We start from the raw sequence: 72,089 nt of genomic DNA on the forward strand, positions 1-72,089 counted from the left end.
TAAAGGCAAGGACATGGCTACTTATAACAAACAATGCAGCCTAAAAATCTAACTAATTTTAAGATCTTGACTAAAAATACAATAAAACTACAAATAACACAAAATAACTAAAAATATAATAAAATACCTAACTACATAATACTATTATTGTTAGAAATGGCAATAATATAAAAATAGAAATATAACACATTTAAAATTAAAACAATAATATGCAAATACGAAAAATGAATAAATACATTTTAAAATAATAAATAGTATAATATATATATATAGATTCCCTGATTCGCTCAGTTAACGATTGTTAAAGGTTAACGATGCATTGCATCAGATATAAGTTGGCATTTGTATCGCGATGCATCGTTTCTAACATATTTGCATCGGTAAAAACCGACTTATATCACAACAACACTGGAAAAGCGGGGATTAAAGTCCAAAACCTGACTTGAAATAACCTAACAAATCAAACTAAAGCAGTTATAAACGACAATGTAAAGTCACACAATCTAACTAGTTTGTGCACGCTTTTTCTGAAGCAGCCCTTAATGTCGATCATGGATCAATCCACCATGGCAAACAGCGAATATATTTGTGCTGTTTAATGCATTTGAGAGGTTTTGTTTTCCTCAGTGCATAACTGACATGTCACGAGTATATTTCTCATCTGTAAATGTTAGAAGGTCATGCAAATATATCCATTTTGCTGTCAGGAGTGGGCTTACGCGAGTGGACGAGCACTACTGGGCACATGCGCGCTAAAATAGGAGCGCAATAATTCGTCAAATATGCAGTATGCACTAATGCAGTCCTAATTACTAAGCTCGGATGAGTTAATGTGTGTTTCTTATAGCAGTTAAAATGTAGTTTTAATTGAGAGATTTTAACTTTTAGTTTAGTGATTATTAATGCTTTAAAGAGCAATGTTAGATTGTAATGTTCTAATGCTGTCTGTTCTAACTATAAAAGATACAGCTGTTATAAAACCAGAGAGAAAGGCTGCATGGCTATGATAGTATGTGAGAGAGTCAGTGGTAATATTGCATTCCTACTGGTCAGTGTTAGAGGAGCTCAGCTTAGCCTGACAGTTTGCCTGCAATTTTGGTTCCTTGCCGCTGTCGCCTCTGGCTTGCTCAGTTGGGAGACTTAATTTCTAGCGATTATCGTCAATTGAATTTCATCGATACTATTTAAACTAAACTCTACGGTGGCCGAGAGAGCTCAACGTGCTGCAAATAGATAAAACACCTGCAAATAAATAAAACAACTTCCTCAATTTTACAACGCACATGCTGCAAATGCTCACAACACAACCAAACAAAGAAACGCACTGCAAATAGAAAAAACGGCTGCAAATTAAGAAAACAACTTTCGTCAGTTTGACAACACACGCGCTGCAAATGCTCACAACACAACCAAACAAAGAAACGCACTGCAAATAAAATTGATTTGGTTGTGTTGTGAGCGTTTGCACTACCTGCTGTCAAACTGATGAAGATGTTTTCTTGATTTGCTGGTGCTTTTTCTATGTGCATGTGTTTTCTGAAGTTGTAGCATGTTGAGCTCTCTCGGCCACCGTAAAACTGAGCTAGACAATGACATCTCTGAATTCAATAATGAAGTGCCTTTAACTGAAAATTGAGTGTTTAATCTTATCATTATATATTAGTGACACTCTATCCTCCAACTTGATACTGTTAAGTGCTTTGACACAATCTGTATTGTTAAAAGCGCTATATAAATAAAGGTGACTTGACGGGTTAACTGTCCCAGTTGTTAAATTTCAACTGTCCCATATAAGGGTATGATTACTTATGCAATGGAATCATTTAAGTTTTTTATTTTTAATAAATTTGCAAAGCTTGTTAAAACCAGTTTTTTTCTTTGCCATTATGGTGTAAGGAGTGTAGATTGATGTGGGGGGGGGGGGGGGGGGGATAATTTAAAGCAGTTAAATATAAACATAAGGCAGCAAAATTACGAAATGTCAAAAAAATTAAGGGGTATGAAGACTTTTTTAAGTATTTACATTTATAACACTTTATTTTGTATTATATTATGTTTACAATAATAATAATAATAAAAAAAGTTAAGTTACTTGTGTTGTGAGGGTGTTCTAATACAGTATGAGTGACCATAAATTTGACATTGTTTTCTCTTCTGACTGCCACCATTAGTCTCTCTCACAATTTGTTTCCTATTTTTGAAAGTCAGGAAAATGTTCCTTTTCTATCTGAGCAAATTGGAATGCAAAACAAACAAACAAACAAAGTACTTTCCCAGTCACTGCTGTAACAGTTAATGACGACTTCCGCTGCTGAGAAACCCGAAAATGTGAAAAAGGTCCATTCTTCTAGTGATTTACCTATTGATTAGGGAGTCTCGCAACTTCACAGAAAATAGATTACTTCCGCTTTTCAAAACAAGGTGGATATGTGATGTTTAGAGATGTTTAGGACTAAATGAATTATGCAGATCATGTATCTGTAAAATCGTCAAAAACTGTGGCAATTGGCTTGTCTTTGTGGGTCAGTTCTGCATGCTGGTTGTGTGTATGCTAACAAGTTGCTGCGTAAGATATCTTTGGTTGTCCCATTCATCAAACTTCCATCCTTCCTTGCGCTAGTTGTATTGCTTGCTTAGCAACTTACACTTTAAAGCACACAACAGTGTCAATTTGTCATTCACATTTGAGGTATGGGATGTCATTTGTGTTGTAGAATGAAATATGAAGATCTCCTCAGTAATTAACCTGTAAATGGAGAACAGTTATTCTAATGTTGGACCAGGTAAACAGTGCTGTTTTTTATGAATAAAACACATTGAAAATGAGCCTAGTTTACAAAGAGCAACATTTCAGTAAAACAGTTTTCCTATGGGAATTTGTCTTTGCAATAGTGAACTGCATTCCCAAAGACATGTTACTAGACAAAAGTTGAGAAATCCCAGTGTGTTCATTGTGGTTTATGACATTATGCTTGACTCTTGCAATATACTGTATATTCACCGAACAGCTGTGCCAATTTGTAGTATTTCAGGGGGGAAACATCGTCTCAGTTTTTGTCAAGCAAATTTTTCATTTTGTTGGGCATAAACCTGTGTTGATCATTTAATTATCAACGTTGTTTCAGATTTTTCTGCTAAAGCAAATAGTAATAGTGAAGGGATACTCCGTGAGGGCATCTCAGATCAAATGAGAAATCTTAGCAAATCTGATCAGTGTGAGGCATTATTGACAGGATGCACATGAGATTGGGCTCATTTTCCCAAGAGAAACTTCTGAGAAGCATAACTCATTTTGCCAATACGATTGAGATATTAAAGAGCTCTTTTGGTCACTTTTCACCCGATTTCTCAACTTTCAACCAGAGACACACGGAGCTCTGCCAGCTTTTTCTTTTGAAATGAAGATCGCTGTTGCAACACCGTAATTGCAATTCAGAGAGTTCATAGCTCTGCAAAGTCAAAGGGCTCGAGTTTATTTTGAAGCCTAATGAAAACCGCACTTTCTCTTATTCCTTCCTTCCTGTTCTTTGTCTTTTTGGCTTTTATTCACAATCAAAGAGAGGAAGAGAACTGGGGAGTCACCCTGAATGAAGTGAAATGGATGACAGTAACTTCGCTCAGAATAGTGAGACGTGTTTTAATCAGCATTCATCCTGAATGTACGCCGGTTCAGAGTCGTGTCACTGCCATGAACCGTCTGGCACAGGAAGTGCAGCGATCCCACGCTGAGATCTTCCATCCTTGCAGCTATAACAGAGTTTTTGGAGCGTTAATTGGCCGTCCTGTCCCTCGCAGAGACACTAAAGCAGATCTATTAGCTCTTAAAATGCCTCTCGTTCAGCTCTATGCATTTCAGACTCAGTTCAGGCTGTTTTTCTTGGGTGTTGTGTGTTGAATCGATGCTCAGAAACCGCAGGAGTGATGCTTCTCTCTGTTAGAAACACACAGGATGACAGATAACTTTAGTTTTTTGCCAACTTTTAATGGACAAGCAAAAGCATTCCTGCAAAGGAGGTCTTCACATTGTTGTGTTTAAAGAGCAGAGCCGCTGTAGGGGGTTCAGCCTTCGTGAATAAGAGCACTCCATCTAAAGGTCTTTCTCACTGCATTTACTCGAGTTCACTCTGCTCTCATTTTACAGATGTCAGAGGTCAGACAATAGCCCAAAACAGAGACCTAGAAACGCTGATAGAAAACAGGATTCATATGCAGTTGTTGTGAGTCAACATTGCTCAGAGTCTGCTCTTTCATATTTCTTTATTTATTGGGGTTCTCAGTTACGTTAGAAATGTATGAATTGTATTATGTCTCAGATGTTGCTCCTAAAATTAATTCAATGAGAATTACTGAGCATTTAACTCTGGCGTAATGTAATCCTGATTCATACTTCATGTTTCCCATTAGTTTATGCAAAATGGTTCACAGAGAGAGATGCTAAATATATTTTATTTATATTTATTACTATATTTTATGCTTATATATTCAACTTTTTTTGTGTGGTTTTGTGGAAGAGTTGTGTGAATAATTCTTTAAAATCTTTTTCTTTTTTTCATTTAGTTCCTCTGGAAAAAAAAAAAAGTCCTTTAATCATGTAATTTATGTGTCTCTCTCTGGGGTCAAGAGTAAATTGCTCAGTAAATCGCTGCTGTTCATTGTTAGCTGGCAGCGGTGGGCTTGATTTATCTGCTGATTCTTTGCAGTCAGGTGAAGAAACAGCTGGAGGAAGTGATGTCGTGGGACGCCCCTCTATGTCAGAAAGAGCTGAGGCGCAAACACTGAGCACCCCTCGTCCTGGCCCCAGATCTGAGTCCCCGGGGTCACAGCAGTGATATTTCACCAGAGGGAGAGAGAGATCTTGGCTTGTGTTCAGGAACCCCCTGCTGCTTCTATGAGCATGATCCAGTTAATCAAATTAAACACAAAGACAGGGAGATGCTAGAGTTAAACCACATGTTTGTCTCAGTCTTTTGTTTATTAAATGCCTTGAGGGTTTGGCTACAGTAAATGAGGACAGAGCAGAGCATTTAAATGAAACTTCACAAATGTAATAATTACTGTGGAAATATTACATTATAAATAAAACTCCCAAATGAGATTTCTTAAATGTCTCGATTGCTTCTCTTGAGGATTTGAACATTTCTCATTAAATTATCTGAGTTGCAGTGTCTTTTGGTCACATACAGTGTTGTTGTTGTAACCTAAAACTATTTTAAATAAAAATAGTTTGTGGTAGTTGAAATAAATATGAAATATATGTAAGCCTGTTTCAGCCACTGAATTAAAATAAAAGGTTTACATCTAGCAATTCCAACTTTTTCTCAGAATTGTGAGATGTAAATTTGCAATTGCAAGAAAAAAAAAATTCCGAATTCTGAGATGTCAAAATTACCTTTTATTTTTTTTATTTTGGCGGAAACAAGCTTCCATAGAAATAAACTTAATGAATATTAGAATAAAAACTCTGCTAAAAGTAGTATTTAAGTGCTTTTGCACTTTAAGTACTAAATATAAATATAAGTACTAAATATACAAAATTACTAAATATACAAAACGTAACATTCAAAAAAAAAAAAAAACGAAATTATATATAATTTAGTTTTATATATCTACATTATGAAGGACAAAAGTCCAGCAAACTTGATAAAACTTAAATAAAAAAATAAAAAAACGAAATTATATATAATTTAGTTTTATATATCTACATTATGAAGGACAAAAGTCCAGCAAACTTGATTAAAACTTAAATATATAATATAATAAGTATAATAATAAAAACCATTTCAAACCTTTTTTCTTATTTCTCCAAAGGACTTTCCAGAAGTTCCTGCACTGCAGTGCGGCCGTGGAGAGAAGAAGACATCTTACTGGGCGTCAAACATCTGATCTATGTGTCAGGTGTCAGGCCATCTCTCCTGTCCGCTGTGTGTCCACTCGGTTGTGAGGGACATTGGCCATCGAATCTGACGAAGTGTGTTGTGGATGCTCCTCTGACGCAAACAAACCGTTGAGTTGTAGTGTCTGGTGTCAGCGAAACGCATAGCAACGCAAATGCTGCCTATAAATACATCTCTAAGTCCGACTATTTTAAACTGTCATGTCGAAGTGAGTAGTTCAAGGCCACAAGATCACCTATAGAGAATTAATATAGCGCTGATGGAGTCAGGGGAGCTACAGCTGCACTGCTTTAATGGGTCGTTGGTTTTTGGTTTTCTACACAAATAGAACATTTTTTGGTTTAGCGTTCAAAACAGAAATACCAAATCTGTGTGTTTCACATTCAGTAAACTACATGGGCAACTATTTTCCACTTTTATGCAGACATGATGCTAAAGTTTTGTAGGTGGTTGCCAAGGTTTTTCTATGGTGTTCTGCATGGTTTGAGCATTGATGTGTGGTTAACAGGGTGTTCTTGGCAGTTTCCATGGAATTGCTATGGTGTTCTGAGCAATTTCCTGGGTGTTGCTATGGTTTTGAGTGTTTAGAGCATTGTTTTGTGGTTGCGAGGGTGTTCTGGGCAGTTTCCAAGGTGTTGCTATGCTTTTCTGGCTGGTTAGAGCATTGTTTTGTGGTTGCAGGGGTATTCTGAGCAGTGTCCAGGGTGTTCCTATGCTTTTCTGGGTGGTTAGAGTGTTGCTATGTGGTGGCTAGGGTGTTCTGGGCAGTTTCCATGGCATTAATATGGTTTTCTGAATGGTTAGAGAATTGCTATGTGGTTACTAGGGTGTTCAGGGTTGTTGTCAGGGTGTTGCTATGATGCGTCTAAGCCAAGGTGTTCTAACTGGTTGCAATGCTGTTTCTAGGGTGTTCTGGGCAGTTTCCAGGGTGTTGCTATGGTGTTCTGAGTGGTTAGAGCATTGCTATTTGGTTACTAGGGTGTTCAGGGTTATTGTCAGGGTGTTGCTTTGATGCGTCTAAGCCAAGGTGTTCTAACTGGTTGCAATGCTGTTTCTAGGGTGTTCTGGGCAGTTTCCAAGGTGTTGCTATGGTGTTCTGAGTGGTTAGAGCATTGCTATTTGGTTACTAGGGTGTTCAGGGTTGTTGTCAGGGTGTTGCTATGATGCGTCTAAGCCAAGGTGTTCTAACTGGTTGCAATGCTGTTTCTAGGGTGTTCTGGGCAGTTTCCAGGGTGTTGCTATGGTGTTCTGAGTGGTTAGAGCATTGCTATTTGGTTACTAGGGTGTTCAGGTTTGTTGTCAGGGTGTTGCTTTGATGTGTCTAAAGTGTTCTTACTGGTTTCTATGCGGTTGCTAGGGTGTTCAGGTTTCTTGTCAGGGTGTTGCTTTGGGCGTTCTTGTCAGGGTGTTGCCAGATTTGTGTGGCAGCAGCATAATATACAGTACCTATTCTGTTGTCTATGCTGATAATATGACCCAAACAATAATCAGAAAATCACTCAATGCTCTGGACTGAATAACTTTAGCTTTAATAAGAAGACAGTTCTTACTTGAATGCTGCTTTTAAATGCTCTAGCATGAAGATAAACATGGCGGGTCACTCAAGCCAGGGTCTCTGCTAATACAGCAGTGTCCATCAACAGTTGTGGACGGGGCTTGTAAAATGTAACGTCACTTTGTACAGATTCGAATTTATGGGGATTAAAAGAAAAGGAGCGGGTGGATTTTTATCATTATAGGGTGGTTGAATACACACACTGCCAACACACATTTATGTACAAAACAACATGCAAAAGTGAATTTTGCATAATAGGTGCCTATTAAAAAATCTGCCTTTCAAATTCTCACCCACATAAGCAGTGAAGTTTGGACACATCCGATCGCATTCACGGGTACACAATATGCAGTGCAGACGTGGAGCGCAGGAGAGCTCATTGTAAAAGAAAGAAAGAAACATTTCCTTCCATTCATTATTGAAAGTTTTAATCGCAGCATCTCACACGAGAAAGCTCTTTATGTTAGGCTGGCGTCTTTCGACCAAACCCAGACCACTTCAAAGAAACAGTACGAGTGAATGGAGAAATAATTAAAGCCAGTCTGCTCTAAATCAACCGCAGACATGAAATGATTCAGACACGACTCATTCAGTCACAACTTAAACTCAGTTTGTTTTAAAATTCAGCTTTTAAACGGATAGTTCAGTATGTAATACAATTCAACTATAACTGCAGTTGGTGGAATAATTCAAATGATTTTTTTGTTTCACAGGAGTTTATTAAAAATAGTTCTGTTAGCATCTAACAAATATAACATTTCCACAGACATAATTTGAAGAAATGACGATTACAATCATAAGTAATCTGAAACTGAATTAAGACACATTTTCATTCTCTCATCAAAAAATAAAGCACCTGAAATCAATAATTCACAATTTACATGATCAAATACACAAAAAACCACATAATGCTGTCATCTTAAATGCGATTATCAGTCTTTTTAAGTTAACTTCACATAAAGTCATAAATCACTGCTCAACTAAGAGCATGTTTGTCTGTCCTCATAGTCTGAAATACAAAATAAATTCAAGAAAAGAACATAACATCTGGTTTTCCAGCCCATTGTTGTTTATATATCATAATACTAGTGAAATAAGTACCATACGTCCACAATACAAGTATCTGGGTGTCAGAAAGATGCTCTCAATGAAGTAGAAATCATTGTTCTTCATTTCCTCATTTTCCTCCCTTTCCTTTATGTCTCAAAGCGTCTCTTTCCATTAATCCACCCGGACAGGAAGCAGCCGTGGATTAATATGGCACTTCCCGTCTCTGGGTTTGCACAGCGGTTACTTGTCTTAATTTTGATGCGTTCGCCTTGGCTCGCATCCCAGCTAACCAAACGCCCCGGCCTGACAGGCAAAAGAGACAGAGAGAACGAAAACAAAGAGAAAGAATGCGCTTACGAACCACATTAAAGGTCGGCTAGCACTGCATCAGAAACTACTAGAGTTTGTGGTTGAGTACGCTAAAATGATAAAATAGCTAAACATTCTTAAGTCAAAATAACTGAAGATATTAAAGGGAGAGTTCACCCAAAAATGAAAATTCATGTCATCACAAACTTTCTTTGTTGCAGAACATAAAATACATTTTGAAGAAACTGAAGCTGAACATTCTGTCAACTGACAATTCCGAAAATTCAAATTCAGGAAATAAAAAGAAAATTCCAAATAGTTTCAGTTCCTATTGACTTCTACTTGTGTGGACAAAAATACAATTAATCATTTTTCTTCAAAATATCTTACATGTTTGTTTCACAGGAGAAAGTAATGCATACAGGTTTGGTACAGCAGCGAATAATGACTGAATTTTCATATTTTTTTCTGAAAAATGTATCAAAATAAAGTGAGTTTATGCTTAAAACAAGAAAAAAATGTCCATCTGTGCAAACTTAATTCAAAAGGAAAACTAAATGTTTTTCTTACTCCATTGACAGACCACTATTCTTGTTTTAAGCATAAACTCAATTAAGTTCGACAATTTAATGTCTTATTAGCCATTAAGAAATTGTGTCTTGATTTAGGAATTTTTGGGCATTGTATCAAATTTGTATTTTTTATTTTTTTTTGCAGCGTTGCTTTTCCAGTTGCTAGGGATTTCTTGTTAAGTGGTCCTAAGTGCATTCTTAGACACTGCTCTGTTTCCGGGTGTTTTGAGTGTTTTCTTGTGTTGCCAGGTTGGTTGCTAAGGTGTACTGGTTATTGTTGGTTTATGGGATGCATGCTGAGTTACACACTGCCTCTAACCTGATGTTTGAGAAGTAGCAATAGGGATGCTTGAGAAAGTAAACATTAGAATTTGAGAGTTGATTTTTTTTTTGCAGTGCAGCTGTGTCTCGACATCTGGACACATGCAGCTGCGAGTCTGTCTCGATTTACTGTCCCGAACTCTCATTCTGAGAGCAAGTTGTGGAATACCGTAATTCCGTTTTCTCTGACAGCGTTCGGTTTTTCTGATCCAAGTGTGCCACACATCCTGAAAAGTGAAGCCAACACATTTTGATCGCCCCCTGCTGGCTGGCTGCAGTATAGGTAATAAACCCCGCCCTCTTCATGAAAACCAATGGAACGTGATCCGAACTAAAAAATCAAATTACACTTAAAATACTTCTCTTCCAAAGACAGTTTCCATCATTTTAGGTAGTTCTTATCACTCAAATGAATGTTCAAGCGTTCGTTCGTTGTTTTTATATAGTTATTTGATGCTATAAAAACAGGGTGTGGTATCATGATTGTGAGCTTGCGATGCGATCTGTGGGAGTTTGGGTGGGACTTTGATACCGCTGCTCCACCTTACCATCACTACTGCGCAGACTCGCGCTCCAAATGATGTCGTCGGTGCAAGATGAAACATAGGACATTGTGGTTTTGCTTTTCCACGGTGGAAGGAAGCGAAGACGCGTCGTCCAACTTTTTTTACAGTCTATGGTCCAAACATGACACTTTGATTTGTTCATCGTGAAGGTTTTGGAATTCATGCTTGTGTCGAAACCGGAGAAGATGCTCCTCTGATGGGCCATCAGTGCCGTTTGCCCCCTGGTGGCTGACTGTAGTATAGGTCTTAAACCCCGCCCTTTTCATGTAAACCAATGGAACATGAGCAAAATCAAGCCAATCAAAGATAGTTTGTCTTTTCACTCTGATGCATTTTGTGTATTTGTTTTTCTAAAAAGTTTGATTTTAGTTCGTTATTTGCTGCTATAAAAATGGGGTGTCGTCACCCACTGAGGCCAATTATCTGGACATTGTCCCAAACGTGACGCTTTGACTCATAAGTTTCACGATTGCCCTCTTGTGACTGGCTACAGTATAGGTATTAAACCCCACCCCCTCCATGTAAACCAATGGGACATGAGCCAAACTAAAAAAATCTAATTACTTCAAATAAGTTTTTCCCAAAGACAGTTTCCATCTTTTTAGGTAGTTCTTATCACTCAGATACATGTTCAAGTGTTTTCTAAAAAGTTAATTGACGCTTTACAAATGGCATGTGATATCAACAAAGCGGGATGACAGCAGTACATTTTGACCAAAGCCACTAGAACGGCTAATGCTAATGCTTCTGCTTTAGCAGTACTGGGTAAAGAGACGAGGCCATTTCTTGAAGAGATGTCAACACTGGAGAGGCTTCACTACGCTGAATAAACAGCTATTTAGAGCAAACAGTTTATCATTTAATGTATCGACAGCCTTTCTGCTAATCTTCAACATGTTTAACACTAAACAATACTTTTGGATGGAACTATTTTTTATCGTTTACCACGGAAAAAAAAAAAAACATGCTGTTTTATAAGAGAAGTCACTGACTTTTTGTGACTTTTCTCATTCGTCGCACAACTCTGACTGAAAATGACGTCAAGGCTATTACATGATTGTTTTTTTAAGGCACATGTGATCCAAGTTAGCCTTTACGCTTTCTCCAGTAGTAAGTAATACAGACCCTCTCATCTCCCTGTAGTAAGAAATCTCTGTTTTGGCTTCTGTTTAATACATTGGAAGGAAGTGGAAATGAGTCGTCCATCTTTTTTATAGTCTATGGTCCGACCCGAGGCAAAACATCTGGATGTCTTATTGACTCATTCATCATGAAGGTTTCTGAGTTCATGCTTGTGTCGAATCAGGCAAAGATGCTCCTCTGATGGACCACCAGTGCCGTCTGACTCTCTCGTCTTCTCTCTTTCTTTCTCTCCATCCGCACCTTCCAGCAAACGGCACTCAGGGCGAGCAGCACCAGCCCGGCCGAAAGCAGCACCAGTCCAAAGTAAGATATGGTGGAGCCGTGAGAGTTGAAGCTGTACGCGACGGCCGTCACTACGATCCCTGCGATCAGGACCACCACTCCGAAGGGCACGGTGCAGCGGTAGCAGGACAGCTCTGCTCCGCCGGTGGCCGCCGTCAGCTGCCCCTCGTTGACCAGGGGGATGGTGACGGCCAGCGGCTGCAGTTGAGGAGGCTCGTTGTTGTTGGTTTTCTCTTGCAGGATTCGCTCAGGAGCTCCAGGGATTGTCATGGTGTCTTTCAGCAGCTCGGTGGGCATCGCAGGGTCGAGGGTCAGCGTGTTTCGGGGCATCGGCCGCAGTCTGAGCCGTCACTACGCTCTACTGTGCCCGTTTCCACACCTAGAGGAAAAGCACAGCCAGTTTGTTCAAAGAGCTTTACACAGGCATTATAAAGAGAAAGGGAAAAGAACAACAACAATAAAACATTGATGTTTTGTTTTCAAAACCTTATAAAGGTCACCCAAAAATGAAAATTCTGTCATCATTTTCTCACCCTCAGTTTGTTTTCGAACCTAGATGAGTTTCTTTTCTTCTGTTGAACACAAGAAGATACTTTGAAGTATGTGTTGGCAAACAGTTGATGTTACCTATACCATGGGGAAAAAATACTATGAAAGTCAGGGGCTACCATCAACTCTTTGGTTACCCACCCTCGTCATATCTTTTCAAAATATCATTTTTGGGTGAATTATTCCTTTAAGAAAAAGCAAGAAAAGGTTGAAGTATAATTAAACTGAATAAAAATGAAAGAACACACACACATACTGTATGTATGTATGTATGTATGTATGTGTATATATGTGTGTATATATAAATATAAATTACATCCTATGAGGAAACCCATAATTTCTGTTGTTCTAGTGCATAGTTTTTTAAACTAAAGCTAAAAGTGTAATAAAAAAACGTAATAGTAAGTAGTATATATACTGTGTGTGTGTATATAATTATTTTTTATTTTTTTCACCATAGTTTTGTTTCTAGGGAGGTGCTGGGGTGTTCTGTTGTTTCTAACTAAAAAACAAGTCTATTAAAATCAGTTGAAATAAGTAGAAATAAAATTAAATATAAATATTAGATGAAAAACGTGAGCATAAAATCGAAAAATTAGAATGCTGCATTTTTTATTCTGCTTGCTTTTAATTGAAAAACTAAAATGACTAAAATTTAAAACAGAAACAAACTTTAACGTTACATAAATAAATATATATAAAAAATAATAATAATAACAAAAGCACCTAACAAAATTTCTAAAGGTTGAACTGAAATATATAAATATAAAGAAATCAAAGCTATGATTCAAAATATCAATAAATACTATAATGGATGGTTGCCAGGGCACTTTGGGTAGTTGCTAGGGAGTTGCTAAGGTCTGTGGTTGCTAGAGTGTTCTGGGTGGTTTATGACTGCTGTTTGTGTGTTGCTAGGCTGGTGTACCAGGTGTTTGTTTGTTTATGGGACACATGATGAAGGTACACACTGAAGTTTAATGTTAAGTGTAAGCGCTAGCAATCTAAACAAACCTTTATCCCGATGTTTGAGAAGTATGGTAATAGCGATGCATGAGTGAGTTAGAGTTGTTTTGGTTTTCAGACGGGAAGAGCCCCCCGGATCTGCTTTTGGAGCGCAGACGCAGGCTGAGCGCCGTCTGAATGACGCAGAGAGAGCTGCCACATTCTCTGGAGAGCTCGCCATATGACATTACAGACCGGCCCATGAAACACGAGTGCTGTATAAATTAACAGCCATTCTCAAGGGGCTTTTTCTGAAGAGGTTCAGCAGATCTGCCAAACGCCTGCGACTCTCCTCGCTCTGACCGATACACATTACAGCTACAACATTTGGCCTGGATTTCAACCCTCATGTTTAGATTCACTTCAATACTTTTCCATTTAGATCTTCTTCAGTGACCCAGTGCACTGTGAACATGATATGATAAAGTCACGGTAACACGTTTTTGCACTACTTTAACTCATTAAATCAATTTAACCAATTTGAACTTCATTTTTGAAGTATTACACGATTCAACTCGATTAATATAATTAAGTTAAAATTACTGTACAGCCAATTTAATTATACTTAAAAAATAAATAAAGCAGAAACTGAACTTTTACAGTGTAGAAACTGACAGAAACTGCATTTTAGTATGTTTTTGAGACTTTTCATGAAGGTCAGTATTAGTTGAAATGCATTTGTGCATTGAATATGGCTTATAGCCGATATATATTGCTTTATATTTCTAATGCTACATAAGTGATTTATGTCAATATGTCTGTTTTGGTCACTTAAAACACAGTTTTTTTGTATATTCACTTATGACAACTCACTCTTGTACTAAACTGAAATAGTATTTTCTTGCATGCATGAAGGCTGCAGAAAGGTGCAACACCCTTACCAATATATTAATTCACTGTTACTCATTTAAATCCTAAATGTGAGTGTGAAATAATGTTGCATGGTGAGTTTGGTGCATGCATGAAGGTAATCTGAAAGCGGAGTCAAGTTACCTCACACGTGTTTTCCATCCTGCCCTCCAAAGATCCTGTTCAGCAAACTGAAGACATGAAAGTCCCGTTATTCTCCAAACACAGTCTGCTGGTGAAGATCTCCTATGAGAGACTGCCTGTGTGTGTGTGGGGCTCTCATTCACTAGATGAGCGTCTGTGTTTCTCCTCCTCCATGTGAACTAACTCTGCTTCAGTCTGAACTCAGGGGGAGGAGCATAAGCGGCAAGTTTGACCATTTCATGGAGTCTTTCGTATACTATATAATCTGCTTTTGTGACATGCTGATGGCTGGACACAAAATCAAGTTTATTGAGAGGAACAGCTGTATCACTCTGGTTGTGTGTAGAATTAATTTTGCTTAAAGGAATAGTTAACCCAAACATGAAAATTTGCTGAAGATTTCCTCACCCTCAGGTCATCCGAGATGTTGATGAGTTTGTTTCTTCATCAGATGTGGAGAAATATAGCATTGCATCACTTGCTCACCAATGGATCCTCTGCAGTCGCTGGTGGTTTCCAAACTCTTGATTTCTCCATTGTCACGGTTCGCTCATTCACTGTTTCCTTCTCGTCCTGTACCATGTGCGTTTGTTGTGTGTGTGTGTGTGTGGGTGTGGTCGAGCTGTCACCGATCATCAACGACGCAGCTGTGCCTCGTTTCGAGGCCAGCTGCAGCTCGTCACCACACCGCTTAAATACTCATCTGTTTTTCCTGTCCTTTGTCAGATCGTTGTGGATGTTTCCCGTGGTGTGTCACTCTGTTTCCAGCTCTCGAAATCTTCGCCGTTTATCGTGTTCCTGTCGTGCTCTACGTTGTGTGTTCGGTGTTCGTCACGCTCTGGATTATTCATCTCATCACGGACCCGTCTCTTCACTTCACCTCCGTTCCACTTGGCCCATCTGGTTCCTGTGTCACCCAGCCCGGTTACATCTCTGTCTGTGTAGCCATCCTACTCTTAATAAACACTGAACACTTACCTGCTATTGCTTCCTCTCCTTGCTTGACCATGACAGAACGATCTGACCGTTCCTTGGAAGCAGCGGGTGCCCCTGCCGCGGCATTAGAACGGTTCATCACCAGGAGCAGTGAGCGGATGGCTACACAGCAGGCGAGCCTGAATAGCGTGGGCTGCGCTATTCAGATTCTTGTGACACAGGTGTCCGAGCTCACCCAGCAGTTCCAGGAGCTAAAGATTCCCACTGCGTCACTCACGCCGTCAGTTCCTTCCATCCCGGTGGAGGCTCCCTTCCAACCTGAGCCCCGCCTGCCCGTCCCCGAGCATTACGGCGGGGAACCAAGATTCTGCAGAGCCTTCCTGACCAGGTGTTCGATGCACTTTGCCCTCCAACCACGCACGTACAGTTCGGAGAGGAGCAAGGTGGCATTCGTGTTGGCTCTGCTCACGGGCAAGGCGGCACTTTGGGGAACGGCGGTGTGGGAGAATCAAGATCCGTGCTGCACCTCGTTCCAGGCACTTTCGGAGGAAATGAAGCGAGTATTCGATCGTGCTGTCGCCGGGAGAGAGGCGGCCGGAATACTCGCCGATTTCTGCCAGGGTGAGTCATCCGTGTCTGACTTTTCCATCCAGTTCCGCACCCTGGCGGCGGAGTGCCGTTGGAACGAGGAGGCGCAGTGGGACATGTTCCTGCATGGGCTGGCTGACCGTGTCCAGAAGGAGATCTACACCCTGGACCTCCCCACCACACTCAATGGACTCATCGACCTGGCCTTAAGGGTGGACGCACGGCTCGCCAGAGTCGAGAGCCGCGTCCAGGCCACCCGAGTCCCTGGTGGGTTGCAGAGTCAGCAGGGTAGCAGCGGGGACGCGGTCAGCCCCGTCTACGATCACGAACCCATGCAGGTAGGGCGAGCTCGGCTTTCCCGGGAGGAGAGGGAAAAGCGGAGATCCCAGGGACTATGCCTTTACTGTGGGAGGGCTGGACACTTCCTGGATAAATGCCCGGTAAAAGGACCGAGCCCGATAGTAAGCGTGAGGCTACTATCGGGTGGGATCTCCGCTGGAAAGACCTCACCCACGTCATCTACCCTCCTTCCGGTAAGACTGAGATGGGCCACTCACTCCTTCACCGGTCAAGCTCTTCTGGATTCCGGGGCAGAGGGTAACTTTTTGGACTATGCACTTGTTCACAAACTTCAGATCCCCACCAAACCTCTCACTCACAGGATTTCCGTTCACGCCCTCAGTGGTCAGGAACTGCCCACCATTACCACTGTCACTGAACCTGTCACGTTAATCACTTCAGGCAATCACACTGAAAGCATCTCATTCATGATCATGGACTCCCCTCTTGCCCCCGTCGTCCTCGGACACCCCTGGCTCATTTCCCATAACCCCAAGATAGACTGGAACCTAAACACCATCTTAGCCTGGAGTGATCATTGTCATAAGTCCTGTCTTGTGTCTGCCTGTCCGTCTGTGTCTGTTTCTGTTTTTCAGGAGGAGGCAGTGGATTTGTCAAACGTGCCTTCGGAGTATCAGGACCTGAGGGAAGTGTTCAGTAAGTCTCGAGCAGCTTCTCTTCCTCCGCATCGTCCCTACGACTGTGCTATAGATTTACTGCCAGGTATGTCTCCGCCTAAGGGCAAATTATATTCGCTTTCTGTCCCAGAAAGGGAGGCTATGGAGAAATATATTTCTGATTCCCTAGCTTCCGGATTCATCCGCCCTTCCTCTTCTCCAGCGGGGGCGGGATTCTTTTTTGTGGGGAAGAAGGACGGATCCCTGCGCCCTTGCATTGATTACCGAGGGTTGAACAACATCACGGTAAAGAATACCTATCCTTTGCCGTTGATGTCTTCAGCCTTCGAGAGGTTGCAGGGAGCGTCCGTCTTCACGAAATTGGATTTACGTAATGCTTATCATTTGGTCCGCATCAGGAAGGGGGATGAGTGGAAGACTGCTTTTAACACCCCTAGGGGGCACTTTGAATACTTGGTCATGCCCTTCGGGCTGTCCAACTCCCCAGCAGTCTTCCAGGCACTCGTCAATGACGTGCTGCGAGATATGGTTGATCAGTTCATATATGTTTACCTGGATGACATATTGATTTTTTCTTCATCTCTCCAGGAGCACGTGCAGCACGTCCGGCGAGTGCTTCAGAGGTTGCTAGAGAATGGGCTTTTTGTCAAGGCGGAGAAATGCGCGTTTCATGCACAGTCTGTTCCGTTTCTAGGGTACATTGTGTCGTCCGAGGGAGTGCGCATGGACCCTGACAAGGTTAAGGCTGTGGTGGAGTGGCCAAATCCAGATTCCCGTAAGGCCCTACAGAGGTTTCTGGGCTTCGCCAACTTCTACCGGCGTTTCATTCGCAACTTCAGCCAACTAGCCGCGCCTCTGACAGCTTTGACCTCCCCCAGAACTACGTTCAGGTGGTCTAACGCTGCCGAGGCAGCGTTTACCAAACTGAAGGGCCGCTTTGTTTCAGCCCCCATCCTTATAGCCCCTGATCCCTCACGTCAGTTTGTGGTGGAGGTCGACGCATCAGAGGTGGGGGTAGGCGCAGTTCTGTCCCAGCGTTCTTCCGCGGACGACAAGATGCATCCCTGCGCGTTTTTTTCCCATCGTTTATCGCCAGCCGAACGCAATTATGACATTGGTAACAGAGAGTTGTTGGCAGTCAAGTTAGCGTTGGAGGAGTGGCGTCACTGGTTGGAGGGGTCGGGGGTACCTTTTATCGTCTGGACCGATCATAAGAACTTAGAATATATCAGAACTGCCAAAAGATTGAATTCCAGGCAGGCTCGGTGGGCACTTTTTTTCGGTCGCTTTGATTTTTCTCTCTCGTACCGCCCGGGTTCCAAGAACATCAAACCCGACTCTTTATCTCGTATTTTTGACCATTCCGAACGCCCGTCTACTCCCGAGTGTATTTTACCCGAGACGCTTTTCGTCTCCACACTCACATGGGAGGTCGAATCGAGGGTCAAGACGGCCCTAGAAGGGGTAACGCCTCCGCCCGCTTGCCCACCGAACCGTTTATTTGTGCCAGAGGAATTAAGGTCTGACGTTATCCAGTGGGGGCATTGCTCCAACGTGGCTTGTCATCCAGGAGTTAATCGCACCAGCTTTTTGGTTAAGCAACGATTCTGGTGGCCTCGCATGGCTCGCGACATTCACGATTTTGTGTTGGCTTGCTCGGTTTGTGCCATCGGTAAGACTTCCAATCGACCCCCAGATGGGTTGCTCCAACCGCTGCCTGTCCCTTCGAGACCCTGGTCCCACATTGCGCTAGATTTTGTTACCGCCCTCCCACCCTCTCAGGGCAACACGGTTGTTTTGACCGTGGTGGACCGGTTCTCGAAGGCGGCCCATTTCATCCCCTTGCCCAAATTACCCTCAGCCAAGGAGACAGCGGTAACTGTCGTAGACCACGTCTTTCGCTTACATGGCCTCCCGGTAGACGTGGTCTCCGACAGGGGTCCCCAGTTTGTGTCCAAATTTTGGCAAGAGTTCTGTAGACTGCTGGGGGCGACTGTCAGTCTTTCCTCCGGGTTTCACCCCCAGAGCAATGGCCAGACCGAGAGAGCCAACCAAGATTTGGAGAGAGTGTTGCGATGTTTAGTCTCCAAGAATCCTTCCTCTTGGAGCCAGCAACTGTCTATGGTGGAGTACGCCCACAATGCATTACCAGTGTCATCCACGGGCCTGTCTCCGTTTGAGTGTAGTTTAGGTTACCAGCCACCTATCTTTCCCAGTCTGGAATCCGAGGTCGCGGTTCCCTCCGCTCACGCCTTTATCCAGAGGTGTCATCGCACTTGGACGAGAGCCCGTGAGACTCTACTCCAAGTGGGAGCGCGCACCAAGGCTAAAGCCGATCGCCACCGGTCTAAGCCTCCCGTCTACGTCGTGGGTCAAAAAGTGTGGCTTTCTTCTAAGAATATTCCTCTCCGCTCCGTCTCCAATAAGCTTGCTCCCAAATTCATTGGCCCGTTCACTGTCACCAAGATCATTAGTCCGGTGACAGTCCGCCTCAAACTTCCTCCAGTGTACAGGAGAATTCACCCCGCCTTCCATGTATCCAAAATCAAACCCGTGTTTCATTCACCTTTTAATCCGCCAGTCCCGGTTCCCCCCCCGCCGCGACTCGTAGACGGGGAACCCACTTATTCGGTAAATCGTATACTGGACTCTAGACGGAGGGGACGCGGATTCCAGTACTTGGTGGACTGGGAGGGTTACGGTCCAGAGGAGAGAAGTTGGGTACCTGCGAGAGACATACTGGATCACTCCCTGATCGATGATTACAATCGCCAGGTAGGAGAACCTGGGAACGCCAGGAGGCGTTCTTAGGGGAAGGGGTACTGTCACGGTTCGCTCATTCACTGTTTCCTTCTCGTCCTGTACCATGTGCGTTTGTTGTGTGTGTGTGTGTGTGGGTGTGGTCGAGCTGTCACCGATCATCAACGACGCAGCTGTGCCTCGTTTCGAGGCCAGCTGCAGCTCGTCACCACACCGCTTAAATACTCATCTGTTTTTCCTGTCCTTTGTCAGATCGTTGTGGATGTTTCCCGTGGTGTGTCACTCTGTTTCCAGCTCTCGAAATCTTCGCCGTTTATCGTGTTCCTGTCGTGCTCTACGTTGTGTGTTCGGTGTTCGTCACGCTCTGGATTATTCATCTCATCACGGACCCGTCTCTTCACTTCACCTCCGTTCCACTTGGCCCATCTGGTTCCTGTGTCACCCAGCCCGGTTACATCTCTGTCTGTGTAGCCATCCTACTCTTAATAAACACTGAACACTTACCTGCTATTGCTTCCTCTCCTTGCTTGACCATGACATCCATGCCCTTTGTTTTTGCTGTAGCTCTAATTAACTTCCTTTTTTCTTTTAGCATCCAAATCACTTGCTTTTCTCTCAAAGTCAGCTCCCTCGTCTTCTTCCTGGTTTGTGTGTGTCTTCATCGAATGCAAGATTCAGAATACAGAAGTAATGGATATAACTAATACAACACACTCCCTGCTTTTAATATCTGAAGAATTAATGCAACAGAACACAGCTGATCACTTAGAAAGACCTGTGAGGCAACTGTTCCAATACTTATGCTCACATCAGATAGAGGGATGAAACTCTAAAAGTGCTGAACTTCTTAGCTGGTAAAACATCTGTGTGTTGAATCACCCAATAATAAAACGTGACATTCTGTAGTTTTGTCTCATATTCATCTTTTAATCATATCTGTAAATGCCTTGACTCCACAGCCAACAGAGCAATTTTGTCTTTACTGTTCCAATACTTTTGGAGGGCACTGTATTTTACAATAAATGCATTTCACACTTTTACAAAGGCAGCCTAATAAGCTACAGTACATTTTCTTGGTGTAGATATACTAACACAATTCACATTTATTTATTTAGAAGACACTTTTTTTTTGCAAATTTCAGTGCATTATGCATTTATTTAAAAATAAATTAAAATGATTGGCATTTAAAAGTACATAGTCAATAATCAGCAGAAGTGCACAACCAATATTTATTTAAATAACTGACATGATAGATACTCTCAGATTGTGTTTGTGGACATGCATTTGAATATATTTGAATGTGTTTGTGATTTGCCTTCTGCTCTCAAACACATGTGAGACTCAAGAATTTTTTCTTTTTCTTGTAATTTGATACAGGGTGTTGTCTGCAGTCTTCCTTCCCGGAGGAAATGTTTCCTCAAATGCACCATGCGGTGACGGTCGTCTCTCCGATCTCTGTGACTGACAGCAGAGGCCGCTGAGAGTTTCGTCATTTGGCTGCAAGTTCTCCAGCATTGAAGCAAATGATTGAGCTCATGTGATGCAGTTCTCGCCAAACTGTTCTTTGATGATCCTAGACATAACATGGTTCTTTAGTTTAAGCGTTTTGGCTGTATGGTGTACTTGAGTTGATATATGGTTCAGCTTCTTTGGAGGTTCACAACTATAGCAACACTATAGCGATATATTGTGACATGCTGTCCATTTGTGAATTGATAGGCCTGTTATGAATCTGGTGGAGTATAAATATTTGAGCTGGTCTGCAGGCATCGAGTATCATCTGGTAACAATGGTATTGAGTTACTAACAGATGCTCATACACTATTGCTCTTAGACTAATGTCTCCGTTCCTCGTGTTGGTGTTCTGATCATCTCTGTCAGGTTGTATTTTGAGATAATGATTGCCTGACTGTAAATCATCTCTTACAACTTAAAAATATAATTAATATAATATAAAGATTCAATAAAAATAATTGAAAAAAGCTAAAGTAAATTAAAATCAAGTAAATTAAATATTAAATTATATAAAAAAATCTTAATGTTAAATAAAAATTAAATGAAAAGAATAATAATAATTGTCTCTATCATTATATATAATTAATATATGAGTGTTTATTTTGAGATAATGACTGGTTGACTGTACACTATGTATGACGTGGTATAACAGAAAATATAATTAATTTATTAATAGATTATAAATGAATTATAAATATTTTAAGTATTATATTTAGGTTCACAAATTTACATCCAAATAAAATAAAAAATACAAAAAAGTAAAAGTAAAACCACATAAAAGGAAATTAAATAATATGAATATAAAATATAAATTGTTAATAATATATAACATAATATGCCTGAACTTTATATATATATATATATATATATATATTACAAAAATGTCATTTTATAAACACCCTGCGTTTATTTATTGTCTGCATGCACGTTATCTCAACATACAACAAAAATAATTTATATATTATATAATAAAATATATAAATAATATAATAATAAATTATAATAAACAGAATAAAAATATAATAATAGGCTACAATTCAAAGTAAAAAAAATGGTTATATACCCATATAAAAAGTAAATCAATTAATAAATATGACAAAAATAATTGAAAAATAACAGACATGCACACATATTTACTTAGCTATCTAAATGGGGACATCCCATAGGCGTAATGGTTTTATACTATTTTCCTACACCTAAACATACCCCTTACAGAAAACTTTGTGCATTTTTACTTTCTCTAAAAAATAAAAAAGTTTATTTTTAAACCCGTTTCACAAATGAGGACGTCCCCAAAGGGAGGTTTTTGGAGATTTTGTCAGGTTTACCTCACTTTTGGTTACAAATTTCCACCCAAAATATGGTTAAGTAATTACACACACAATATATATTATAACATATGATATATTTTTGTTCACACTGGATGTTGCTCATGCATGAGTGCGTGAGCACGTGGCGCGCGGTCAGCTGGCTCTGTCGTCAGCAGCGGGTCACATGACTCTGGTGGACGCAGCGGCAGCATGGCTCTGTTCTTCAGCGAGGAGGAGATACAGCAGGCCTGGACCGAGCTGGACGAGCCGCAGCTCGACGGAGGATGGGAGCTCTTCACCGAGACCATGAACGTCAAAATATACCGACTGTACAACAAGGTGAATATAGGAGGAACGCGCATGCGCAACCAAAACAATGCAGCGAAGCGATCTGTCTTCTGCTTTAAAATGCATTACAACCTTACACACAACTAAAACTAACTATATACACTCTAGCTTTGCAATGGGTGATTTTGATTATTATTATTAGCGAAGCTGCCGCACAAAATGCCCAAAGGACATACAATCTTCTATATAGTGTTGCACGGAGTATTGTATACATAATATAATGATATAGAGGCCTATATATAATTTATAAGCGTCAAACTCTGTTTAAAAGCACCAGACCTGTGTTATGTTCCAGGGGTTTTGTACAACTAAATCTAAAAAAAACAATGGTAAACGTTAACTGAATGAATGAATCTCAGTTTTCATTTAGTATAACTTTATGTACTAAAATAAATAAAAACTATATACACATTAAAAAAAGAGAATACAGATTACAAAAACACAAAAAAAGTATTTTAACTTAAATAAATGGAAGATATAAAAATAAAAACTTAATATTAATACAACTATTATCTCAATTATACTAAACATGTTTGTGTTTTAGAAAAATAAACTGCATAAAGGAGGAGACCAGGGCTTGTTGACACATGTTGTGTCAAAATAATTTGACAATTCTGTCCTCTAAACTGAAATTCCAGTACCATCATATTTTTAAATAATATTTTATTAGTTATTATGAGTGATGGTTTTCAATTTCCAAATTTTTCACCGCCGCCCCATTTATCCTTGCACATTTGTCATATATTACTTTGCATTTTGTTATTTGTATTTATTTAAAAAATGTTGCGTTTAGAATTTTGTTCAGTGTACATAGGCTGCATAGTATTTCAAAGTTCTGTAAGTTGACGTGCCTCGCTGCGGATGAAATGACTTCAGATCCACATGTTTTAGTGATTTCTAAGTAAAAACATGCAAGCATGACTGATGCATTCAAGAGATGCTGTCCGCATGCATCAGGATCAGTTTCCCCTCTCGTGCATCCATAACCATGCACACATGAGTCATATATATCATGGCGCTTGTTCAGTGTTACAGGCTGTGGCTGTGATGTGGGTCGTGTTTGTCTTTAATGTCATGTTCGACAGGAAACGGGTCTGTACGAGTACAAAGTGTTCGGTTCTCTGGCCAGCTGCGCTCCAGATCTCTGCGCAGATGTCTACATGGATCTGAACTACAGGAGACAGTGGGACTCGTATGTCAAAGGTAATTATGAGTGATCTTTCACAGCCAAACATCTTCATGCAACCATCATTAAGCGCTGGCTAGATTACTTACAAACTGTAGTCCGTTACTGATTTTAGATTACGCGACAAATTGTACAGTAGTCTGTAATGTAATCTATTACATTACACATTATAGGTAAAATAATCAGACTGCCTTTAGATTACTTTTGATCTAACTTGTTTATCGCATTGATAAAAATGCGATAAACATCAAAAAGTAACTGTAGTGTGATTATGAGTATTTCACAGTGCAATATAATTGATTTTCAATTACTTGTAAATAGATTACATGTAATCCAGATCACCTGTAATCAGTTACTACCCAGCACTGCCATCATTACATCAAATTCACCCTTCAGCCTCAGAGTTACATTAGTTTGAACCTCAGTTCTTGTAAAGCAGGTTTGGACAGATTCCTGAAGCTGTGAATCATCACTGAAGAGATTACAGTTGATACACCCATTTCTAGCCAAACAGGCTTGTTTTGGTTAAAACAACATGTTGTGCTTTTACTGGTGTTCAAAATTTCCGTATTTGGCTTCATGGAGCTCAAACAAACTTGAAATGCGTCATAGGGCTTGTTGTTTTTCTTTTGCACTTTTCTAATGTTTTTTCCATATTTTGAAGTTCCTCTTGTTGCTGGTGGTCAAATTCAATCAGATATGCAGGTAAATGCATGTATATGTCTGGTAGTTTAGTGTTTAGATTGTATAGTATGTGTGTAGATTGTGCTAGTGATGTAGTTTATACAGTATAAACACAGAGGTCTCTCAGTAGACTGATCCAGAATCAGATCCCTCAGTCTGTATAGGGTCAGTCGTAATCATGTGAAAGGCAGAAACTGACCCTGGATCAGATTTTTGTCCACTGAGCAGGTTTGTACTTTGAAACTCCTTTTTTTTTTTTTTGACATCATAAAAGCTCAGTAGCTTTTACTGTTTAATCAAAGGTGTTAATAAGTAACAATCCAATAGTAGCGCACCAGCTTCATGCTTAAAGTGGTCTACATGCCATTTGTAGCATTTTAGTATGTGGCTTCACTCACAATGCATAAAAAACTTGAAGCTGCTTGCAGATTTTCAGTTTAGTTTTGAACAAAACTACACCAAAACAACAAATACTAGAAGTTTTTAAAACTTTAATTTACCTTGCATAAACTTAGACTTTTATGGAGAGCAATGTGATGATTTTTGTTCATGATGCAATGGTTGATCAGTGTGTGAAATGTGGATCTTTAAAAAAAAAAAAATTTTTTTGGTCATTATAGTTTATTTATCACTGATATACTATTATAGTTTTTATTAATATTTTGAAGAACCACTTTCTATTTTTCTGTTTTCATTTTAATTTCAGTTAAAGTTTCAGTAATTTTGTTGTTTTTGTAATTTTTAGTGTTTTTTTTTTATATTTATGTATATATAATGTCTATTAATTTTTTTGTTTTTGTAGTACATCCAGCCAAACTAAAAAGTACGAAATGTTGAAATAATATTATTTACCTTCATTTTATTTCAAGTAATGTGTGTGTGTGTGTATGTGTGTGTATATATATATATATATTTCACAGACTTTTTCATTAACTGTTCCCATCTGGTGGAATGACCTGCCCAACTCAATCCGAGCAGCCGAATCCTTACCCATCTTCAAGAAACGGCTAAAAACTCATCTGTTCCATCTTTACTTGACCCTCTAACTCTAGAACTCTCTATTCTAATTTGATTTTATATATATGTCTTTTTATTAAAAAAATAAATAAATAATAATAATTATCTGTACTGCGTTAGGCTAACCAAGACTTGCACGTTGTTGCTCTTTTGTTGGTTTTGATTGCTTCTTATGTCCTCATTTGTAAGTCGCTTCGGATAAAAGCGTCTGCTAAATGATTAAATAAATAAAATAAATATAATTATACCGAGAGGAGCCAGATGAGCTGGCTCGGGCATCTGGCTAGGATGCCCCCTGGGGAGGTGTTCCGGGCATGTCCCACTGGGAAGAGACCTCGGGGAAGACCCAGGACACGTTGGAGAGACTAGGTCTCTCGGCTGGCCTGGGAACGCCTTGGGATCCCCCTGGAAGAGCTGGACGAAGTGGCCGGAGAGAGGGAAGTCTGGGTTTCCCTGCTTAGGCTGTTGCCCCCGCGACCCGATTCCGGATAAGCGGGAGATAATGGATGGATGGATAATTATACCACCTGTTTTTGATACTGTACTTTAGGACTTCTGGATGATTTCGGTCCATATTAGTGTAGCTTTTTTTTTTTTATTGTTAATATGTAAATGTGGGTGGTCTAATGCTAATGAGCTTGTGGTTGTGAAAGTATAACCTCTAAAGTTTTCTGAACGAGTTGTTTTTTTGCAGTTTATTGTTAACAAATGGTCTAAATTTGTTAGTTTGAAGCAGTTTTGTTCGGAAGGTCTGTGAGCATTTTTATTTCAATACCGTTCCATGAAATGTCCATTTAATGTAAGTTAATGTTTAAAATGATCAATGCAGAGCTCGACCTGTTCTCTCTGGATCTGGGAACTCTTAAACCATCTTTAACAGTCACTTCGGTCCATGTTGGTGCTCTGGTTGGAGACTTCAAATCTGTTTCCACTGTCCAGAAGATCTGCTCTACATCACCGTCCGTCTCAATCTCCTTATTGCATTGTGCATTTCAACAAGCCTCCTGGATTTTTGTAGTTGCATGAGAGTGCATTTGTTGAGAGACCTTATGTTTAATGAAATCAGATCTTTAATTTGTCTCGGTTGTTAAGATGTGATGCAGTTGGGTGGCGTATTTTCCGCAAACACAAGCGGAGCGTGAACGTGTGCATGTGGGTGGAGTGGCGTTTTATTAGAAACACATCTCTGGCTCCAGATGTGCTAGTGTTTGAGCTGATCGCTCATGAAGAGCCTCATGCGTCTGTGCTGCAGTCCTGATGGATGTGCTCTTTTCCTGTGGGTGTTTGTGGCATAACTCTCCAGAAATCCCACCCAAACCCTGCTTTACACACACAATGCAACCTCTCCACTGCATAACAGCCGATTACGGTTTTTATGACCTTGCGCTCCAGTGGCATCGTTTTCTTCAAATAAACGCTTCAGTCAGGCTGCAGGAGTTGTTTTGTTCAGTCTCTCTTCTCTGTAGTTTTGCCAGGCTCTCGTGGGATTTCACTGAATGCAGATCTGTGTTGAGTAATTTTACGCACGCTTTGTCTTTTAATCGCTGGTATGAATATTGTGTCAGAACACCAGAGCGCTGAAATGTGGTTTGTGTTAAATCAGTCAAGAATCACTTGTGATTATAATCACACGTAAACGCCTTCGCCTCCACCCTTGTTTGCTGAATACATCATCGTTTTCACGCTAGATACGCCTGTGAACCGTTCAGATCTGGAACAAACCTGCCCGTGAGCCTGTTGAGAAACTACTATAGTGTTTATTATTATTTTCAAACCATTTATTTCTGTTAAAGTTTTGTTTCATTTTATTTGTATTTATTTAAGTTTATTTTCTGTTTTTATTTTAAGTTTAGTTACAGTTTTAGTAGTCATTTCTATTAGTCTTTTAGCAACTAGCTAAAATAAAATAAGTTTATATTCTTTTTTATTTTAAAATTAGAGTTTTAGTAATGTTGTGTTTTTGTCATTTTTATAACTTTTTTTTTAATGTCCATGTAGTTTTTGTGTGTGTGTGTTTTGTTTGTTTATTGTTTGTTTGTTATTTTAGTACATTAAGTTAAACTAAATGAAAATCTTATTTCTGCTAAATTTTATTGTATTTTCTGTTTTAATTTTAGTTTTAAAGTTGCTGTTTATTTATTTAATTTTGTTTTTTATTTTTTTGTTTTCATTTTAGTTATTTTAGCACATTAAGTTGGGAAATGAGATGTTGCCTTGGCAATTAGTTGAAATAAAATAAGTTTATTATTATTTATTTATTTTTAGTTAAAGCTTATTGTATTGTTTTCATTGTAATTTTAGTGAAAGTTTTAGTAATTGTTAAAATAATAAGTGGAATATATGAACTATTAGTTTGTTTTGAATTAAAATGTTTTATAATATGAAGCTGTTTTTGCACGGTGATGTTTCCGATGCCCAGCACTTGGATTCAAAAGTGTTGTCCTCCCTGATAGCCTCCGGTCTTCTGGGAAGATGTTTAGATGATGGACCTGGAATTTGGGAGGGAATTACTCCCAGAAGAGTAAGAGTTCAGTAGAGGTTCAGGTCTGGGTTTTATGCAGGTCAGCCAAGTTCTTTCTCACAGACAACATGGATGTCTCTGTGTGTCACGCTGGAAGGGAAAAGGATCCTCCCTGAACTCTTGCCACAAAACTGGAAGCGCACAGCGTCTCTAAAATGACGTTTAATAGGCTTGCATTAAGATTCATCCACACTGGTAGACATGCATTCCCCCCTTGTAGTGTAGATTTAATTTGTAAAATTGTATTTATCCAAGTTTGGGATTTTTTGTTTTGGTCATATCCCATCACGGTCTCATCTTTCACTCGTGTGTGTGTGTGTGTGTGTGTGTGTGTCGTCCTCAGAGCTGCACGAGAAGGACTACGGCGGACAGAAAGCCATATACTGGGAAGTCAAATATCCATTACCTCTGTCCAACAGGGATGTATCCTAAAAACACACTTCATGCTCCGACAAATACAGTGTGTGCAGGAATAGATAGATTCATGTAAACGCTAACCAGTGTCTGAAAATAATATCTCTCCATTTATAATAATGTTTCATTCAAATAAGTGTAATAAATGCATACCAATAAATATATTTATTGGAAATAAATATTACTATACATTTATATTATATTATATTATATCATATTATAATTGCAGCATTTTAACAATATTTAATTAGAAATGTAATTAAAAACATATTTCAAAATTTCTCAAACTTAGTATGTGCGTATATGTATGTATGTGTATATATATATATATATATATATATATATATATATATATAATATTTTGACATACATGTATAAGCTTAAATCAACCTCAAATAAGAGTGTTGTGCTGTATTTGTCTGTGGATGAGCTCTTAACTCTCTTCAGTACGTGTATGTGCGGGAGCGCCGGGATCTGGACGTGGGAGGACGTAAGATCAGTGTGGTTTTAGCCAAGAGCTCGTCTGTGTCTCAGTGTCCAGAGAAGAAGGGTGTGATCCGGGTCAAAGACTACAAACAGAGTCTGGCCATGGAGAGCGACGGCTCCGGCGGCACCAAAGGTACAAACACATGTCTAATGATGAGCTCGGCTTCACTGGAGCTAAGGAGGACGACCAACTGTGTTAACCAGACGCTACACAGTGTCCATCAGCAGTGTTATTAAGCTGATCCCATAATCCTGCTCCATCTGATTCTTATGTACAAAACAGGCGAAAGAACTGAGCAAAAATAGAAGTTTATGGATCAAGGAATGATTGGCATTGGTTTGCTCAAATTGTTCAGAGGTTTTCATCTGCATTTGAGAGAAGTCATTTGCTTTCAGACTTTCTGGGCATACAACAATATTTATTAATAAACAAATGCAGCATTCAAATTAAAGAGTGAAATTAGATGTAGTATGCAACAGTGCTCTTCTCTTCTCTTTTTTCGTTATTTTAATCCTGTTAAGTTTCTTTTATTTACATGCATTTTTATTTTTAAGTATATTATTAAAATTTTTCTTTACAATATAAATGTGTGTGTGTGTGTGTATATATATACACACACACACACACACACACACACACATTTATATTATAAAGTAAAATTTTAATAATATACTTAAAAATAAAAATGCATGTAAATAAAAGAAACTTAACAGGACTTAACAAACTTAATGTGTGTGTGTATATATGTTATATATATATATATATATATAACATACATATACACATACACATACACATATAGACACACACATATATATTCATATAATTTATATATATGCCAAAAATGATTTTCCCATGATCCTTTAGACTGAGCTGAGATAGGTTTTGAATGCAGGTAAAGTGTTTTTCTGAGAGACTCATCTTTATTTCAGATCAAATCTGTAATGATAATAACTTCTCATTCCGTCCTGAAGCTGAAGGAATAATAACAGTGTTTGCTCTGAATCACTTTGCAGTGTTTATGAACTACTTTGACAATCCTGGAGGAATGATCCCGACGTGGCTGGTGAACTGGGCAGCGAAGGTGAGTGCTGCAGATTTCTGGTGTAATCAGAGATGAGGTGAGTGTGTTGATGGATGTGCTCTGCTCTCAGACGGGCGTCCCTGGCTTTCTCACCGACATGAAGAAGGCCTGCAGTAACTACAGCAGCTACTGCAACAACAGCAAGTGATGCACGTCTGAGCATCCTCTGCTTCTGTTTCCTGTCAGGAGGGCATTCTGGGTAGAGAAAACATGTCTAGAGTCCTGGTTTATTGTTCTTTTGTTCTCTTAACTATACAAATGTCTGTTAAAGAATCGAATGAATCCAGCATCCTGTTAAACTTTAGCAGGAAATTAGAGCTCATTTGAGTTTGGAAGATCCATTTAATGTAATATAGATTGATCATAGCACTTTAATTGATTGTTATTTGTGAATGTATGAAAGGATTGTTATATATCAAATGCACAAAATCAATCAACAAACCTGCCTGTAGTCTCTTCTGCTCACCAAGTCTGCATTTATTTGATCAAAATTAAAGTAAAAAGTTAAAAGATGATATTATTACAATTTAAAATAACTGTTTTCTATGTGAATATATTGTGAAATGTAATTTATTTCTGTGATCAAAGCTGAATTTTCAGCATCATTACTTCAGTCTTCAGTGCCACATGATCCTTCAGAAATCAGTCTAATATGCTGATTTGATATTCAATTATTATTGATGCTCAAATATTAATAATGTATATCATCAGTGTTGCAAACAGATTTTGTCGCCTAATATTTTTGTGGATGTATTTTTTCAGGCCTTTTTGATGAATAGAAAGTTCAAAAGCGCAGCATTCATTTGAAATTGTAATCTTTTGTCTTTACTGTCACTTTTGAATAGTTTCCACACAGACATGAAGCAGCACAACTGTGTTCAACATTGATAATAATCAGAAAATATTTCTTGAGCAGCAAATCAGTATATTAGAATGATTTCTGAAGGATCATGTGGCACTGAAGACTGGAGTAATGATGCTGAAAATACAGCTTTGATCACAGCAATAAATTACATTTTATCATATTTTCACATAGAAAACACTTATTTTAAATTGTAATATTTCACGGTTTTTACTGTAAGTTAGTTCAAATAAATGCAGCCTTGGTGAGCAGAAGAGACTACTTAGAAAAACTTATTTAGCAGGGCTCGCAAAATTTCAAAATCCCTGGTAGCCCTTCGGGCAGGCACTCGTCAGAATTTGGTAGCCCGAAAATTAATTTAACTAGCCCAAATAAATCAATATTTCTAAATATAGAAAATCAGAAAAGTCTAAATGTCAAAAACATTTTCAATGCACAAATATCAACAAATACCAATGAAATTATTTTATTTCACTATTTACAGGGTATCTGCTGAATTTTTAAAAATCAATTTAAGGCAATATATGAACCTTTTTTAGAGCTGCACAAGTAAAATGAGCACTGTATGAGTGGGGTTGGACATGGTCTATGGTAACATTTTAAGCCATAAAATGACAGTTTTCACACACAAAAAGAAATCTTATAAAATGGCATTTCAGCTTTTAAACCATTTTTATGAAAATGGACAAGTCAAACATTATTATATTAATTTAAAACATAAATATTTGTCTTAATTGTTTAGATTTTTAGAAGGCACGTTAACTTTTCACATTTACAACTCTGTTTGCTGCATAAAAACATGGGTCGATATTCGCATTGATCTGAACATGAGGCACACTGTAAATGCAAATTCACTTTCTTCCACGAGGTGGCGCTTTAGGAGCAAATAGCGGCTTCTTCGGTACGCTAACAGCAAAGCAGCACCACGCTCATATATACGACATCATTGCCTTTTGAAGTTTAATCCAGCTGTATTGCGGTTCCATCCCCAACTGCAAGACCTCTTGAAATTGTAATTAAGACTTTTCTTATACCATTTTACGTATTTAAACCTTTGTATGGCCTTAAATTTTATACAACTAAATTGAGAGTTTTAAGGACCTGTGGGAGCCCTGTATTTTAAGGTAGCCCCGGGACATCGGCCTAGCGATTTTGCGAGCCCTGTTTAGGTTTAATGAAATAAACAGTATGTTATCTGAACGGTTATATAATACTACTGTTATAGATTTGTTCCCCGCCCCCAACAACTGAACACAATCAGTTGACGTGATTGATTATAGTGATTCAGCGCCCTCTGCTGGTGGCTTCATGGGCTTTGACTTTGTCACACACTGATATCATTTTAATGGTCGATGCCATTTTTAACAGTTAATGCAACCTGCTGTATATTGGGAAATGCTATTATATTTCTGATACTCTGCAGAGACTTTTAAACACAAATGACTATCAGGATCAAGCACAAGTCATATGACAATTACTAGAAAACCGAGATGGGACTACTGTATATTGATGAACATTTGCATGGAAAGTGTTATGCCTACATTCACATCTGAAATCAAAATTGTGTGCTGTTTACATGTTAATGCTGAGCACAGAAAAGAAAAAAAAAAATTGGCTGTTAAAATATAATTTTGATATTCAAAATCTGCCTTATGATTATAATCAAGACTATTAAATGCCATATTTGTGCAGTTCGGATATGCAAAATGAACCTTTCCATGACACTGCATGAATCTGAAAGTTACGGTGGATGAATGATGTGTATGATACTGTAACAGCAGTTTAAAAAGCACTTTGATGCAATCCAGGCCGTTAATATTTGCTGGTGTTTACTGACATGTTTTAGTTAGAAGGAAATAGAGATTATATTGATAGGAAATGAAGTGACATTGCCTTTGACTCCACTTTAACACTTCGTAGTTTCATTGTCTTTTGGTGTTTTGTTTTCCTCTGGTTCTGCTGTTGTTGGTTTTCTTCTTTTGACATCTCTACCTCTTAAACTCACAGCGCTGAAAATGAAAAAAAAAAGTTCTGTACATTCTTCCTCAACCTCTTCATTATTGCAGATGTTTTATTACAATAAACTGGTGTTCTGCCTTTGAATGGAGTTATTTTTCTTAATGTTTGACACAGATTGTGTTCAAAACTGCACTTAAAATGCCTATATAACTACATGATCATGGATTTGAGTCCAAAAGGTGAAATATTACTGGACAGTATTTTCTAGCCTAAACTGAATGCAGTAGTTGTGGCTCTACCTGCTGGTCAATAATGTAATTACAGCCTGCAAAGTCAAGTCACCTTTATTTATATAGCGCTTTTAACAATACAGATTGTGTCGAAGCACTTAACAGTATCAAGCGGCAAGGAACCAAAACTCCCTCTGTGACAGAATGGAGAAAAAATCCTTGGGAGAAACCAGGCTCAGTCGGGGGGCCAGTTCTCCTCTGGCCAGGATATTATTGTTTAATTGTTGATTTAATTAATTTAAATTGTATTATATTTTTATATTGTTGCAATTTCTCACAATAATAGTATTATGTAGTTAGGTATTTTATCATATTTTTTATTTTTAAAACACTTGGAATACCTTAGCAACTGCATAGCAATGCCCTAGCAACCAGCCAAAACAACGTAGTAACTGCCTATCAACCACTTAGAAGTCCTTAGCAACTGCAAAGCAATGCCCTAGCAACTACTCAAACTCCTCAGCAAACACCCAGAATACCTTAGAAACTGCATAGCAATGCCTAGCAACCAATCAAAACACCTTAACACCCACCCAGTACTGATGATGATGATACTTTATTGTCAGACAAGTCTGAATTTTTTTTTCTCGCGTTACAGTATCTATGTTCACAACATTCAACACCAAAAAAAAAATACATTTAATCTACACAATACAAATACATCACTCATTATACATTACGTTTGAAGCTAAGACACCCTTCATATGCTACACCCTACACTTTACAGCACATTCGCCTCTTATAATCATGATTTTTGATTGAATGTCTTATTCAACTCAAGGATAGCCTGATGCACAATTCTCCAACCAATCAAAACACCTTAACACCCAACCAGTATTCTTTAGCAAATGCCATAGCAATGCCTAGCAACCAGTCAAAACACCTTAACACCCAACCAGTATTCTTTAACAAATGCAATAGCAATGCTTAGCAACCAGTCAAAACACCTTAGAAACCACATAGCAACCACCCAGAATACCTTAAAAAAACTGCATAGCAATGCTCTAGCAACCAGTCTAAATAGTTTAGCAACAACCCATAATGTATTTATTTCAGTTTGTGCTGTCATGAAAACAATGTAAAAACCTTTAAATTGTCCTAAAATAGGTTTTGTTTATACAAAATATAACTACTTAATATAAACTACTTTTTTCATTGTATTCTGGGGTTAAATGTAACCTTGTCAGGCTGTGTGAGATCGATGCTTGTGAATATTTTTCTTGGCTGAGCTCTTAATGCATTTGTCCATTTGAGCTGGAGGAAACAATGAAGCTGAAGCTGAGATGGTCTATATTTGTCCCACATCTGATCCTTGAAACGCTGCTCTTGAATAACACCAGGTACTCCACCGCTTCTTTCCACTGGCTGTCCTTCACCAGAGCAAGGCAAATATATTTCTTGGCCAGCTGTTGTATTTCTTCTGATTGGTCATATACAGGACTAATTAGCTTCAGAAAGCGATACACTTCTCCCGGTCTGCCTGAAAACCTCCTCCGGTTTCCCAGGTGCCCGTCTGTCTGAACAGACGCACCTCTCAGAAACCTTCCCGTCTGCAGCTTTTGTGATTCTTAATAGATTACAATTAGAGATAGAGGGGCCTCTGGGAACAGGCATCCTGATGCTGAATAGGCTTTTATGGGGTTTTTTCTACAGCGTCATGCGCATGCAGAGAGTTTTGATGGAGGTTATAATTGCAGACGTTACCTGGTGCTGCGTCTGGCCCCTCTATCTGCAGCCAAGAAGCCCCTGAACTCAAGGTTAAGTAATTATTTTCATAAGCATATGCTTTGCATTGTTGAAATCCTAACCGCTCTGGCATCGAGGAGAGTCCAGGATCTGCTGCCAGTTTATATGAGTACAAAAAAAGTGTTTCTGTAGGTAACTCCTTTGGATATGTGCTGGGATTTATGAGAGAAGCTACGTAAGAAAGTATACTGGAGTTTTTATGATTATTATTATTATTATTATGGACTCAGAGAGTAATAAAAACTGTATATTGTTAATATATTTGTAGAACTCAGTGCTATGTTGCTAGGATCTTTTTAAATGGTTGCTAGGGCTTTGAAATACAATTGCCAAAGTATTCAGCTTAACTACCTATAACTTTAACTAACCGGTTAGCAATGCGCTAAGTTACGTCTTTAGACACATTATGGGTTGCTAGGATATTCTTGGTGGTCGTTAGGTTGTTCTTAAGTCATTACTAAAGTGTTCTGTGTAGTTAAGTGGATGCTAGGGTGTCCTGGGTGGTTGTTAAGTGGTTGCCAGGTTGTTCTGTGTAGTTAAGTGGTTGCTTTGGTATTCTGGGATGTTTTTAAGTGGTTACTAGGGTGTTCTGGGTGGTTGTTAAACAGTTGCAAGGGATTTATGGACAGTTAATTGGTTGCTAGGGTGTTCAGGGTGGTTGTTAAACAGTTGCTAGGATGTTCTGTGTAGTTAATTGGTTGCTAGGGTGTTCAGGATGGTTGTTAAACAGATGCTAGGATGTTCTGGGCAGTTATCTGGGTGGTTGTTAAGCGGTTGCTAAGGTGTTCTGTATAGTTAAGTGGTTGCTTTGGTATTCTGGGATGTTTTTAAGTGGTTACTAGGGTGTTCTGGGTGGTTGTTAAACAGTTGCTAGGGATTTCTGGACAGTTAATTGGTTGCTAGGGTGTTCAGGGTGGTTGTTAAACAGTTGCTAGGATGTTATGTTCTGTGTAGTTAATTGGTTGCTAGGGTGTTCAGGGTGGTTGTTAAACAGATGCTAGGATGTTCTGGGCAGTTATCTGGGTGGTTGTTAAGCGGTTGCTTAGGTGTTCTGTATAGTTAAGTGGTTGCTTTTGTATTCTGGGATGTTTTTAAGTGGTTGCTAGGGTGTTCAGGGTGGTCGTTAAGCAGTTGCTAGGATGTTCTGGGTAGTTAATTGGTTGCTAGGGTGTTCAGGGTGGTTGTTAAACAGATGCTAGGATGTTCTGGGCAGTTATCTGGGTGGTTGTTAAGCGGTTGCTAAGGTGTTCTGTATAGTTAAGAGGTTGCTTTTGTATTCTGGGATGTTTTTAAGTGGTTGCTAGGGTGTTCAGGGTGGTTGTTAAACAGTTGCTAGGATGTTCTGTGTAGTTAATTGGTTGCTAGGGTGTTCAGGGTGGTTGTTAAACAGATGCTAGGATGTTCTGGGCAGTTATCTGGGTGGTTGTTAAGCGGTTGCTAAGGTGTTCTGTATAGTTAAGTGGTTGCTTTTGTATTCTGGCATGTTTTTAAGTGGTTGCTCGGCTGTTCAGGGTGGTCGTTAAGCAGTTGCTAGGGGGTTCTGGGTAGTTGTTACAGTTGTTTTATTTATATATTATAATCAGCACTCAAATAAAAACTGATAACTTAATTATAAACTTTTTAATTATGTATTTATGATTTTACTCCAATTTGTTTTAGAGATATAAACATTTCAACAGTGGCTGTCCAAAAAACTTGTTTTCATGGCTGATTCATTCAAACATATATGAAATAAATGACCACTAACAGGTTAAGTAAACATATAATGAATGTGTAATGTAATATTGTCCCTTTTTACAGCAAAATCCTTCTCTATAGAATTGTTTTATGGTTGACTAACGAGCGGTGGACATGAAATGCTTTCCTGAGGTAAATGTAAGGTCACGTGACATTGTTTACAGGCTGTTTTCCTGACATTAGGCACGACACAATTCAGTAAGTCGTACTGTTTCTTTCAACATCATCTGATATTCATTCATGTTTATTTTCTGTTTTAACTATTAGTAAAGAGGGAGAGAGAATCATATGTCATGCCACTTGAACTGTTACGCCACCAAAACACATGTGTTTGTATTTTATCATAAGATGGACATAATGTGAAAGATCAGACTTTGTTTCATATCAAATGTATCAAAGCACAAAGCATATTGCGATTACTGAACGGGAGTCGAGCAACAAATAATGTTTTGCTCAGGTATCAACAGAAGACGGCATAAAAGAGCTAAAGGTTGATTAAATCAATATTGTCAACCCAGCCCTATTTAAGAGGTTCATGGTGTTTTGGGTAGTTGCTAAGCTACTAGGGTGTTCTGGATGGTTGTCAGGCAATGCTGTTAAAGTGGTTTCTAGGTGGTTTTGGTTTAATGCTTAGAATTTTTTTTTTTTCCTCAAATGTTGTCTGATTGGACTTTTATATCTCTCTGGACATCATCATAATAAGTTGGACACCATCTCCATCCAGAATTGAACAGTCAAAAAATATTTAGGCCTATATTCAAGATTTATGTATTTCAGTCGCATATGCTATACAATTTTCCTCCAATTACACAATTTTACAGTAAACTAACTAATAAACGTAATGTGCTGTGTGACATTTGTCAGTCGTAACTAAATGAAACAGATTTATGAAATAGTAATAAACTGAATGTGTTTTAAAAACACTGACCAGGTTTATATATTTATCAATAAATCCATTTTGTTTCAGTCTCATACATTTGAACTAACTGCATATGGAAAACAAAGTGCTTCTGCGGGAAACTCATTTGGATGTGTGCTGGGATTTATGAGAGAAGCTACATAAGAAAATATACTGGAGGTGTTAGTAATATTATTTTGGAATCAAGGAGTAAGAAAAACTTCGACCCATTTGTAACGTTAAACAGATTTATGTTGATTCTGATTCTGAATAAATGCATTTTGAAAATAGTTATATAAATAAAATTGTACGATGATTTTTTTGAGTGCAGAAATAAAAAAAATTAAAATAAAAAATTAATGACAAATATGCATCACATTTTATTATACAAGTTTCCAAATGCATAAATCTTAAATTTAGGCCTAAATAATTTTTTAATGTATTGAGAATTCCTTATAAAGCATAATAATCTTCTTCCTCCAGAAGGGGGCGTCAGAGTCTCTCTCGGTGTCTGTATTTGACCATCTAGTGTTTTTTTCTCTCTCTTTTTTGGGTCGGTCATTTGAGATGTGCCACTAGAGTCATTTTCTCCCGTGTCTCCTCTGTAAATACATAAGGCAGAGAGTATAAGAGCTGGCACGCCGTCTGATTGCAGCTATTTCCAGTGATTACAGCAGAACGTCTCTGTCCTCTAAACGCTGCAGGACGGAGCCCGCAGGGACCCGATACCTCCATTATATCATTACTCCTGCGGCCGAAGAAAACACCAGGCGACTGCTTTTACTTAGAGCCCCGACCGCAGCCGTCTGCTACTGTAACGCCACACTGCAGCACACGGGAAAATCTCACTCACAGCTCAAGTGTTTCTCCAAGAGCACAGTGAGATTAAGTGGAGGAGTCTCATACGTCTCAGATGTTTCTCCATAAGTTTCAGAAGTGTGCCTTCAAAAGGTCAGAGATCTGCGTTTGAATGTTTCTTAGAAACATCTGAGAAAGTTGATGCTTAAAACATTTGAGAATGACGAACCTTTGAACAATAATATTTTCCTCTGTGTTAGAGGAATATACTAGACAAATGGCTTATTACATCTGCCATGAGTTTTTTTTGGTAGTTAAAGATTCTGTCATCATGTACTCACTCTCACATTGTCTTGCTTTCTTTACCATTAAAGTGAAAGTCTGTGGGGTCCAAAACAACTTTGGACCCCATTGACTTCCATTGGGATTTTGGAGAAGCTACTGAGAAGACATTGGTGAATAAATAGCACTTACAGGTTTAGAATGAGTAATGACAGAATGTTCATTTTTGGATGAACTTTCCATTTAATGCATGTGTTTGTATGAATGTATTGAATCCCACCCAGAGTCGTGTCATGTCATAGTGGTTGGTTGCGCTTGTTTATTTGGCTCATGTACAGACAGACAGTGTTTTGATTATGTGCATGTACTGTATGCTTTCCTTAAGAAATATAAGGCTGTGTTCAATAGTTTTGACTCATCCCTTATTTAAAATTGTGGTTAAAGTGATATACGGTTAATGTAAGTACACTGGGCAGTGGAATAAATGTTTAAACACCCCTAGTTTAGAAGACGTATTATACTTGTTAACATGACAGAATATAATTAAAAATACTTGAAATCATCCTGGTAACTCTGATAACTTGATACAAGAGAAGGACATTTTATATAGTGAAAATGTAATTTGTTCTTACAAACAGATATTCATCTAAAATTAAAAGTAAACAATTTTACAGCTCAAGAAATAAGTGCCGTAATTTAGAGATGTTTGCCTGTAAACCTTGTCCTGCCTCATAGACTTTCACTGTAAGTGCATTACTGTTATGGAAGCTGTTTCTGCCAAAGAATAACAAAACTTAAAAAGGTGAATTTTGAGAAGTCACTATTACCTTACTTTAAAAAACTGAATAGCGAGGTGTAAACTCAGGATTCTCCGAATACAAAGTTACCTTTTTATTTTTTTATTCTGTGATGGAAAAAAAGAATTGTGAAATGTAAACTCAGAAATTGGAGTAAAAAAGTCACATTTGCTAGATTTAAACTCAGAATTTTGAGAAAAAAAATAGAATTGAGAGATATAAACTGAGAATTGCGGTATATTATCAGAGAATTGCAAGATTTAAACTGAGAATTACGAGATATAAACTCAGAATTTTGAGTAAAAAAAAAATGGAATTGCGAGATATAAACTAAATTTTGAGAAAAAAATTACAAATGAGAGAGAAACTCACAATAGCAAGATTTTAAATCAGAAGTGTGAGATTAAAACTCAGAATTGTGAGATATAAAAATTCTGAGTTTATATCTCGTATTTCTGATTTTTTTCTGAATTTTAAGATAAAGTGACCTTTTTATTGTTTTATTTCATGACAGAAACAGGCTTCTATAGTTGATGCATATTTACATGTTTGAAAAACAAAATCAAAAGAATCAAATTATTTTCGGATTAAATCAACAAGCAGTTGACGGAAACCACTGACTTCCAAAGTATGGAGAAAAGAAAAATCCATAAATAAGTCAATGGCTACCGTCAGCTGTTTGGTTACCAACATTCTTCAAAATATCTTCTTTTGCGTTCAACAGAAGAAATAAACTCATACAGGTTTGGAACAAGTGGAGGATGAGTAAATGATGACAGAACATTCATTTTTTGGATGAACTGTCTCTTTAATGTATTGAATCTGTAGCTTCAGTGTTGAAGGTCGTGTGAGAGTGAGAGCGAGTGGAGGTCAGTGTTGTATGAGGGTGGGCAGTAACAGCTCCGACTGTAAACAGCTCTGCGTGGCTGTTTGTTATTGACTGACTGCGGTTGGAGCCGACAGTAAAGCTGTCTGTGAACTGAACTGGAATTCAATAAACTGTCCGGCAGCTAGTAAAGCCCCGCGCCGGACCCTGACGCACCGTGACCAGCCACCAACCGCTTCACCAATACACCCATAAACCCTGAGGAGCATGTTAAGCCCCGTCCTGCCGCCTTTATTCATGAAGCGTCTTAGACAAGATCAATTGATCTGGGTTCCTGCTTCAGATGGTTCCTGCTTCAACTCCTCTCAGATCATTTACACACGCTGATCTGCAGCTTTCAAAGACAAACAAACCACGTCTGCATGGAGGTTTTCACAATAATCGTTTTGTAGCTCAACTGAGACACACAGACGGCCAATTAAGGCCCAAAGCATGCTAATTAAATGAGCAAACAAACATCAGAAGACTTCTGTCCTCACTGAATAATGAAGAGGATTTCAGTAAATGTTGTTCAGTGATTGATCATTTGACAGAAATACTAGGTTAACTGTTTGATTTTAGTCACTGATAAATGTCACATGGATGGTTCCTGGATGCTGATTGGTGAAAACAGCATTCCACTCATATTAAAACACACAAAAAACTAAAATATTGTAATGTAAAATAATGAAACTTTGTAATACATATTTGTATAGCACTCTATGCAAATATCATTTAAACTTTATAATTGTATTTAATAAATTTAACCTTAATTTATTTAATAAATTATGTGTTATTACAAATTTGCAACAAAAAAATTGAATGGTAACATGACTTTTTGTATAACGTATAATTCGTTAGAATAATGTAATGTTTTTTTTTATAATTAATTAAAACTATAATTAATGTAATTGATTACCATTCAGATTGAACCCTTTCAGAGCACTGCTGGGTGGAGAACAGCGAATAATAACTTTAATAATAAATAATAATTACGTCTGTAATGTTTGACCATAAATAGGAATTGTGGGTTTTCTTGTAACAGTGTGTTTGTGTTTGTAATTGGTTTAATTGCTGTCATTAAGCAGCATTGCCAGTATATCGTATACAAACTCAGGCTGAGAACAGTACACTGTAAATAAGTAAACACCACTGTAAAGAATAAATTATTTGACCTTTTTTGACTTACGTCTGTATAACTATAGAACACAAATTCCAGTTTTAGCTTAGCCAGAAAAAGGTCCTTAAAGAGTTAAAAATGATGGTGGTTTCAACTCATTTATTAATCCAGATTTATTCTTACATCTACAATACAATGTAAACGTATTTTTAAATAAGTATATATGACACTGTTCAAAAGTTTGTTTTTTAAAGAAGTCTCTCCTGCTTATCAAGGCTGCATTAACCTTTATCTAAAATACACTGAAAACAGTAAAATTGTGAACTATTAGTAGTTTAAATAAATTATTTCTTTTGATATTTTAAAATGCAATTGTCATTTTATTATAAAATTAGTGAAAATGGTAAAGATAAATAAATTGAATATGTAAGCCAGGTATTTGAATATTGAGAAATGAGCTCATTGGCTACTGATACAGGAGAAAACCAATCAGCTGAGCCATATGATAATGGTGTCATTAGGTCAGATTGAGTTGGACAGTTGGACCTATCGGACTGCGCCAATTTAGTTACATGCCAGAATATATATGTGTGTGTTTATTTATATATGTATATATATATATTTATATGGGGGGGATGCTTTTGAAAACTTTTTATAGGCATAGCCTATAAAACTCTATAGGCGGAGGTTGACTCAACTACACTGTTTTTAATACGACGAAAACTGTTTTAACGCGATCACGGTTTAATAAAAACATTGTCCGTTATTGTCATTATTTGATTCAGATCGGGACTTCAATTCAAAGTGTAAATCATTTGATTCAGATCAGGACTTCAATTCAAAGCGTAAATCATTTGATTCAGATCGGGACTTCAATTCAAAGCGTAAATCATTTGATTCAGATCGGGACTTCAATTCAAAGCGTAAATCATTTGATTCAGATCGGGACTTCAATTCAAAGCGTAAATCATTTGATTCAGATCGGGACTTCTATTCAAAGCGTAAATCATTTGATTCAGATCGGGACTTCAATTCAAAGCGTAAATCATTTGATTCAGATCGGGACTTCAATTCAAAGCGTAAATCATTTGATTCAGATCGGGACTTCAATTCAAAGCGTAAATCATTTGATTCAGATCGGGACTTCAATTCAAAGCGTAAATCATTTGATTCAGATCGGGACTTCAAAGCTTGTATCATGAATTATTTGATTCGGATCAGGACTTCAATTCAAAGCGTAAATCATTTGATTCAGATCGGGACTTTTATTCAAAGCGTTATTCATTTGATTCAGATCGGGACTTTTATTCAAAGCGTTATTCATTTGATTCAGATCGGGACTTCAATTCAAAGCGTAAATCATTTGATTCAGATCGGGACTTTTATTCAAAGCGTTATTCATTTGATTCAGATCGGGACTTCTATTCAAAGCGTAAATCATTTGATTCAGATCAGGACTTTTATTCAAAGCGTTATTCATTTGATTCAGATCAGGACTTCAATTCAAAGCGTAAATCATTTGATTCAGATCAGGACTTCAATTCAAAGCGTAAATCATTTGATTCAGATCGGGACTTCAAAGCTTGTATCATGAATTATTTGATTCGGATCAGGACTTCAATTCAAAGCGTAAATCATTTGATTCAGATCGGGACTTCAATTCAAAGCGTAAATCATTTGATTCAGATCGGGACTTCAATTCAAAGTGTAAATCATTTGATTCAGATCGGGACTTCTATTCAAAGCGTGATTCATTTGATTCAGATCGGGACTTCTATTCAAAGCGTTATTCATTTGATTCAGATCGGGACTTCAAAGCTTGTATCATCAATTATTTGATTCAGATCAGGACTTCTGTTCAAAGCTTGAATCATTTGTTTCAGATCGGGACTTCAAAGTGTGTATCGCAAATCATTTGATTTAGAACGGGATGTCGGAACGGGTGGGTGGATGTTTTTATCCAGGGATAAAAATAATTCAGCAGAGGCAGGGATGCATAGACCAGAGGGGGGAAATCCCCCCCCCCCCCCCCCCCCCTACAAATCGGACCCTGTATATATATATTTTTTTTTTGTTAAATAAAACATTTTTAAGTAGTCAAGTCACCTTTATTTATATAGCGCTTTTAACAATACAGATTGTGTCGAAGCACTTATCAAATTGGTAACAGTATCAAATTGGAGGATAGAGTGTCAGTAATGTATAATGGTAAGATTAAACACTCAATTTTCAGTTAAAGGCATTTCATTATTGAATTCAGTGATGTCATTGTCTAGCTCAGTTTAGTTTAAATAGTATCTGTGAAATCAAATTGATGATAATCGCTAGTGAGATGATAGATAATCGTTAAGTATTTAACAGCATAATTCATTATAATGTAATTTCTTAAATATTTTTATTTTAACATATTTAATAATTATTTGATAGACTTATAATACGTTAATATGATGTAATTTTAATAAATTTGAAATATTTTGTTAGCCATTTCATAGATTCATATATTTAAATATTTATATGTAATACAAATTTTAAATAAAACATTTTAATATTTAAGAGTTATTTCACCCAAAAATGAAAATTAGCCTGTGTTTTACTCGAGGCATCCTAGGTGTATATGACTTTCTTCTTTCAGACGAATCCAATTGGAGTTATATTAAAATTGTCCTGGCTATTCCAAGTGTTATCATTGCGGTCAGCGGGTGTTTCTGTTCAACTGAAAGCGAAAAAGTGGCTACCCATACTCATACAATTTGTGCTCCGCATTTGACCCATCCAAAGTGAACACACACACACCGTGAACACACACCCGGAGCAGTGGGCAGCCATTTATGCTGCGGTGCCCGGGGAGCAGTTGGGGGTTCGGTGCCTTGCTCAAGGGCACCTCAGTCGTGGTATTGAGGGTGGAGAGAGCTCTGGACATTCACTCCCCCCACCTACAATCCCTGCCAGACCTGAGACTCGTACTTGCAGACTCTCTAACCATTAGGCCACGACTTCCACAAGACGTTAAATAAAGTGAGCGCATCCATAATAAATGTCCTTCACTCGGCTCCAGGGCATGAATAAAGGCCCCCTGTAGTGAATCCATGCGTTCTTGTAAGAAAAATGTCCTCATTTCAAACGTAATAAACACTTTTCTCTGTCATATACACCTAGGATGCCTCGAGGGTGAGTAAAACACAGGCTAATTTTAATGTTTGGGTGAACTAATGCTTTAATTCATTTTATATATTTAACATATAACTGAAATAATTCATTGTAATGTTATTTGTATAATTTTTATTGACATTATTTCTAAATGTATAATATTTATTGAATTGTTAGCATCATTACTCCAGTCTTCAGTGTCACATGATCCTTCAGAAATAATTCTAATATTCTGATTGCTGCTCAAGAAACATTTATTATTATTATTATTATTATTATCAATGTTGAAAACAGTTGTGCCGCTTAATATTTTATGGAAACCATAATACATTTTATTTTGCAGGATTCTTTGATGGATAGAAAGATCAGCGCAGCATTTGTATGAAATACCTTTTGTAACATAAACATTTTTACTGTCATTTTGATCAATTTAATGCATTCTTGCTGAAAATCCAAACTATTGAATGGCTTGCTCCAATGCAATTTCAAATACAAATTCATCAACATGGAAAAAAATTACATTTCATTTACTTTTTAATCCGTGAACTAACACAGTGAGAGATGAGAGACCTAAAAGCGTCTCACACACCATCATTTCACAGGTTACTCAAACTCACAAACCCATCCAGCCAAATATTTGCAGTGGAAAGCCATCTTTCTGCAGAAAGAGCCCTGCTCAAGGCAGATTTATCTTGATTCTCCTGAGAGGCGAGAAATGGGCCAATTATTATTATTATTTTTAGGAGTGAGAGTCTGGCTCCTCGTCTCATACACCGGCTGCTATTATCTCTGCTGTCTTTTCATCAGGGGTCGCCTGCTATTTCTCTGGGTCATTTACACGCCAGTATTAGTCTTAGCGGACCCTGCCGCTTTCTTGGCTCCCGGAGGTCGTTTATTAAAATCGTAAGGTGACAAAATACTGTGGCATATTCTTCAATGTCATTTTCACACAAAACAAAGGGCCGGTTTGATCTCGTGATCTCTCACATGTGAAGACACCTGTTTGTAGGTCGTTTGTAAGTGAACGGGCATAAATCAAGGCGGTAAGGGTCATTTCTCATCTGACGGGATGGCTGGCATCGAGGGAAAGCACTACCTCACTGGTTGTGTTCCCGCGATAGAGACAGATCCATCATCTTTTTGGTTATTATGAATTTATAATTTTGTAATGTTTATTAATTTATTAATTAAATCATTCAATCACATTTCATGTATAGTGTATGCTTATATAACAAAATTATTTTCTTTTAAGGAAATAATTAAATAATCTTTTGTCAAATTGTCAATACAGTTATACAGTAGGTCCATACTAGCTATAAATCTTAAATTTTTTGGTTTGTTTTGAGAAATGTTCAATAAACATTATAAAAAAAAAAAAAAAATATATATATATATATATATATATATATATATTAGTATATGTAATATATTTAATGAATTTATCATTAAAGGTGCTGTGTAAATATTAAAATAATTTATATATTAACAATAATACGAACTGAGACAATTGATATAATAATAATAATAATAATAATAATTTATATATCAATTTATTATGCTAAAATAGAGTGCAGAAGAGGCCGTTTTATGAAATCAGGATTTAACAATATGTCAACAATTTTATTTATTTTATGTAATAAATTTTGTTTTGTTTGATTTTAATCTCTGTTGTTATTTTGTTATTTTCCTGAATCATGAATTGTATTATTAAATTATGTTTGGGCTATGTGAAAGGCACTATGCAAACAATACAATTATTTTATTGTATAATAATAATAATAATAATAATAGGGCAGCATCTGAGGCCTTTAATGGCATTAAACCAAGAGAAAATGTCACTTTAGATTTTAATAATTATTAATAATAATAATACATGAATCACATTCAACATCAATCAATCAATCAATACCCACTAACTGACTCGACCAGACAGTATAGAATGCTAAAGCTCCCAAAAATAATAAATAAAATAAATACATAAGTACATTCTCAGTAAGATCAGGAAGGCGTATTAAGAAAACCTAAATGGGATCAGTTTTGATTTGAAGTTGACTTCAAAGCATAAAGCAACTGTTTTGTATCATGGTATTACAAACAGGGGTTTTTATTGGAGAGAAAAAGTATAAAGACGTGCAGAAATATCTCGACGGTTCATGGTTTTCATCACATAATGAGCGCTGAAAGGCTCTGGCAGCAGATGCGGAGTGGAACGGCCTGTGAGAGAAGCGGCTCTGATATGTGACATGTGCCTCGTGTTCAGATAGATGTGTTTCCTTTGGAAAGCAGCAGGAATTCAGACTGATTGAGTCCATTGTCTCTGCCACTAATGCGCCACACGACATATTTAAGGCACAGACGGGATGAATGACTGGTAACCTTGGCCTAAAACGAGAGAGAAAGAGAGTTCATAGCTTTCCTGAGAAGAGCCAGACTGTGAAACTCAAACTGAGCTCAGTTGGGTGATGTTTACAAATGACTCTTGAAAAGAAAATCTGAATATTGTGATGGAATCTGTTTGAGTGCTATCTATCGTAAGAAAATACAAATCAAACTTATCGTCAGTCTTATGGAAATGTCAAATGTTTCTCCTTGAAAGCAATTAAAGTGAGTGGGTAATTTTACATGTGTCTCACATCGAATGTGGACAGATTTGACAAGAAATCTAAATCAAAAGTCAGAGATCTGAGGATGAAGATCTTAATATCTATTTTTTATTTTATAGATCTGTTGTTGTTTTCCTGCATCATGGACTGTATTATTGAAGCATCTTTTGGTTATGTAAAAACATATATAAATTAGTGTATTATTTACATAGCATCTTTGTTTCCAGGCGGAACGTTAAAGAACGCGACACACGTCTCCCGGAAATCCTGTATAATTCAACCAATCCGAAGATGACTTCGAAACTCCTGAAGTGTTTCCATTTTTGTGTGCCATATGCATCAGACGTTCAGCCAGCGGTCCGTGACGTCTGAGGCTGAGACTACGATTAGGGTTACTTGCATATAATTATGCATAATTAATTCTAATTATAATAATAAGTAGCTCACAAACTCTGCTTTATCAGGCATTACATGCAAGATAAAATGAAAATTTTCTGAAGACAGTCGGATTCCTTCTGAAATGCAGTGATATAAAAACACCTGCGCCAGATTTTGATTTTGAAACGTGCAGTGCTCATGTTTATTCAACGAAATCAAAGTCTATTTGTTGCAGTCAGTTTTGATATCGTGGAGGTCCACCACAAATAAGTCAATGTATGGGAAACACTGGACATGTGTAACAAGGTCACCTAAAAATAAAGTGTTACCAATTTTTGGAATCTGATTACATGTAATCAGTGACAAGCCAGCTCTTAGTACCCAGCATGCTCTCTGTCTTTCTCGTAGCATCCAGGCCGTGTCTCTGTGTGTTTATTCAGTACTCGTCTTCTGCTGGGTTTGTGTCTGTGGTTTTGTGAGGGTTTATGGAAGGCCAGAGATCAGATGGTCGCGGCTCACCGTCTGCGGTCGGGTCGGCAGTCAAGACCTCCAGCCGTCTGTGTGGCTTTATATTCAGCGTGTTTATGAAACGGCCGTATAGTGTGTGTGTATGAGTTTATAGAGCGCTCATACGGTGTGTGTGTGTTTATTGAAGACGCATATGCTGTGTGTGTGGCTGTCTGCAGCTGTTTGTTTTGGGTCGAGCTCAGAGACGGTGGCAGCGCTGCTTGGCACGACGGCTAAAATGTTTTTAGTGATGGTTGAGGTGACTTACGCTACAGTAACCTGAGGTTGTGTGTCTCCATGCTGATGTAGATTAGGTAATGTTTGCAAAGCTCTGTTGAAAATAGTGCAGTATCATAAGAAATAAAAATCAGACAGTCTTTTGGAGAACAATGAGATTAAGTGGAGATTAAATGGACACATTTGATTTAAGGTCTCCTGCTTTTGATTTTAGATTTATATTTTTTTTTTTTCCTGAGGGAAAAGACCCTATTAAATTTAAATATGTGCCAAATGTTTCAAACTGTGGCCAGATTTGCCAAGATATCAAAGTCAGAGATCTGAGCAAGAAGTTTATTTTATTTTATTTTATTTTATTTTAGGTGTTGGTGAAGTATCCGTATGTTATGTGAAAGGTGTTATTTAATAATAATAATAAAAATAATTATATTTTTTAATATTTTCAAAATATTTTATCCTTATGTTATGTTAAATGTGACAGGATTCTTGTCTAAAATCTCTGGTTTATTAAAAATCTACCAAGTTATTGTAGTTTTTATTTACGATATAAACTGCTATAATATTTATTAATCATTTGGATTAGCTTTAATATTTTTTTATTGAATTTGTATTATATGAATTTTAAGTTGTAGTAATTTTTAAAGTTTTTGTTTTAATTTTTATTAAATTTTTGTAGCTTAATTTTATATCAGCTTTAGTTTTATTATTTTAGTACTTTAACATAAACTTATTTTGACAATTAGATGTGAAGCCAACATTTCTGAGTTTTTAAAGTTTGAAGTTTATCATCTAATATTTTTTAATCGTTTTATGGTAGTTTAGTAGTAGCAACACAATTAAAAACAACTCGACGAATTGATATCTACATAAGTTTAAATATGTTTGAATAGCCAAGTTCTTTATATTTATTTATATATCTGTATTCATATAATTTTTATTTAAAAGGTATGAGAATAAAAGTACACACACATGCACACACACACACGCACACACACACACACACACACACACACACACACACACACACACAGGTGTTGTTGTTTTTAGCAGGGCCCAAAATTACCACTTGCAATTGGCAAATAATGTTAATTTTAACTATAATGATTTTTTTATATCGGGGTGAATGCTTCACAACTGAACCAATAAGTTATATGTAACACTGGTAAATTAGGTCAGATCATTGACTTTTACTGATTTGAGTGAGGTTTCACTGTGGTTCTGAATGGTGTGTAATGGACAGTGATGCTGTGGATCTTCTCTCAGATTTCTTCTCATCGTTGTGAGGTGAAGGTGTTTGTTTCTGTTGAATCTGTCAGTGTGGGCTGTTCTTCACACCTCTGTGTCCATCTCTTCTCTCAAATAACCGCCAGTGTTTGGGTGGTCTGCTAGCGCTCCCGTCCGTTGCGTGTTCGGCTCGCTGACCTGTGCAGGGATTTGCAGCAGCCCTTGATTCGTTGGTTGATTTTAAGGCCTCGGTGATATTTTCAGCAGAATTTCTCCTCCTCACCAAGAGCGTTTTCATAGTCCCCCGCCTGGATCTGAGCGTTTGATGGCTTTGCCTGGTACCAGCGGCTCTGTCAGTCAAAGCTGGCAGCGTGAGCGCTAAAACAGATGTGTGTGTGTATGATTGCTGGAATACAGTCGCTGGATTGTACAGGAGGATTATGACTGGAAAATTCAATCTCTCATAAAGTCTGTTGTCTGCCCTTTATAAATCAAAGCCTGTAGAGCACAGAGGATGAAGGACACTGCTGATTTAAAAAAGAGACGGAAGAGCAGGAAATAGAGACCGTTTTATTAGCAGACTTTCATGAACACTTAGACTTCAGAACAATAGTTTGGCCACATCTTTTAACTTACTTAGAAATGGCTCTTGAAATTTCATCCATATATACTAATGGCTGATATACTGACTGATTTGGCTTTTTTTCCTGTTTAACTTAAGTTTTGTTAGGGGAACTTTTATTTTGAAAGTAATATCTTAAGTAAATATATATATATATATAACTTTTGTTTGGCCATTAAATCTTGTAAATTTATTTTGATAGCAATAATTCAAATATTTAAAAAAATATATATATATTTTTAAGTTCTGTTTGGCCAATCATTCAATCAAACTTTATTACAGACTCAAAGTCCAAATTTAAAAAAGCCCATATAATCCATCATAAACATACAGAGTTACAAAATACACCAGTACCAGTGTCTCCACAGCTTTGACTGATACCGTGTAGTACTAACCCTTATATTTGATAAACCCACAATAATTTCATTTTTAGAAGCATTAAGCCGTCAGATAACTCTATACATAAGATTTCGTAACAGTGCTTTAAAAGTGATTACTCTTACACTCACAAACATTTCACTTGCACTATGCCATCTAGGTCTCCTTAGTAAGATTCTCATTGCATCGTTAAACTAGATGTTCTGTAGTTACACCACAAATGAGCAGTATAAAATGTTGTACAATATGCTTTAAAAAGTGACACCTTCACCTCATCTGAACAGAAACTAAACTTACGCAAAAGTTTATTTGCCCGCATATACATCATGCGGCGTTGCCTTTCAATATCCTCTTCATCTGTCATGCGTTCAGTCATAATATGTCCAAGGTATTTTACTTTCGCACACACAGTGAGACTCTTGTTAGACAACTTAAAAACTGGAAACTTTATACTTTTATCCTCCTTAGTTTTTTTATCCTTAGCTCTGCTAATCATAACCATACTCTTATCAGGATTATATAAAATATCATGTTCAAGACCATAATCAGAACACAAGTTTAAAAGCTGTTGAAGACCAGCACTGCTAGGACTAAACACCACAAGATCATATGCATACATAATATGATTCACTAAAGTATTCCCAGTCAGTTTTACAGACATTCAAACGTTCAGACAGCTCATCCATGTAAAGATTAAACAAAATTGGGGACAGCATCCCTCCTTGTCTCACACCGTTACTGACCCCAAAAGGGGCAGAGACCTTATTGCCCCATTTTACTCGCATCAACTGATGGGCATACCAATAGGCCAGGATTCTCACAATGTATTCTGGTACCCCTCTTTGTCTCATTTTAAAAAATAGCTTAGCATGATTAACCCGATCAAAAGCTTTAGATGCATCAATGAAACACAAAAACTGATGAATTTTTATCTCTATACTTATTTACAATTTCCTTTAGATGCAAAGATCAGTACCATGTTTAGCCTTAAATCCAAACTGGTTGTCTGTAGAAATAATAAACACATTTAACCTATCCAACAAGATTTTTTCCAACACTTTAGACAAAATACTAGCTAAGGCTATAGGTCTATAATTATCTCGGTTACCCACCATTCCAGCTTTGTTTTTAATAACTGGTACTAATAAAACAGACAACATTGAATCTGGTAACACACGGTAAGACAAACAGCTAATAAAGGGTCTATCCTCTTACTTCCATATTTAAGATGTTCGGCAGAAATATTATCTAAGCCACTAGCTTTGTTTTGAGGCAATTTGCTTATAGCTTGATCCACCGCACGTGACATAATCACTATTGGATCATTAACTTGGTAATCGCCCACATTATATAATTAATTTTGGATGCAATTAAAAAGACTACAATAATGTTGTCTCCATAATTCTGCAATATTCTCTGCCCCAGAAACTCCATCTAGAGTTCTGACTTCTTTCCAAAAATCCATAATATTATGATTTAGGAGCTTCATAGCCATAGAATCAGGCCTTAAAATTAGCTCATTTTTACAAATAAAACGAATAGCATACTTATATCTTGCATTTGTAGACTTCTTATGCTGAAGCTCCGGCCCTTGCCTGGGTCTACCTGCCATAACCCATAATTTATAAGCTTCCTGGGCTTCAGCTTGATATTTAGCTACATATTTACTCCATCCAGGCCTAGTCTTATTCATTATACCCTTCGATTTAAAAAATGGCTTACTACAAACATGCAAGACATTAACTATATCATTATACATTGAGCAGATATCCCTCTGATGATTTACATCTTTACAGTTAACATCACTACACATCATTGCATCACTCAGGCATTTGTCTGTACTTACATAATAGGCTAAAAGGTCCTCCTTAGTAAGTGCTGACCAATCCATTTTTACACCCCGATGACATACACACTGGAAATAATAGAGCTTTCAATAAAAGAACCAATAAAAGCTAATCTATTTAAATACTCATCCTTATTATGATGGCATTCGTAAGGTGTATACACATTTAAAATTATACATAATCTGTATTGCAATACACCAATTAACATCCAGTCTAACCACCTTTACCAGTGAGTCTAAATTTGTTTTTCCACAGTATGGCTACACCGCCAGATATCCTACCTTTAATTAAATCCATACCAAGATCTGTTGTGGATTCACCAGCACCATTGAAGTTATCATTAAAATAATTCAATTTGTCCAAATCCTGCATTGCTAAAAATGTCTCTTGCAAGCATAAAATGTCACAGTTCTTCAAAAGGCTGTCCACAACCATTCGGCGAGTTTTATCCCACGACAGTTGTATGACACAACCCGAATGTCCATGTTGGCACCAATACTTGTTTATTCTACCCGAAGGCACACACATTCCCCATCGACTGGTGCAGAATTAGACCCAATGACTCCCACTCTACGCAGCTCATAATAGCATCTAACAAAAGCTTCAGGCCAGAGCTGCGGGTCATACATTTCACTGACTTTGTTACATTCAGCAGATACTTTAAATGAACTGTATCTGCTTTGCACAGTTTCAATCTTCTGACAAGCAACATCGCGACCAAGTTTTTCTTTCAAATACTCAAAGTCAAGGCATCTAAGTCAGGTGTAAACTTGGAGGCAAAAACACTCACCAGTTTGGTCTTAACCATTCTGATTTTGCCCACAGCTCCAGTACCAACAACAGACATGACATTACCTGACTTCTTTTTCTGCCTGAGAATAACAGGAGGCGATCTTGATTTAGTGACAGCAGCATTCTCAAAACCTTGTCGACGTTCCTTTTTCACCACACGACTCCACTTCGGAGAATCTGAGGAAGATGTTAATCCTGTAGCTCCCTCCATTGTCACAGCACTTTCCACTCTCTGAGCATTCAAAGATAAGAACCTCTCCACCGCAGCTCCCTCGCCAATGCCTGTTTTCAAAGTTTCCGTCGATGCGGCCCTGAGTGCCGTATCCTCAATCCGTGTAGCTCTGCTGCCGACACATCCGAATCCGTCGATTGCTCCAGAGCGCACACTCTTCGATTAATTTCCACCGTAATAGCTCGTAGATCTTCACCCACATTAGCATGTAGTTACAGTGCGTGTTTCACTGTACAAAGCTCAGCACTCAGCTGCTCCATTCTTCCAAGCAAACTTGAAACATCGATACTATCAAAGGACACTGGCGGCAGCTCACCCAAATAATAAGAAACAAATCTGGGGATATCTTCGCCGCATTCGTTCATCACTTTAAGACAGCTTTTTATGTTATTAACGTCTTTCTGTGGCCCTTTATGAGAAACATTCCGTTGAGTTGTAGGACATAATTCAAACAGTACCTTCTTTGAGGCCTCAATCCAATCAGAATCAAACGTCTTTGCGGCCAACAGGACAATTTCATCCTGGCTTAGAGTTTTAATTTTAACAAAATTAAGAAATTCATCCTCAACAATAACTTAGCCGTCAACAGTGTTATATATCTCCGGTTTAAGACGAGATCGTTTAAGCACAGACGCAAACGCGGCCAACCCTCGTGTCGCAGAATCCGCCATATTTGTTATATCTTCAGTTACATACAGTTACTCCTGATGCAATAAGTCTTGTAAGGGGAACTTTCATTTTGAAAGCGTAATCTAATGAAATACATTATTAAAATCATTCAAAATAAATGAATCTGTTATATGGCCAATCAATATACTGCAATGGTGGACATATCGGCTGATATTTGACATTTTATACATTTTCTGTTCGGCTGACGGGTCGTAAATGGGACTTTTATTTTGAAAGCACTGAGCACCTAAGCCCATTCTCCCTCTTCATTAGTTTAGTGTGTTTGTTTAACGGTTATTTGTAATAATTACTTGGAAAATGACAAACTACAAACAATATCAAAAAATAAAGTAATTCCTTTGGAGGGTTCAAAAAATAAAATAGGATTCAGGTTTGATGAACAGAGAGTTCAAAAGAACTGCATCTGTTTGAAGTAGACATCTATTTAACGTCACTTTTGACCAATATAATGCATCTTTTGAAAATAATAATAATAATTTATTTCAAATAAATTAATAAAGAAACAAAACAACACTTTGAACAGTGGTGTATGTGACTTCAGAGCATGCAAAGATGCAAACAAAACCTCAATCCAATCGTGAAAGCTCTGTTCTGCTCTTGTTGTGATTTCCAGCATGAGTGTCTTTGTACTTCAGGACTGAAGCCGTGAGTCTAGTTTATGCGCGTCCAGATCTAAACTTTCAAGGTTGCTCTCGAGTCATTTGTCTTCCTGTCTCATCCCTCTGTTAAACCCAATGGGCCTGAGAAGCAGCAGGTCAAACGCAGGGTCGTCCCGTGGCACCAAGCATCCCGAAACGTTGGCTGGAGATCTCAGAGCCGCCATTCCTCAGGGAGTTCAGGTTGCAGCGCATACCGAGGAGGAGATCTCCTCTGAGACCAATCACACGCTTTCTCTTCCTCTCCAGCTCCCGCTCTTCTCCTTATCACTCAGGGGTGATGCTGGGACCAAGATGAGCAATTGAGCAGTTTGAACCTTCACCAGGAATTATATTATTATTTGAGATAACTGAGTAGTTTAAACCTTCCACGTTATTTATTAATTCATTCATTCAGGCGTTCATTCATTTATTGAGTACGTTGATTAAGTTCATTCATTTATTGAAGTCAACATTGATTGATTGATTGATTGATTGCGTGATTGATTGATTTAGTTTGACCCTTCCACAGGCCATGAAAGCCAATGCAAATATTCATATAACGAAATTCCAGCTTCCTCTGTATATTAAATCTAAAGGTCACAAATCTATATCACACAAACGATATCACAGTTGTGTCTCCTAGACAGCAATGAGATGAAATGGAGAACAAGTGGAGAGTTGTTTTCAAAAAAGAAACCAGTTTCTCGCTGTGGTTTGTGTTCAGTGCTTTTGGCAGCGGCACCAAAGCCGTCGTTCCCCGAGCGCGGCCGTGGCAGCCATTAAGAGTAATTTGTCTGGTATCCCTGAACTGCAACCTCAACACGGGACAGAGAGAGGGAGGGGGGGGGGGGGCATTCCTCTGGTTGTCATGTGGAGATGTTGGGCCCCATGCGGCTCTGTGTGTGTGTGTGTGTCAGACAGCGACACTGAGGCTCGCTGGGAGCTCCCGCAGGACCCGCTCTGTGTTTGTGTGTGTTTTAAGGGGGAGGGCGGCAACCTGAGAGGGACGTCCCGCTCCGGCCGGCGGGATCAAGCACTCCTACGGCCAGCCAGGCACCAGTGATCCTGAGGGATTTCCGCAGCCTCGCGCTCGCTCCTCTCCATCAGTCACCTCTGTGTCTCAGAGGGAACCGTGTTTGTCTCAGGCTGCTGTTTCATGGAGTCCTGTGTCAGTTCAGTGCCGGAGGAGAAATAAAAACAGACCCGGATGAGTATAGAGCTTTAAGCAGCTCAAGATCCTTTGATGAGAAAAGTTTGAGTTCATGTTGAGATTTCTGACTTTTGACTTCCACAAAAATATTTAATTCAATTTAATTTAATTTTTAGAGGTAATTGAGTAGTTTGAATATTTTATTAATTTTATTTTTATTTTTGGAGGTAATTGAGTAGTTTGAACCTTCTACGGGAATTCTTTTATTTTATTTTTTGGAGGTAATTTAGTAGTTTCAAACGTTTGCAGAAATAATTTTATTTAAATGTAATAACTTTTTTAGGTAATTGAGTAATTTGAATTATTTAATTGTTTTATTTTAATTTATTTTATTTTAATTTTTAGAGGTAATTGAGTAGTATAAAACTTTTGCAGGAATTATTTTATTTAAATTTAATTTAATTTAATTCAATTTTATTTTTTGAAGTAACTGAGTAGTTTAAAAGTTTTGAGGCAATTGAGAAACTTTAAACCTTTTTCAGAAATTAATTAAAATTTATTTTATTTTATTAAGGGTACTTGAGTTTCATTCCTCCTCATTAATTTTTTTTTTCTTTACATTTTTCTGGAATTATTTTAGATATTTTTTTATTTTATTTTATTTTGAGGTAACTGAGAAGTTTGAGCCTTCCACAGCAAGTTAAAGTCAATAAAAATGTTTATAGAAAGAAATTTCCACTTTCTCTCTCAATTAAACCTAAAAATCTCTCATATGCGAGCTAGCAAAAATAAAAAAATAACATTACTTCCATTTTTGTACATTGTTTAATATTCATTTACGCTGTATTCTTACTGTATGACAACTATTGACTTTTAATTTTTCATAAGGCATTATAAAACTCCTCAGCCCAGATTGAGACACAGTTGAGATTTCTTCTGAAACTCCACAGGAGACACGTGAGATTACTTAAGCAAGCAAACAAAGCAAGTCCCATTTCATTTCTTGAAGAGTTAAATAAGCTATTAAGTGGCTCTTTTGTTAGTGATTTTTCTTTCCTGTCTCCCTTTTTCTGCTTTGGATTTTTCTTTCTACATTCTTCTTGTCTTCTCTGATGGTTCGTTTTTGAGTTACATGTATGTCCCCCAGTACCCCTGCACTCCTGTGGACCACCATACACACACACACACACACACACACACACACATGTAAACTGTCCTCTTCTGCTTCTCTTTATATGGTAATGTGTGTCTACATAGAGAGAAACAGACAGCCTCTGTTTTCTAGGAACTTGACCCTTATCAAACATGCGCTACTCTGTTATTGTGGTCTTGCTCAATTACCAGAACCCAAACCAAACACACACACACACTGCATTTCAGAGACGCCCGGAGGAGACGGGAAGCTTTAAGTTCATTCACTGCTTTATATTCAACCTCAGCCCTACTTAATGCACACAAACACAACCGTTTCTGAAAGTATGTGCTGCATTCTCAGCACTATAAGCAGACATTAGCATTTGCACAAACTTGTCTTCTTTTTCTCTTTCAGATCAAGTGACAGGAGAATCTTACTTGGTCAAAATGTGTTCACTGGTTTGTAGCAACGATATGAACAATAACAACACATCTAGGCCTGGTTTCACAGACAGGGCTTAGGCTAAACCAGGATTAGGCCATACAGTTGGGCAAAAAAGTATTTAGTCAGCCACCAATTGTGCAAGTTCTCCCACTTAAAAAGATGAGAGAGGCCTGTAATTTTCATCATAGGTACACTTCAACTATGAGAGACAGAATGGGGGGAAAGAATCCAGGAAATCACATTGTAGGATTTTTAATGAATTAATTGGTAAATTCCTCGGTAAAATAAGTATTTGGTCACCTACAAACAAGCAAGATTTCTGGCTCTCACAGACCTGTAACTTCTTCTTTAAGAGGCTCATCTGTCCTCCACTCGTTACCTGTATTAATGGCACCTGTTTGAACTCGTTATCAGTATAAAAGACACCTGTCCACAACCTCAAACAGTCACACTCCAAAGTCCGCTATGGCCAAGACCAAAGCGCTGTCAAAGGACACCAGAAACAAAATTGTAGACCTGCACCAGGCTGGGAAGACTGAATCTGCAATAGGCAAGCAGCTTGGTTTGAAGAAATCAACTGTGGGAGCAATTATTAGAAAATGGAAGACATACAAGACCACTGATAATCTCCCTCAATCTGGGGCTCCATGCAAGATCTCACACCGTGGGGTCAAAATGATCACAAGAACGGTGAGCAAAAATCCCAGAACCACACGGGGGGACCTAGTGAATGACCTGCAGAGAGCTGGGACCAAAGTAACAAAGGCTACCATCTGTAACACACTACGCCGCCAGGGACTCAAATCCTGCAGTGCCAGACGTGTCCCCCTGCTTAAGCCAGTACATGTCCGGCCCGTCTGAAGTTTGCTAGAGAGCATTTGGATGATCCAGAAGAGGATTGGGAGCATGTCATATGGTCAGATGAAACCAAAATATAACTTTTTGGTAAAAACACAACTCGTTGTGTTTGGAGGAGAAAGAATGCTGAGTTGCATCCAAAGAACACCATACCTACTGTGAAGCATGGGGGTGGAAACATCATGCTTTGGGGCTGTTTTTCTGCAAAGGGACCAGGACGACTGATCCGTGTAAAGGAAAGAATGAATGGGGCCATGTATCGTGAGATTTTGAGTGAAAACCTTCCATCAGCAAGGGCATTGAAGATGAAACGTGGCTGGGTCTTTCAGCATGACAATGATCCCAAACACACCGCCCGGGCAACGCAGGAGTGGCTTCGTAAGAAGCATTTCAAGGTCCTGGAGTGGCATAGCCAGTCTCCAGATCTCAACCCCATAGAAAATCTTTGGAGATAGTTGAAAGTCCGTCTTGTCCAGCGACAGCCCCAAAACATCACTGCTCTAGAGGAGATCTGCCTGGAGGAATGGGCCAAAATACCAGCAACAGTTTGTGAAAACCTTGTGAAGACTTACAGAAAACGTTTGACCTCTGTCTTTGCCAACAAAGGGTATATAACAAAGTATTGAGATTAACTTTTGTTATTGACCAAATACTTATTTTCCACCATAATTTGCAAATAAATTCTTTAAAAATCAGACAATGTGATTTTCCTGGATTCTTTCCCCCCATTCTGTCTCTCATAGTTGAAGTGTACCTATGATGAAAATTACAGGCCTCTCTCATCTTTTTAAGTGGGAGAACTTACACAATTGGTGGCTGACTAAATAGTTTTTTTGCCCAACTGTAGTTCAATTAGGACATTCAAGTAATTTTTTTTTAACGTGCCTTAGAAAAAAAAAATACTGGTGTCCATCTTGTGACAAAACAAAGGCACTGATTTATTTTAAGATCAACCAGTGCAAGTGTCTTTCAGTTGAAACCGCTCAAGCTTACATGTTAGTCTGGAACTAGGCTTAAGCCTTGTCTGTGAAACCGGGGGCTAGTTTATTGATTGGCGTTCAAATCTATCGCCCCCTTGAGTCCTGGAGCTTCTTATGCCACGGTAACGCGAGAAAACTGTAATGTAGTGCACTTGTAATGTAGATGGTAATCTACAGTAATCATTCAGTAATTACTGGTAAACCTCGCAAACAGTTAATAACACATTGAATTAAATATGAGATTTGGAAGTAAATTAAACAATGTTTTCTTGTTACCCCAAGGGAGGGAAACTTTTGAAATAATATTTGAAATCTAAACTTTAACTATAATAAAATAAAATAGACTTAGTTACAATACAGTTAGTTGCTAATGCAATATTTCTCTTTTTAATTTAGTTTTAAGCCGGGCTCACACTGTGCGATTTTTAATAGTCTTTTGCGATTGTTGCTTGTCACACTGTACGAACATGATCCCCATGTCAGACTGTAGGATCTCAGTTGTCTTAATGTCAGACTGTACGACAGTCAAGACGCGACAAAAACGGACGTACTCAAGAAGACTTGTCCGGAGTTTTACGTCATCAATACGTGACCCGCGTTCTCTCGCTATAATGGTAGCTAGCAAACAACAGCAACGTGTAGTGTTAGTTTTATTAATTACATGCCTTGATGTTAAAAAAAAAAAAAAAAAAAACGAAAAAGACGACGTGTGTGGAGCAAGTCATGGCTGGGCAAAAGAGGACTTTATGGACTTCCAGTTCTACAGAGCGAACTTGAGGTAATTTTGTTATTCGGGTTTAAACATCCTGCCCCTTAATAAATACACTTTAAGTAAACTTTACTTTGTACATATATTGTTTTTTACAAATAATGAATGGTTTGAAGTTGTCGCGCTAATTGCGTCATCAAGTTCAGTGCTCCTATTGGTTCTTGGTTTGACGGTCATCGTAGGAGATGTCACACTGCAGGAAAGTGTCTGAAATCTTCTGACACTGCCAGAATTTAATCGGAGGAAAAAATTTATCGCAACGGCCATTAATCGGCTGTCGGTGAACATGTCAAACCAGCGATCTAGACAACCGATTTTAGCCTAGGATTATAGGAATCTTTTAGGATTTTAGGATTTTCAAAATTTGTCTCAGACGACCAAATCGTGGCCAAAATCGCACAGTGTGAGCCGGGCTTTACTTGATGTACTAAAATAACCAAAACTTAAATAAAAATGAACAAAAACTATGTAGACACATAAAAAACACAAACTACTAAAACATACACAACAAAATTGCAAAAATGTTAACTATAAAATATAGAAATAAAAACTAATAAAAAATATTTATAATAACCTATAATAGTGTCTCAATAATAGTAAAATAACGTTGAGGTACTAAAATAAGTAAAACTTAATAAACAAACACTAAAACTTAATGAAAACATAAGATTTTTTGATTGTGTAAATTTTTTACTTTCGTGTTTAATTCATTTGTTACTCGCCCTTTATTTGTAATTATGTGTGAAATTTACTCACAATTTCTGGGTGAAAACTGTTAAAAAGTATTTTTAAAAATCAGTGTTAAAAAATACAGTTGACTAAAACAACACAAATACTGAAACTAACTACACTCTAAAAAAGGCTGCAAATATGAAAAATGCTGGGTTAAATACAACTATAACAGTATATTAATATTTTATTATCATTATTATGCCTGGTAATACAATAGTACTTTTAGCGTACTATCTTACTACTTTTCTCGAATAGTTCTTTATCGTGCTATACATTACTGGCTATTTACATTTATGCATCTGGCCGATGCTTTTATCCAAAATTACTTGCACTGCATTCTTGCGTTCCCTGGGAATCGAACCCATAACCTTGGTGTCGCTTGCGCCATGCTGTATTGTTTGGCAAACCCTCCCTTTGGCGGGGACCTTGAAAGTAAAAATGACTCATTATTATTAAATAATGTTTCTTTTTGTTGTTCTTTAAGTCTAGGGTTAGTCTGTAGTCATAATTAGCTCTATATAAAAACAATAAAAGTCTGTTCTCCCTTAGATAGACGTGTGTGTGTGTGTGTGTGTGTGTGTGTGTAAGTGAACTAATTAAATGTCTGTTGTTAGCATAGCAAATGGTGCAATAAATTTAAATTGCTGGAACAATGCAATTTGTCTGAAATCCGGATCTCCCCGTCCTGCCTTAAATATGAGTGAGAGAGCCGTTTAGGCTGGTTTGGTGTAATTAAAGCAGCGATTGAAGCGTCCGTGCCTCTTATCTGTCAGTCTGAGCGAGCGAGTGTTCGCTAGGTATCTTAGCAGTGGCTGGGTGGCAGGGTGAGCGTGCGGGGCCTCCCTGGCTGGCGCCTGAAATTTTACCTTCCTATTCATCAGGCTGGTGTATTAATAATAACAGCACATCTGGAGTCACTTACTGTCTACAGTTAACCCTTTACACAGACGCTGTGCTCCTCTCTTTCTCACTCCTCTAATACTCTAGTGTACTTCTGTGGCAGATGTACCGTATGATAGAGTTATTAATGCTCTGCTTTCTCATGTCAACACCGCAGCAGCAGTACAGTACAGAACTGAAAGAACTATCGAGCCGTCATGGTATTTGAATGGTTTTTGTAGATGCTATTTTACCAAGATCACTTATGATAGCATGCAAATTCCGTTGGCGTACTGCATTGCCTGGGCAATTGAGAGCATTTTTAGTTCTGACAATGCAGAGAAACACAGTAATTACAAAAACATTGAACTTCTATGAGACATCTAATAACACAATAACTGTATATGTCATAATGAGTGGTGTCAAACGATTAATCGCGATTAATCACATCCAAAATAAAAGTTTTTGTTTACATCATATATGAGTGTATACTGTGTATATTTATTATGTATATATAAATACAAACACATGCATGTATACATTTCAGAAAAATATGTTGATATATTTTAATATTATAATAAAAATATAATAATATGAATGTATATACATGTGAATATTTTCAAAATATATACAGTGTGTGTGTGTGTATTTATTTATATATGTATAATAAATAAACAGTACACATGCATATATCATGTAAACAAAAACTTTTATTTTGGATGCGATTAATCGCGATTAATCGTTTGACAGCACTAGTCATAATATAGCATTTTTAGCTGATTTATATTTTAGTTTGCATTTGACTAGATTTATGTGTATAATTTAATAAAACTAGACACATTGAAAAAAAATACTCTAAATTTAACATTAACATAAAAAATAAAATATTGTTATATTTTAAAAACTATTATTGTTTAGTGTAATATTAAAAGTGCACTGATTTAAGTTGAGTAATAAAATAGTTAAAATGTAATAAATTTAAAATTAACAAATAAAAACTTTCACGACATAACACTAAAACCTAAATTATGTATACATCACATGAAATTATTATAGAAATATGAAAACAACAAATATAGAAATATATAAACAATATAAATGAATATTTTTTTATGAATTTAGTTCGATTTGCTTGTTTATATTTATATATTTTATATAATTTTGATACATATAATTATATACAATGCATGTATATATTCATTCGAATATAATCATCTTAAAAATAGTACTTACACAGTATGCACATACATACAGAGCAGGGTAACTGATTACATGTAATATGGATCACGCAATCAGATTCCAAAATTTAAGTACTTGTAATTAGATTAAATTACATTTTGAAATATTCAAAATCAGACTACAGTTATTGATTGCACGATTACATACTATTTACACAATATACCAATAAATTATTCATAATTTATTGATTGTCCCTTATATAATTACACAGAAAATTGAGAGTCCACAAAGCATTTGACCACTAGATTTACAAAAATCATTTACGTTTCAAGTGTTTTCTCATCATTTCAACACTGCATCTGTCAGACTTTGTCTCTCTGTGTCTTGTGTTTCCCCTCCTCTCGTGCCCATATTTGGTGTTCCTGTTCCTGTCCTCGTTCCCTTTCGTTATCAGTTCATTAGTTCCAGGTGTGTTGTTAATTATCTAGTTTAGTCTGTCCTTTATAAGCCCTGTGTTTCCCTGCCTCTGTGTGCTGTCTAAAATTGTCATTCCGCGTTTGTCTGGCCTGCACTCCACGTCTCACGAAGTTGGTTATTAAAGGATTACCATTTGTGAAGAACTCCTTGTCTCCTCATTCCCTTCCTCTGACGAAGCGTGACCGCATCAACTACTGATGAACACATTCAATTTTTCTTTGAATTATCACTCAGTAGGTTATTTTACCATGTATGTCTTTGGAAAGCTTTTGCCTTTCAAACACATTAAAATGCACAAAAGAAATTATCATTTACATGTAATGCAGGCATTCCCAGGCTTTTTTTTGTCAGCCGAACCTCTTTCGCCTAATATATTTATTTGAAGTATAAATTTCAATGTAATAAGTTAATAATTAAGTATCATATTTACATGTTCACTGTTCTCTGGCGTTGGTTAGTGGTCACATGACATGCAAGTAAACAAATAAAATATTTCTTTATTTTTTTATAAAGTGTTTTATTTTCATTTATGTTATTTTAGATATATATTAACCCCTGCAGTTCCTTCACAAACTCCAGTTTAGGAAACCTTGACATAATGTAATATTTAATGCACTTCATGTTGTACGTAACAACAAATGGAATATTTTCTTTTTCCTTGCATCTTTATATCAGTGTTACAAGATTGTCGTATTTTAATCAATGTGATGAACAAGTTAGGTCAAAAGTAATCTAAAAGTAGACTGATTATATTAGGCTACCTAAAATTTGTTATGTAATAGATTACATTACTAACTACAATTTTTGTCATGTAATTTGAAATCAGTAACAGATTACAATTTGTAAGTAATCTACCCAGCTCTGATATTACATAGGCTATATATGGGCTATAAAGCAGTAACATGGTTGGAGATTTAGTCTAAATTAAACAGGACCATTGGAAAGATGATCGGTTGAGAAGATGACCAGTTTTGGCATTGAGAAACAGACATTTGATGTGTTTTTATTTCTTGTTAATAGCATGTAGATGATAGTTTGTCTGGGATTTGTGCCTCAAAGTCACATGACATGAAGTGTAGTTTATTTATGGAAAGTTCTGACTGTCTCGAGTCTTTTAGACAGGCAATGGAAAGGGGGAACCCGGAGTCAGTGGGGGGCTCTTCACGGGCCAAGCGTTGGCTCAGCACTGGCCGTGTACCTGCAGCAGGGCAGGTGACAGAGATCTGCATCCTACCAGAGTGACAGACACGGCCTCATTACCGCATTGCCTCACACAGCCGCGGCGTTGTTAGCCAGCAGAAAACACACGCGCACACATGTACAGACAGTGGTCATCACTCATCCGCACTGCAGTCAACACTACTGATGTCATCAACAGGCGCCGCGCCAGACGTGCGCTAACTATAGCGCAGGAGTACCTGTATAAAGAGACTTATTTAGCTTTTTGCGGCGGGAGAGAGAGATGGAGAGCGGCTTCTGTTTTTCCGAAGCTCTGCCTCCCACTGAGAAACACATACGTAAATATATACATTTATTATTATATATAAACATATAGCATACATCTGCATGATATATTTATATACATGCGTGTATTAGAAAAGGACACGTCAGCCTTGCGAAAACATGCTTGACAAACAAGTCGTTATGGTGCTAATTATTTTCTAAGAAAAACAAACGTGGAGAAATTACGGCGTGTGTTTGTCTAAGACAGCGCTACTGGGGAATTTTGCTGCGAAAATAAATAGCGCTAATTGAATAAACGAAGGCTGGTGTAAAATGTCTGACATAGTGGATTCTGGACTGCACTTACAAATATCAGGCCCTAGATTAAATTTAGCATTTAATGCTAAATTTAGCATTTAATGTTCTGACTGACGGTTTAGAGAGCTGACTAGTCTGCTGTCTACATAGGGAGAGACCTTCTTAGGCAGCCCCTGCTGTTAGTTAGCTGGTTAGCTGGTTTTAGCTGGTCGTCCAGCCTGGTTATAGCTGGCCAGCAGTTTTTTTTTTTTTTTTTTCTTTAGTTGGTCAGGCTGGGAGCTTGACCAGCTTGACCAGCCTAGCTTGACCAGCCTAGCCTAGCTGGAAGACCAGCTAAAACCAGCTACTTCCAGCTTTAACCAGCTAAGGCCAACCAAGGTTTTAGCTTTTTTTTTTTTGTGATTGAATGACACTTTGAATTTAATGTGAATTTATGTGATTGAATTTAATGTCACTTTGCTATTATAGTAAATTAAATGAAAACTGAACCATATCAAACTTACTTGAATTAAAAAAATAAAATAAATGTTTACTGAAAGGATAGTACCTAATGAAAGGAGAGTATGAGCTTATCGGACGTTCAAACTAATGTTTTATTGTGAATATGAGATTGATCTGAAGAATGAATGCTGGATCAGATGCAGATTATCACACTCACTCAGTCAATCTGTCTCTCATAACACTCTACTCCACATAATACACTAATTTTACTACAGTAATACAATAAGCTTGTAATGAAGCAACTCAACATTTTTTCGTTGCTAGTTCCAAAGTGAAATTTTGGAATTAGTAACAGAGACTTGGGCTCAGCTGTTTAACTGTCAAACTGAGATTTGAGTCCTTGGTGGATGGAAGTAGTTCTGCACAAAAGAGAGTTTTTATCTGTAACACTGGTGTCAAGGAAGACACACAAAGACAAAGATAAATCCAACAATTCATTTAATAGCATCGAAGAAGATAGCTCATTCAGACGAGGGGTAGACACACAAAAATCCAATCGTAATACCGGACACCGACTAGCACAAACGAGTGAGTTTAAATAAGGCAGGAAACTGATGATACACAGATGCAGAGGATGAACTAATAATGACAAAACAAGAACAGGAACAGGAAACATAACTAAATATGGGCACAGAGGGAGAAAACATGACAAGCAGTCCAGTTCGCCCCCCTCCCGGAAGGCGCCGTGGAGGCAAAGGGAGAGACTTTGGTCGAGGACAAGGAGTCGATATGGGATGGTCATAGGGGATGGCAAAGGGCTGGCGGGAAGGCAGGCAAACAGTACTGGAGGAGGCTTGGGCGGAGGATGGACTCCCGGGAGGAGGACGACCAACAGAGTCCAGGGTGGGGACGATGGAGGGAGGAGCCAGGGAGAAGACAGGCAGGAGAAGGAGGATCCAGGAGGGACCCAGGCCACAGTCACGATGGCGGCCCACGGAGGAGCCCATGGAGGGAGGAGCCATGGTGGGGGAAGGGCTGACAGCTCCAGGGGGCTGACTGATGGCGGCGGAACAGGTGGAGGTGGAGCCTGAGGCGGCAACAGAGCGCCAAAGAGCCTGTCCGAAGGGCCAAGGCGGAGCCGGAGCCAGAGGCTTCGGCGACCGAGGTGTAGGCGGAGATCCGGAAGGCCGCGCTGGAGCCGGAGGGACAGAGGACTGAGGTGGAGCTGGAGGAAAGGAAGAGCCCAACGGAGCAAGAGGGATGAGGGAGCCTGGCGGAGCTGGTGGACTGACGGGCTCCAGTGGAGACAAGGGAGCTGGAAGCCACAGTGGAGCCTCTGGGTCGCAGGACTGAGGTGGAGTCTGGGCCTCAGAGGCTGAATGCAGATTCGTGGGATCCTCCAGACTCGACGCCAATGGAGCTGGAGATGGGCAGACCCACGGCAAGCCCACGCCACAGATGGTGAGCTGAGGGTGAGCAGAGAGGAAGGGAACAGGTCAATGAAAGGAGGCGGGAGAGGGAGGTTGGGTGGGATATTTTCCCAGGTTAGCAGTTTGGTGAAGACTGAATGATGGGTATCTCTGATTGAAAGTCTATTAAATCTCCCAAGTCCAGTTTGTGCTCACCCCCAGCGGCAGCGCCATCGGTGGGGCTTTCCATTGCCCCCGCGATCTCCACACCTGTATCCACTGTCACTTGTGCTGTCAGCTCTAGCACCTGGTCAGACACTTGGGGCTCAGGCTCCGGTCCAGTCGTCAGCTCTGTCGCTCTTAATGGCGATGACTCAACGACCCCGCAGGCTCTGGCTCTCCGTCAGCAGTGGGCTCGGGCAGCTCCGTGCCGCGGGGTGGTACTTGACTGGGCTCTGGGTCCCGAGTGGGGCTGGTGTGACTTGCAGCACCCACTCGAAGAAGGCGCAATGCACTCTTGAGGACCGTCCCCGGACAACTGTGCTCGTGTGGTGGTGTCAAGCAGCATAATAGAAAGAGTAGAGGCAGTTTGTCCGGGTAGTGTGTGAGGTTGCCAACAAACACAAAGTCGTTAGTGTGGTCCTCGAGAGAGCGGTCCCTCTGCTCCAGCAGCCGGACGAGGACGGTAAGGTCGTTCATATTAAAAAATAAAAACTGACAAAAACGGAAAACAAAACAAGGAGAAGGCGCCGCTAAATTAGTTTTAGTTTGGTCTGGTATTCTGTAACACTGGTGTCGAGGAAGGCACACGAAGACGAAGATAAATCCAACAATTCGTTTAATGGCATCGAAGAAGAAGATAGCTCATTTAGACGAGGGGTAGACACACAACAATCCAAACGTAATACCGGACACCGCCTAGCATGATCAGAACAGATTTGGAGAAATGTAGCATTACATGACTTGCTCAACAATGGATGCTCTTCAGTGAATGGGTGCCATCAGAATGAGAGTCCAAACAGATGATAAAATCATCACAATAATCCACAAGTAATCCACACCACTCCAGTCCATCAATTAATGTCTCGTGGAGAGAGTTTCTAATAAACAAATCCATTAATAATCTTAATCTTTAAAATGTTGCTTCTGGCCAAAATATGCCTCCATAATCCACAATAACTCAGTGAAAAAAGTTCAACTCCCGTTCTTCTCTCACATCAAAATCCACCCACATATTTATTTAGGTCTGTTTTAAGATGATTTGTCTTGTAAACAGTGTTTGATCTGTGCATATTTCTCTCCTGATTCAGACAAGATTACTTTTTCACTTGAGAAAGCAATATTATGGATTGAGGACTCGTATTTTAGCTGGAAGCAATGATTTGAAGTTAAAAATGTCTTAATGATGGATTTATTTCTTATAAACATGCACTTTTTCTTTTCACAAGACAGTAACTGATGGCCTGGAGTGGTGTGGATTATTGTGATGTTTTTATCAGCTGTTTGGACTCTCATTCTGATTCTTCTGAAGAACAAATTCTTCTACATCATGGATGTTATGGGACACTGTCACAAGTGTTGAAGTAGAGTTGAATTGAAGTTCTTCACTCTGCAGGTCACGCCGTTCATCCTCTGAGCCCCTCGTCTTCATCTATCTCAGTATGAGCACCTCTCGCTTCATTAAACACGCACAGGGCATCGACACATGCAGCCGCCATCCATCAAACCGCGTTCTGTTTATTTTCAGAGCTAAGAAAGACCTATTTAATGGCGAGCAGGTTGCATCAGCATGCGTGTGTGTGTGTGTGTGTGTGTACACGAGCGTGAGGTGTGTGATTCACCTGTCAGAATGTCCCGTCAGGAGATTTCTGCTCTCACCTGAACTGAAAGGCACATTGATGGCGTGGCGGACAGAAATAACTGCTGATGTCATGTGTTTTGGGACGGAGAAACTGTGAGAGTCAGAAACATACGGACATTACTCAAACCCTGGCAGCTCAAGCACTGCTCAGATATTAGTCTGATACCAGCGTTAGTCTCTTGACTATCACTGTAAAGTCCAGTCAATAGTGCAGCCTTAGAATGACTGACATATGAAGTGACCAATTGTGGTGTATTTTTAGAGGCAGGTGATTTGAAGATGCTGCATTAATAGAACAAGATAACTCAGAGGACTTTGATTGATTGATTGATTGATTGATTGATTGATTGATTAATTATTCATCTGCTATTTGAATAATTGTTCACACAGCTATTTCTGCAAGCTGAATGTTGCTGGAATCATTTGTAAGTTGTGTAAGAAACCTTTAAGTGATTAATTTAATTTAATTAATTTTCCAGGTTCATTTGAGACCAGTTTAAAAGAGCATATACAAACATGTCTATATTTAGACAGAGAGTAAATACATTTATGTTACGAAAGATTTCTATTTCAAATACATGCTGGGTTTTTTAACGTAAGAATGATTGCTAATGTGCAAATCGGCAAGGATCATGTGACACTGAAGACTGGAGTAATGATGCTGAAAATGTAGATTTACGTCACAGGAATAAATGACATTTTATCATATACTACATTTTATCAAATAAATACAGCCTTGTTTTTATTTTACATCAGACTGACTTTTGATATTGTATGAAGTCGCTCAATCGGATTGATAGAGTTTTAGAGTTCTCTCCAGACATTTGTGTGTCGAGGCTCAGATGATATAACACCAGCAGCTCAGACGTCTGATTCAAGTATTTTCCATTGCATTTATACAGCAGCGTTTGTACACATGAGAAAGCAGCACACAGTAGATGTTAAACACACTGTTCTCTCTTTCTAATAATGGCTTGTGAAACAGCCTTTAAACGCTGTAATGCCTCCACGGCATAGAGATTTAAAGTGTGATTTGGTTAATTATCTTGTTTTGACACAGTGTGTGCTTAAATGAGAGTTTATAGGCAGAGGGAGGATCGCTGTGTGAGAACGCTGCTGTCTCAGAGCCTCATGGGAAAACGAGAAGACGGGCCTTAAATGCCTTGGATGGTTTTATTTTATAGCAAAACCCAAAACATTCCCCAGGTGGTTTAAGGTGCCGATCGGATGGAGTTGTTTTCATTGGCCATATTTAAATCCCTCTTTCAGTATAAATCACTGGAATTTTTCTTGTGTCCATTACATTCTCCAGAAAGTGAAAATTGTCCGTGTTAAAGTAACAGCTCACCTCATTCACGCTAACCTAATTAGTAATGTTAGGTTGTTAGCGTTATGCATAATACTGATGCTTTAGTTAATTAAAATGATGAAAATTGTAAAAGTGCATGAATTATTAATGTATATTATTGTTGAAAAATAATTATATTGCTGGCTTAAAACAGACTGGAAATTAAAAGAGAAGAAGAAACACACACACACAGAATTACTATAGGCATATACAGCAATAATCAAAAGATGAACATTTATTAAGCAAAAACACCCATAGACAAAATACAAGACAAATTGAATTTATTTGGGGGAATACAGCAGTTTACAGCATTACATACGTTTAAACTGTTTTAACAAGCATATTAGACATAAAAAAGTAACACTTAAAAGTAGCATTTTAATTTAAGTGTTTTCAACCGTTCTCTGTAATTGCCTTTTACTGAAATAGTGCTAATTCTCGTGCCGGTGTGTCACTGAAATCTGAGCCGGTGAAGGGCTGCTGGTCGTGGGGGAACTGCGAACTTCAGACTGCGACATTGCGTTTCACTCGGAGCTGAGAGATGGCGTGACTGACTCCAGAACCTGCCCAAAACAAACAGTACTGAGATTAGAGAACATATTTTAACATCAAATTAAATTAAACTGATGTATTATAATGAATAAAATCCATTTATGTTATGCAAGGCAAAAGCACTTCCATCAAGCAAAACGACCGCTGCTAACGCAACTGATGGACATCTCGTCCTTGTATGCTGCGTTGCGTAAAATAATACAATTCAAAGCACAGTAAAGACTTTATACAAACCATTATTTCACTAAAAAAGTGCACCATATCAGTGGCGGTGACAGTGCTGTGTTAAACCTTTGGGCCCTGGGTTAATGCAGCTTTGGGGCAATAACCCATAATGCTTTGGGGCATAAACATCCTAGGTTATCCAGTAATTCCAACAACTCAAAAGTGTTTTTGGGTCAGATTCACTTGGTGCATAATATAAAAAACTACAAACACCCCCCCCCCCCCCCCCCCCCCCACCACCACCACCAAATTGCACATCTTAAACACACTAAATTTAAGTCTGTGTTCAGAAATGTGGCCTCAGTTATACATGACTGTGGAAACTGTAATTGAGGAGATAAATTGTGTGAACAAGCCACAGGAATCAGTGCAAACCTCTCATTAGTGTTGCACGCTAAATTGATAGGATTAGTATTACTCATACTTGGGGTTAGTGATGACATTCAAATCATGTATGTTACTTTACTAAGTGATGAAATACACCATTTTCACCATAAAACAGGTGAAAAAAATCAAATAGACACACACTGAAGGAGGAAACCTAGCCATAACTATAGACAAGAAGATCTTTGACAACCTAGCATTTGCTCTAGCATCGTGGCGCAAGTTTTACATGCGTGTGTTTGCCGCCTTAACAGGCAGAGAGGATTGTGGGAATAGAGCTGACAATGAAGCTACGGACAGATGTGGTCTTTCTGCTGTGAAATGTATCTATAGCTGTTTAGAAGCTGTTATTTTCTTTCTTACACTTAAAAAAATGTAAGGGTCATTATTGCCATCAATGCCATTCTTTATCGTGGAAAAAAGTTTCTTTTGATTTTGTAAATGTTTTTTACACTAAGAAAACATGCACTGAATTGTTAAAGGTGGGGTATGCGTTTTTTCAAAAATGCTTTAGAAAACTGAGTCGGCCAGAATACCAAAACAAACTTGTAGCCAATCAGCAGTAAGGGGCGTGTCTACTTATGATGCGAGGAGAGAGCGCTCATTAGTGCAAATGATGGACATTAGCCGAGCCGAGCGGTGACAGAAAGAAAGAGATGGTGGATAAAAAACAAAAGAGAAAAACGTCTGCGGAACAAAAGAAGGCTTACACCGTGTCTACACCGGACACGTGTCGCTAAGTCTGTCTACACTGGACGCGACAAAGCGACCATTGAAAATCATTTGAAATTT

At 38.2% G+C, this 72,089-nt stretch overlaps 2 protein-coding genes across 4 annotated transcripts; one reads left to right on the forward strand and one right to left on the reverse strand.

The window, feature by feature from the left end:
- Positions 1 to 8,067: 8,067 nt before the first annotated feature.
- Positions 8,068 to 14,394, reverse strand: tmem100a (transmembrane protein 100a). 3 transcript variants are annotated; one of them, XM_079400352.1, is made up of 3 exons: positions 14,237 to 14,394; positions 12,226 to 12,264; positions 8,158 to 12,071 (listed from the first exon to the last, which is right to left on the reverse strand). In XM_079400352.1, exon 3 carries the CDS (start codon positions 12,020 to 12,022, stop codon positions 11,570 to 11,572), a length of 453 nt encoding a protein of 150 aa, XP_079256478.1. In that variant the 5' UTR covers positions 12,023 to 12,071; positions 12,226 to 12,264; positions 14,237 to 14,394; the 3' UTR covers positions 8,158 to 11,569. The 3 variants fall into 3 exon arrangements, with proteins under 3 accessions (XP_079256477.1, XP_079256478.1, XP_079256476.1); XM_079400350.1 differs by having other exon boundaries at positions 12,226 to 12,319; XM_079400351.1 differs by lacking the exon at positions 12,226 to 12,264 and having other exon boundaries at positions 8,068 to 12,071.
- An 8,090-nt stretch (positions 14,395 to 22,484) lies between these two features.
- Positions 22,485 to 33,027, forward strand: pctp (phosphatidylcholine transfer protein). Its single transcript, XM_079397256.1, has 6 exons — positions 22,485 to 22,662; positions 23,757 to 23,874; positions 28,423 to 28,502; positions 28,941 to 29,112; positions 29,997 to 30,064; positions 30,135 to 33,027. The coding sequence occupies exons 1-6, from the start codon at positions 22,534 to 22,536 to the stop codon at positions 30,210 to 30,212; spliced, it is 645 nt and encodes a 214-aa protein (XP_079253382.1). The 5' UTR covers positions 22,485 to 22,533; the 3' UTR covers positions 30,213 to 33,027.
- The last annotated feature ends 39,062 nt before the right edge of the window (positions 33,028 to 72,089 follow it).

The sequence above is a fragment of the Barbus barbus genome (genome assembly GCF_936440315.1).
Source record: "Barbus barbus genome assembly, chromosome: 3".
Lineage (NCBI taxonomy): Eukaryota > Metazoa > Chordata > Actinopteri > Cypriniformes > Cyprinidae > Barbus > Barbus barbus.

Bases quoted from the DNA above. Each gene is read 5' to 3' on its own strand.
- tmem100a (XM_079400351.1), bottom strand. From the start codon at position 12,022: ATGCCCCGAAACACGCTGACCCTCGACCCTGCGATGCCCACCGAGCTG.
- pctp (XM_079397256.1), top strand. From the start codon at position 22,534: ATGGCTCTGTTCTTCAGCGAGGAGGAGATACAGCAGGCCTGGACCGAG. The intron at 29,113-29,996 runs GTACAAACACAT...ATCACTTTGCAG, and splicing joins CGGCTCCGGCGGCACCAAAG to TGTTTATGAACTACTTTGAC. The intron at 30,065-30,134 runs GTGAGTGCTGCA...CTCTGCTCTCAG, and splicing joins TGGTGAACTGGGCAGCGAAG to ACGGGCGTCCCTGGCTTTCT.